Below are 72089 nucleotides of genomic sequence, written 5' to 3'. Positions count from 1 at the left end.
GGTATGAAATATAAGTGATCACAGATTAAAGCGTTTTTCTCAAAAAACTTAATATTAACGAAGTTATAGAGGCTTTTAGTTTTGACTCAATTTTAGTACCAAAAATCGATATTGGTAGGAAATATAAGTGATCACAGATTAACGAGCTTTTCCTAAATAACTCAATATTAACGAAGTTATAGAGGTTTTTAGTTTTGACTCAATTTTAGTACCAAAAATCGATATTTGGTAGGAAATATAAGCGATCACAGTTTAACGAGTTTTTCCCAAAAAGACTCAATATTAACGAAGTTATAGAGGTTTTTAGTTTTGACTCAATTTTAGTACCAAAAATCGATATTTGGTAGGAAATATAAGTGATCACAGATTAACGAGCTTTTCCCAAAACACTCAATATTAACGAAGTTATAGAGGTTTTTAGTTTTGACTCAATTTTAGTACCAAAAATCGATATTTGGTAGGAAATATAAGTGATCACAGATTAAAGTGTTTTTCCCAAAAAACTCAATATTAACGAAGTTATAGAGGTTTTTAGGTTTGACTCAATTTTAGTACCAAAAATCGATATTTGGTAGGAAATATAAGTGATCACAGTTTAACGAGTTTTTCCCAAAAAACTCAATATTAACGAAGTTATAGAGGTTTTTAGTTTTGGCTCAATTTTATTACCAAAAATCGATATTTGGTAGGAAATATAAGTGATCACATATTAAAGCGTTTTTCTCAAAAAAACTCAATATTAACGAAGTTATAGAGGTTTTTCGTTTTGACTCAATTTTAGTAACAAAAATCGATACTTGGTAGGAAATATAAGTAATCACAGATTAAAGCGTTTTTCTCAAAAAACTCGATATTAACGAAGTTATAGAAGTTTTTCGTTTTGACTCAATTTTAGTAACAAAAATCGATACTTGGTAGGAAATATAAGTGACCACAGATTAAAGCGTTTTTCTCAAAAAAGCTCAATATTAACGAAGTTATAGAGGTTTTTAGTTTTGGCTCAATTTTAGTACCAAAAATCGATATTTGGTAGGAAATATAAGCGATCACAGTTTAACGAGTTTTTCCCAAAAAAACTCAATATTAACGAAGTTATAGAGGTTTTTAGTTTTGACTCAATTTTAGTACCAAAAATCGATATTTGGTAGGAAATATAAGTGATCACAAATTAACGCGTTTTTCTCAAAAAACTCAATATTAACGAAGTTATAGAGGTTTTTAGTTTTGACTCAATTTTAGTAACAAAAATCGATATTTGGTAGGAAATATAAGTGATCACAGATTAAAGCGTTTTTCTCAAAAAACTCGATATTAACGAAGTTATAGAGGTTTTTAGTTTTGACTCATTTCTAGTACCAAAAATTGATATTTGGTATGAAATATAAGTGATCACAGATTAAAGCGTTTTTCTCAAAAAACTCGATATTAAGGAAGTTATAGAGGTTTTTAGTTTTGACTCAATTTTAGTGGCTTATTTCCTACCGATATTCGGTAGGAAATATAAGTGATCACAGATTAACGAGCTTTTCCCAAATAACTCAATATTAACGAAGTTATAGAGGTATTTAGTTTTGACTCAATTTTAGTACCAAAAATCGATATTTGGTAGGAAATATAAGTGATCACAGATTAAAGCGTTTTTCTCAAAAAACTCGATATTAACGAAGTTATAGAGGTTTTTAGTTTTGACTCAATTTTAGTACTAAAAATCGATATTTGGTATGAAATATAAGTGATCACAGATTAACGAGTTTTTCCCAAAAAACTCAATATTAACGAAGTTATAGAGGTTTTTAGTTTTGCCTCAATTTTAGTACCAAAAATCGATATTTGGTAGGAAATATAAGTGATCACAGATTAACGAGCTTTTCCCAAAAAACTCAATATTAACGAAGTTATAGAGGTTTTTAGTTTTGACTCAATTTTAGTACCAAGAATCGATATTTGTTATGAAATATAAGTGATCACAGATTAAAGCGTTTTTCTCAAAAAACTCAATATTAACGAAGTTATAGAGGTTTTTAGTTTAGACTCAATTTTAGTAACAAAAATCGATATTTGGTAGGAAATATAAGTGATCACAGATTAGTTTTTAGTTTTGACTCAATTTTAGTACCAGAAATCGATATTTGGTAGGAAATATAAGTGATCACAGATTAACGAGCTTTTCCCAAAAAACTCAATATTAACGAAGTTATAGAGGTTTTTAGTTTTGACTCAATTTTAGTACCAAGAATCGATATTTGGTAGGAAATATAAGTGATCACAGATTAACGAGTTTTTCCCAAAAAACTCAATATTAACGAAGTTATAGAGATTTTTAATTTTGACTCAATTTTAGTAACAAAAATCGATATTTGGTAGGAAATATAAGTGATCACAGATTAAAGCGTTTTTCTCAAAAAACTCGATATTAACGAAGTTATAGAGGTTTTTAGTTTTGACTCAATTTTAGTATCAAGAATCGATATTTGGTAGGAAACATAAGTGATCACAGATTAACGCGTTTTCTCAAAAAACTCAATATTAACGAAGTTATAGAGGTTTTTAGTTTTGGCTCAATTTCAGTACCAAAAATCGATATTTGATAGTAAATATAAGTGATCACAGATTAAAGCGTTTTTCTCAAAAAACTCGATATTAACGAAGTTATAAAGGTTTTTCGTTTTGACTCAATTTTAGTAACAAAAATCGATACTTGGTAGGAAATATAAGTGATCACAGATTAACGAGTTTTTCCCAAAAAACTCAATATTAACGAAGTTATAGAGATTTTTAGTTTTGACTCAATTTTAGTACCAAAATCGATATTTGGTAGGAAATATAAGTGATCACAGATTAAAGTGTTTTTCCCAAAAAACTCAATATTAACGAAGTTATAGAGGTTTTAAGTTTTGACTCAATTTTAGTACGAAAAATCGATATTTGGTATGAAATATAAGTGATCACAGATTAAAGCGTTTTTCTCAAAAAACTTAATATTAACGAAGTTATAGAGGCTTTTAGTTTTGACTCAATTTTAGTACCAAAAATCGATATTTGGTAGGAAATATAAGTGATCACAGATTAACGAGCTTTTCCTAAATAACTCAATATTAACGAAGTTATAGAGGTTTTTAGTTTTGACTCATTTTTAGTACCAAGAATCGATATTTGGTAGGAAATATAAGTGATCACAGATTAATGCGTTTTTCTCAAAAAACTCAATATTAACGAAGTTATAGAGGTTTTTAGTTTTGACTCAATTTTAGTACCAAAAATCGATATTTGGTAGGAAATATAAGTGATCACAGATTAAAGTGTTTTTCTCAAAAAACTCGATATTAACGAAGTTATAGAGGTTTTTCGTTTTGACTCAATTTTAGTAACAAAAATCGATACTTGGTAGGAAATATAAGTGATCACAGATTAAAGCGTTTTTCTCAAAAAAGCTCAATATTAACGAAGTTATAGAGGTTTTTAGTTTTGGCTCAATTTTAGTACCAAAAATCGATATTTGGTAGGAAATATAAGCGATCACAGTTTAACGAGTTTTTCCCAAAAAAACTCAATATTAACGAAGTTATAGAGGTTTTTAGTTTTGACTCAATTTTAGTACCAAAAATCGATATTTGGTAGGAAATATAAGTGATCACAGATTAACGCGTTTTTCTCAAAAAACTCAATATTAACTAAGTTATAGAGGTTTTTAGTTTTGACTCAATTTTAGTAACAAAAATCGATATTTGGTAGGAAATATAAGTGATCACAGATTAAAGCGTTTTTCTCAAAAAACTCGATATTAACGAAGTTATAGAGGTTTTTAGTTTTGACTCATTTCTAGTACCAAAAATTGATATTTGGTATGAAATATAAGTGATCACAGATTAAAGCGTTTTTCTCAAAAAACTCAATATTAACGAAGTTATATAGGTTTTTAGTTTTGACTCAATTTCAGTACCAAAAATCGATATTTGATAGGAAATATAAGTGATCACAGATTAACGAGTTTTTCCCAAAAAAACTCAATATTAACGAAGTTATAGAGGTTTTTAGTTTTGACTCAATTTTAGTACCAAAATTCGATATTTGGTAGGAAATATAAGTGATCACAGATTAGCGAGTTTTTCCCAAAAAACTCAATATTAACGAAGTTATAGAGATTTTTAGTTTTGACTCAATTTTAGTACCAAAAATGGATATTTGGTAGGAAATATAAGTGATCACAGATTAAAGCTTTTTTTCTCAAAAAACTCGATATTAAGGAAGTTATAGAGGTTTTTAGTTTTGACTCAATTTTAGTAGCAAAAATCGATATTCGGTAGGAAATATAAGTGATCACAGATTAACGAGCTTTTCCCAAATAACTCAATATTAACGAAGTTATAGAGGTTTTTAGTTTTGACTCAATTTTAGTACCAAAAATTGATATTTGGTATGAAATATAAGTGATCACAGATTAAAGCGTTTTTCTCAAAAAACTCAATATTAACGAAGTTATATAGGTTTTTAGTTTTGACTCAATTTCAGTACCAAAAATCGATATTTGATAGGAAATATAAGTGATCACAGATTAACGAGTTTTTCCCAAAAAAACTCAATATTAACGAAGTTATAGAGGTTTTTAGTTTTGACTCAATTTTAGTACCAAAATTCGATATTTGGTAGGAAATATAAGTGATCACAGATTAGCGAGTTTTTCCCAAAAAACTCAATATTAACGAAGTTATAGAGATTTTTAGTTTTGACTCAATTTTAGTACCAAAAATGGATATTTGGTAGGAAATATAAGTGATCACAGATTAAAGCTTTTTTTCTCAAAAAACTCGATATTAAGGAAGTTATAGAGGTTTTTAGTTTTGACTCAATTTTAGTAGCAAAAATCGATATTCGGTAGGAAATATAAGTGATCACAGATTAACGAGCTTTTCCCAAATAACTCAATATTAACGAAGTTATAGAGGTATTTAGTTTTGACTCAATTTTAGTACCAAAAATCGATATTTGGTAGGAAATATAAGTGATCACAGATTAAAGCGTTTTTCTCAAAAAACTCGATATTAACGAAGTTATAGAGGTTTTTAGTTTTGACTCAATTTTAGTACTAAAAATCGATATTTGGTATGAAATATAAGTGATCACAGATTAACGAGTTTATCCCAAAAAACTCAATATTAACGAAGTTATAGAGGTTTTTAGTTTTGACTCAATTTTAGTACCAAAAATCGATATTTGGTAGGAAATATAAGTGATCACAGATTAACGAGCTTTTCCCAAAAAACTCAATATTAACGAAATTATAGAGGTTTTTAGTTTTGACTCAATTTTAGTACCAAAAATCGATATTTGTTATGAAATATAAGTGATCACAGATTAAAGCGTTTTTCTCAAAAAACTCAATATTAACGAAGTTATAGCGGTTTTTAGTTTTGACTCAATTTTAGTAACAAAAATCGATATTTGGTAGGAAATATAAGTGATCACAGATTAGTTTTTAGTTTTGACTCAATTTTAGTACCAGAAATCGATATTTGGTAGGAAATATAAGTGATCACAGATTAACGAGCTTTTCCCAAAAAACTCAATATTAACGAAGTTATAGAGGTTTTTAGTTTTGACTCAATTTTAGTACCAAGAATCGATATTTGGTAGGAAATATAAGTGATCACAGATTAACACGTTTTTCTCAAAAAACTCAATATTAACGAAGTTATAGAGGTTTTTAGTTTAGACTCAATTTTAGTAACAAAAATCGATATTTGGTAGGAAATATAAGTGATCACAGATTAGTTTTTAGATTTGACTCAATTTTAGTACCAGAAATCGATATTTGGTAGGAAATATAAGTGATCACAGGTTAACGAGTTTTTCCCAAAAAACTCAATATTAACGAAGTTATAGAGATTTTTAGTTTTGACTCAATTTTAGTACCAAAAATCGATATTTGGTTGGACATATAAGTGATCACAAATTAAAGCGTTTTTCTCAAAAAACTCGATATTAACGAAGTTATAGAGGTTTTTAGTTTTGACTCAATTTTAGTACCGAAAATCGATATTTGGTAGGAAATATAAGTGACCACAGATTAAAGCGTTTTTCTCAAAAAACACAATATTAACGAAGTTATAGATGTTTTTAGTTTTGACTCAAATTTAGTACCAAAAATCGATATTTATTGATAACAGTTTATCGAGTTTTTCCCAAAAAACTCAATATTAACAAAGTTATAGAGATTTTTAGTTTTGACTCAATTTTAGTACCAAAAATCGATATTTGGCAGGAAATATAAGTGATCACAGATTAACGAGCTTTTCCCAAAAAACTCAATATTAACGAAGTTATAGAGGTTTTTAGTTTTGACTCAATTTTAGTACCAAAAGTCGATATTTGGTGGGAAATATAAGTGATCACAGATTAACGAGCTTTTCCCAAAAAACTCAAGATTAACGAAGTTATAGAGATTTCTAGTTTTGACTCAATTTTAGTACCAAAAATCGATATTTGGTAGGAAATATAAGTGATCACAGTTTAACGAGTTTTTCCCAAAAAACTCAATATTAACGAAGTTATAGAGGTTTTTAGTTTAGACTCAATTTTAGTAACAAAAATCGATATTTGGTAGGAAATATAAGTGATCACAGATTAGTTTTTAGTTTTGACTCAATTTTAGTACCAGAAATCGATATTTGGTAGGAAATATAAGTGATCACAGGTTAACGAGTTTTTCCCAAAAAACTCAATATTAACGAAGTTATAGAGATTTTTAGTTTTGACTCAATTTTAGTACCAAAAATCGATATTTGGTTGGACATATAAGTGATCACAGATTAAAGCGTTTTTCTCAAAAAACTCGATATTAACGAAGTTATAGAGGTTTTTAGTTTTGACTCAATTTTAGTACCGAAAATCGATATTTGGTAGGAAATATAAGTGACCACAGATTAAGGCGTTTTTCTCAAAAAACTCAATATTAACGAAGTTATAGAGGTTTTTAGTTTTGACTCAAATTTAGTACCAAAAATCGATATTTGGTGATAACAGTCTAACGAGTTTTTCCCAAAAAACTCAATATTATCAAAGTTATAGAGATTTTTAGTTTTGACTCAATTTTAGTACCAAAAATCGATATTTGGCAGGAAATATAAGTGATCACAGGTTAACGAGTTTTTCCCAAAAAACTCAATATTAACGAAGTTATATGTGCTGTTTCTAGATAGCATGCGAGCACTTTGAGTTAAAATTTTATTTGTATTTTGTTATTGTTACAAAAACAAAATACATTTAAAATTTTTACTCAAAGTACTCACACGTTATCTGGAAACTACACAATAGAGATTTTTAGTTTTGACTCAATTTTAGTACCAAAAATCTATATTTGATGGGAAATATAAGTGATCACAGATTAACGAGTTTTTCCCAAAAAACTCAATATTAACGAAGTTATAGAGATTTTTAGTTTTGACTCAATTTTAGTACCGAAAATCGATATTTGGTAGGAAATATAAGTGACCACAGATTAAAGCGTTTTTCTCAAAAAACTCAATATTAACGAAGTTATAGAGGTTTTTAGTTTTGACTCAAATTTAGTACCAAAAATCGATATTTGGTGATAACAGTTTAACGAGTTTTTCCCAAAAAACTCAATATTAACAAAGTTATAGAGATTTTTAGTTTTGACTCAATTTTAGTACCAAAAATCGATATTTGGCAGGAAATATAAGTGATCACAGATTAACGAGCTTTTCCCAAAAAACTCAATATTAACGAAGTTATAGAGGTTTTTAGTTTTGACTCAATTTTAGTACCAAGAATCGATATTTGGTAGGAAATATAAGTGATCACAGATTAACGGGTTTTTCTCAAAAAACTCAATATTAACGAAGTTATAGAGGTTTTTAGTTTTGACACAATTTTAGTACCAAAAATCGATATTTGGTAGGAAATATAAGTGATCACAGATTAAAGCGTTTTTCTCAAAAAACTCAATATTAACGAAGTTATGGAGGTTTTTAGTTTTGACTCAATTTTAGTACCAAAAATCGATACTTGGTAGGAATTATAAGTGATCACAGATTAAAGCGTTTTTCTCAAAAAACTCAATATTAACGAAGTTATAGAGGTTTTTAGTTTTGACTCAATTTTAGTACCAAAAATCGATATTTGGTATGAAATATAAGTGATCGCAGATTAAAGCGTTTTTCTCAAAAAACTCAATATTAACGAATTTATAGAGGTTTTTAGTTTTGACTTAATTTCAGTACCAAAAATCGATATTTGGTAGGAAATATAAGTGATCACAGATTAACGAGTTTTTCCCAAAAAACTCAATATTAACGAAGTTATAGAGATTTTTAGAAAAATCTCTTCATTAACGAAGTTATAGAGATTTTTACAAAAATCTCTTCATTAACGAAGTTATAGAGGTTTTTAGTTTTGACTCAATTTTAGTACCAAAAATCGAATTTTGGTAGGAAATATAAGTGATCACAGATTAACAAGTTTTTCCCAAAAAACTCAATATTAACGAAGTTATAGAGGTTTTTAGTTTTGACTCAATTTTAGTACCAAAAATCGATATTTGGTAGAAATATAAGTGATCACAGATTAAAGCGTTTTTCTCAAAAAACTCAATATTGACGAAGTTATAGAGGCTTTTAGTTTTGACTAAATTTTAGTACCAAAAATCGATATTTGGTAGGAAATATAAGTGATCACAGATTAACGCGTTTTCTCAAAAAACTCGGCATTAACGAAGTTGTAGAGCTTTTTAGTTTTGACTCAATTTTAGTACCAAAAATCGATATTTGGTAGGAAATATAAGTGATCACAGATTAACGAGTTTTTCCTAAAAAACTCAATATCATCGAAGTTATAGAGGTTTTTAGTTTTGACTCAATTTTAGTACCAAAAATCGATATTTGGTAGGAAATATAAGTGATCACAGATTAAAGCGTCTTTCTCAAAAAACTCATTATTAACGAAGTTATAGAGGTTTTTAGTTTTGACTCAATTTTAGTACCAAAAATCGATATTTGGTAGGAAATATAAGTGATCACAGATTAATGCGTTATTCTCAAAAAACTCAATATTAACGAAGTTAAAGACGTTTTCAGTTTTGACTAAATTTTAGTACCAAAAATCGATATTTGCTAGGAAATATAAGTGATCACAGATTAACGCGTTTTTCTCAAAAAACTCAATATTAACGAAGTTATTGAGGTTTTTAGTTTTGACTCAATTTTAGTACCAAAAATTGATATTTGGTAGGAAATACAAGTGATCACAGATTAACGCGTTTTTCCCAAAAAAACTGAATATTAACGAAGTTATTGAGGTTTTTAGTTTTGACTAAATTTTAGTACCAAAAATCGATATTTGCTAGGAAATATAAGTGATCACAGATTAACGCGTTTTTCTCAAAAAACTCAATATTAACGAAGTTAAAGAGGTTTTCAGTTTTGACTAAATTTTAGTACCAAAAATCGATATTTGCTAGGAAATATAAGTGATCACAGATTAACGCTTTTTTCTCAAAAAACCCAATATTAACGAAGTTATAGAGGTTTTTAGTTTTGACTCAATTTTAGTACCAAAAATCGATATTTGGTGGGAAATATAAGTGATCACAGATTAACGAGTTTTTCCCAAAAAACTCAATATTAACGAAGTTATAGAGGTTTTTAGTTTTGTCTCAATTTTATTACCAAAAATCGATATTTGGTAGGAAATATAAGTGATCACATATTAAAGCGTTTTTCTCAAAAAACTCGATATTAACGAAGTTATAGAGGTTTTTAGTTTTGACTCAATTTTAGTACCAAAAATCGATATTCGGTAGAAATATAAGTGATCACAGATTAAAGCGTTTTTCTCAAAAAACTCAATATTGACGAAGTTATAGAGGCTTTTAGTTTTGACTCAATTTTAGTACCAAAAATCGATATTTGGTAGGAAATATAAGTGATCACAGATTAAAGCGTTTTTCTCAAAAAACTCGACATTAACGAAGTTATAGAGCTTTTTAGTTTTGACTCAATTTTAGTACCAAAAATCGATATTTGGTAGGAAATATAAGTGATCACAGATTAACGAGTTTTTCCCAAAAAACTCAATATCAACGAAGTTATAGAGGTTTTTAGTTTTGACTCAATTTTAGTACCAAAAATCGATATTTGGTAGGAAATATAAGTGATCACAGATTAAAGCGTTTTTCTCAAAAAACTCGATATTAACGAAGTTATTGAGGTTTTTAGTTTTGACTCAATTTTAGTACCAAAATCGATATTTGGTAAGAAATATAAGTGATCACAGATTAACTAGTTTTTCCCAAAAAACACAATATTAACGAAGTTATAAAGGTTTTTAGTTTTGACTCAATTTTAGTACGAAAAATCGAATTTCGGTAGGAAATATAGGTGATCACAGATTAACGCGTTTTTTAAAAAAACTCAATATTAACGAAGTTATTGAGGTTTTTAGTTAAAATTTTAGTACCATTTTAGGACCTTATATGGAGCGATCGACATAAAATTTGGTAGAGAGATTTTGGCTCGCATGGAACTTATGTGTGTCATTTCATTGCTATATTCGTATTTTTAAAACAGTAATTAGCGTTAAAGTAATTCTCTGAGGGTGATCTTATATGGGGGTAGGGTCAATTATTTTCTGATCCACATACAATTTTGTAAAGAGATTTTGATTAGCATGAAACTTATGTGTGTCCAATTTCATCACTATATTCGTATTTTTAAGCCAGTAATGAGCGTTAAAGTAATTTTTTGAAGGGGACCTTATATAAAGGTTAGGGTCAATTATGGACCGATCCACATAAATTTTGGTAGAGCGGTTTTGGCTCACCAGGGATTTAATTATGTCAAATTTGATTGCTCTACTCGTATTTTTAAGACAGTAATAAGCATTAAAGTAATTTTTTGAAGGGGACCTTATATGGGGGGTAGGATCAATTATGCACCGATCTGTAATAAAATTTGGTAGAGAGATTTTGACTCGCATGAAACTTATTTGTGTAGAATTTCATCGCTATATTCTTATTTTTAAGCCAGTAATGAGCGCTATAGTGATTTTCCGAAGGGGACCTTATATGGGGGGTAGGATCAATTATGGACCGATCCTCATAAAATTGTGTAGGGAGATTTTGGATCATATGAAACTTATTTATGATGAATTTCATCGTTATATCGTACTGTTAAAGCAGATATGCCCGTTAAATCTCTTTTTCGGGGGTCCACTTGTATGGGGGCTATCCGAAAACGTGGACCGATATTGCCCATTTTCAATACCAATCAAACCTTATCTACAGAGAACATTTATGGAAAATTTCAACCCTCTAACTCATTCCGTTCGGACTCTATCGTGCTTTCAACAGACAGACAGACGGACGGACGGACGGACATGGCTAGATCGTCTTAAAATTTAATAAGGACCCAGAATATATATACTTTTATGGGTCTATGACCAATATTTCGATGTGTTACAAACGGAATGACAAAATCAATATACCCCCATCTTTTTTGATGGTGGGTATAAAAACAACTTACATATGTACTTTTGCTTTTTACCACAGAAGTATACAGTCACGAAGACTAAAAGATCGAAATCTAGAAAATTATTTCAATATTCGAAATCAGCCCGCCAAATAACACTGGGATTAGTGAAAATTATTTAAAACATTTTTTCTTCATTGGCCTGTGTAATTTGATCAAATAGCATTAGTCAGTATTATATTCGGTAGATTGTTAGCTTTCAAAAAAATGTGTAGTACGTATGTGTAACTCCTTTTTTCACAATATCGGGCATAAATTTTATTTTCAAGATTTGTATAGAAATTACACAATTTTGTTTTTTTTTTTTTTTGCTTTTCACACAAAATGTTAAAATAAAATTTCTACCTGAGATGTTGAATACGAGGGTAAGTCAATATCAGTTTTTGATGGTGGATATAAGAATCGTATTTATTACATATGTTTAATTAAAACATGTTACTCATCAATTTATTCTTCTTTTCAGGTATGCCTTTGGTTTTTATTTTGTCACTGTAACCATATTCAAATAAGTATGTATTTAAACATTTTGTTACCTCAAATAAATAAATTCTCCCACAACTGGGAAAAGAAGCATTAAAAAATCTGAATAACAATAATATTGAAAATAATTTACTTTTCTTTTCATCTCCAGACCTCCCTTAGTTTTATATAAAATCGAAATTTTCTCTTAATATTTGCAAGAAAATATGTTTACAACTTTAATAAATAAATAAAAGGCATTTCATTTCAAAATTTGAATAAATGTCAAGTTAAAGTTGATTCGCAGAAGAAAGGAAATATTACAAAAGAAATAACGTTTTGCTGTAAAGAATTTAAATTTTCTTGTGTATATATGTAAATATATACATAAATATACATTTAACCTAAATTGTTTGAACTGGTTATAGTGATTCACTGTTTGGCTTGTTTTCAGTTTCTCCTAGAAGTGTTTTAATACCTTTGACTACTACTATAATGGGGAGGGCATTGTTCGTTGTGCTAATGGTTTGTAATTGAAGTTTTGCCAATTACAATTATTTGTAATATACAGTTGACTAATAACCACTATGTTATTACCAGATTTATAAGTGAAAAATTTACAATTACATGTAATTGTAATTGAAAATTCTTCAATTTCCATTAGGAGAAAATGTAATTGACAAAACATAAATTACAAATAATTGAAATTAGTAAAACTTCAATTACAATTACTACAAATGTAATTCAATTACAATTACTTCAAATGTTATTCAATTACAAACAATGTAATTGAAACTTAAAATGTAATCTTTACCACCCAAGTTTGATTATCATGAATATTTTGTAAGTAGTAAAAGTTAGCATGATATTACCTCTAATGTCCGCATGTGAAGGAACCCTTATCACCCTATGAGTGATTGCATTTGAGAGTCCTTTACGATCTTTTTCCACTCGATGTAAGATTTAGTTTTAGAGTATGAAGACTACACTGATCAGAAGAAATGCTCGAGCCAGAACCCGTAAAATTTTTCGAAACGTCAGTATCGAGTGAGATCAGAAATGTTTGCAGCCCAGTCTTCTCTTGTTGGTGCCCCTACAGGGTGTTTTCTTCCAAATATTATTTAAAATACAATTTATAAGCCCATAACTAAGTTTCGTATGACAACAATTAACCTTAACCCTTTCCTTTGGATGCTAGTGGTGTAGGTCATAATATGGTTGGATATGTCTGACTATACTTTCTGGTTTTATATCAAACCTTTACTATTTAGAAATACGTGCAAAAATTTAAGTTGAAGGTTTGTATTCATAGGAATAGAATTGATATCACACTAACGCACTCACTCACATGTTAGTTATTCATAGAAAAGCTGTATAATTTTTCGGTTGTTGTTTAAGATACAGATAGTGTTTTTTAGTTGATTTCCCGTGTAGGGAATTCCACAGAATTTTCAATCTTAAAATTCCGGAAAATTATGAAAAAATTATTTTTCTCAGTTTTATGTTAATTCATAGAAGTCATACTAAACATTCAAACAATAAACAAGTAAGAGTGCTATATTCGGCTATGCCGAATCTTATATACCCACCATCAAACCGTATGCTGTAAAAAGAATGCTACCATATAAACATCAGGGTGACATTACTCATCTAATTTACTGAGGAGGACCTTATATGAGAGGTAGGGTGAATTATTGACCCTTTTTCATAAATTTTTTTAGACCGATTTTGGTTCATATAAAACATGTTTACATCAAATATCAATTCCCGACACTTTCCGCATGAAATTCGGTAGGATGATTTACGTTCCTATAAAAGCGTTAAATTAATTATCTGAAGGGGACCTTATATGGGGTAGGGATTATTATGGACCGATCCACATAAAATTTGGTAGAGAGTATTTGCGTCGTTTTTTGAAGGGGACCTTATATGGGGGTAGGGTTAATTATGTACCGATCTTTATAAAATTTGATAGAGAGATTTTGACGCGGATAAAACTTATGGGTGTCGAATTTCGTCACTATATTCGTATTTTTAATTCATTAATGAGCGTTAAAGTCATTTTTTGAAGAGGACCTTATATGGGGGGTAGGGTCAATTATAGACCGATTTACATAAAATTTTATAGAAAGATTTGGGTTCGCATGGAACTTATGTGTGTTAAATTTTATCGCTATATTCGTATTTTTAAGACAGTAATTAGCGTTAAAGCAATTTTCTGAAGGGGACCTTATATGGGTATTAGGATCAATTATGGACCGCTCCGCATAAAATTTGGTAGAGAGGTTTTTGGCTCGTAAAAGGCTTTCATATGTAAAATTTCATAGCTATACTCGTATTTTTAAGCTAGTAAGTAATAAGGGTTAATGTCATTTTCTGAAGAAGACCTTATAAGGGGGGTGATCCATATAAAATTTGGTAGAGAGATTTTCACTCGCATGAAACTTACGAGTTTCGAATTTTATCGCTATATTCTAATTTTTTAGCCAGTAATGAAAGCTATAGCCATTTTCTGAAGGGGACCTTATATGGGTCAAATATGGGCCGATCATCATAAAATATGGGGGAGATATTTTAGTTCCCCAAAAAATTGTTTACGTTGAATTTCGTTGCTTAACTATAATTTTGAAGCAAGTTATAAGAGTTAAAGTCGTTTTCTGAAGGGGAGCATATATGTGGTAGGGTCAATTATGTGCCGATTTCCAAAAAAATTAGCAGAGATATTTATGTTCCCCTAAAAACTGTATATGTCGAATTTCGTTGCACTTCTATCATTTTGAAGCAAGTTATCACCGTTATAGTCGTTTTCTGAGAGGGACCTTATATGGGGGGTAGGGTCAATTATGGACCGATTCTCGTAAAATTTGGTAGGGAGATTTCGGCTCATATAAAACTTGTTTATGTAGAATTTAATTGATATACTTATGTTTTTAAACAATCTATGGCTGTTTACAATATTTTTCGGGGGCCTACTTGTATGGTGGCTATGCGAAAACATGGACCGATATGGCCCATTTTCAATACCAAACAAACTGCATTAATAAAAAATATTAGTGCAAAATTTCTGCTCTTATCATAACGTCCAATATCTCCATGGATATGACGACACACCAAAAGTGTCATAATGTCCAAGACCATTAATCCACATCAAAAATATTCTCAATGTTCATGGGTAGAGTGATAATAATGTTAATGAATTACATATAGCCCATTTAAAATCCTATACCCGGCCGAAGGTATCCAGTCCAACACACTTTTTTAAGGGTTTGCTAATAGTTATATACCCCAAAATTTAGAGCAATTTTATCTGCGAAAAAAAGAATTCCTCCATCTGAATGTCATAGTAAATTATTCTTCTCTGATTTGTATTATCATCGACTATTATTTTTTGTACGATACAAACAACAGCATAAACTTACCTCTTAATAGTGGTGCGGGGTGTAATTAAGATTTATTATCAAAATGTATAAGATTGACATACATTCTTGTATGACTATGACAGGTACACTTTTTCATTCACAATTTCAAACATATTCGGTGTAACAAAAAAGTGCGTGTTTCAAATTAATGTTGCAATTTTCCACATACATATGTGGTGGTAAATTCTTAAAATTTATCACAGCTTTTACTTGCTGCAAATGATTTAATGTTCATAATACAATGTAATGTGATGATTATTTCTCTACAAGAAATTCTTTTCTTGATGTCGTCTTTATGTGTGTGATGCCTGATAAATACCTGTACCTGTTGTTGACCTAATCACTCTTCATCAGTTTGAAGATAAAATATTTAGAAAATTCATTGTAGACCTTGTTGGAAATGTTATTTAATTATGTTTGTTTTATCGTTTTGTTTTCTTCTCACCACCACATACTGTCGAACGAAAGTTATGGTCACGTTGTAATGCGGAAAATGTTTGTATGTAAAATAATTTGTCAAAAGTTGTGCACAATAGATTTAGTTAATTGTGTGTGAGCATATGTGTATGGAAAATTAAAAAGAAAAAGTTTAATTTTGGTATGGTGCATTTAATGAATGAAAATGTGTGTGGTTTTTTCGTAAAAAAAGAAAACTTTCCATTTCATTAGGATTGTACATAGGTACATAGGCAATTACAGATTTTGTGCAAATAAAAAAATATAATTGATTTAATTGTCGTAATTATAATTCGTTATTTGTATAATTAATTTTAATTAAATAATTAACCATCAAAAATTTGGTAATGACTTTTCAATGACTATTTAAATCGGTATGTTCGTAAAATAAAAGTAATCTAATAATGACTTATTAATAAATATTTTAATTAGCAGCAATATATGTTAAAAATATATGTAACGCAATAAAACAATCAACATTTTATATATGTTTATCACTTTAAATAACAAAATCTAAAGGGAGTCCAGCAATCACCCAAAAGTTGATAATGGTAGTCGGAAACTTTGTTGTCTAATTATAATTATCTAATAATTATCAGAAAAAATTAGTAAAATCTGTTAAAAATTACGCCCGAAATTTTAAACATTTTAAATATTAATTTTTGAATCATATAATTCTAAAATTAAAAAAATCGGCATACGCCTATTGCAAATTTTATACCGATCGGACCAGCTATTTAGAATAACACATTTTTTTTTTTAATTTTGATTAAGCCTTACTACATATAAATTAGGAAAGGCGTTATCAAGTTAACTTGTCTTGTGCATTTAAAGTTTACATTATTAACCCAGCAGTTCGGTCGGACAGTCCCGAACTTTCTATTTAACCTACCACATAGGGTTACACCTAGCCACCAACTGTCCAGGTGACTAGCTATTTTAACATGTGCTTGTCCTACGAGGAAGTCAATCGTCACCCCATAGGTTACGAAGAGGCAGACAAGTGCTTTTTAAGTGTCTCCTCTCTCGCTTACAGAGGGGACACCCTTTTGCATTGACTCTTTGTCGAACTGCAGGGAATCTATATATATAAAAATGAATGTGGATGTGTTTGTATGTTTGATCTTTATACTTAGGCTACTAAATGGCTGAACCGATTTTTTTTTAATTTTCAAAGCGTATCTGGAAGAGGTTTCTGCTTTTTATTTTGAAATTTAAGTGGGCGAGAAGCCACACCCATATTAAGAAAATATTAAATCCGTATATTTGAGATAATATAACAGTCATCAATTTTTGTAGTAGCCACTTTAGTGTCAATATGGTTATTGAGAACAAAAAATGGGCGGACTAATATTAGGGGCGTAGCATCTCCCATATAAATTAAATACAAAAATTCGTTTTTCTTGTAAATTTTTACAGTTAGAATCTTAAAATTTTGCACGAACAACTTTGACATCCATTTAAACATTTTGGGTGATAAATTGGCGGACTATCCATGAGGGCAGCGGTACTTCCTATATTCATTAAATACTAAAATTCGTTTATCTGGGAAACTAATAGAACTAAATTCTTAAAATTTTGCACGAAGAACTTTATATTTATCTGAACATTTTCAATGAAAAAGTGAGGACTTTCATCTGGGGAGTGCATGAAGCCCCCATATGAATTAAATTGAAAAATTCGTATATCTGAGAAACTATTAGAGCTAGAAACTTGAAGAACTTTGACATTTATCTAAAGATTTAGAGTATAATGGGGGACTTGGCACCTCCCATATGAATTAAATACAAAATTTCGTTTATATGTGAAACTAATAGAGCTAGATTCTTCAAATTTTGCACAAATTACTTTAATATTCATCTGAAAATTTTTGAGAAAAAAGGGCGGAGTTTCATTTGAAGGGGCTTAAAAAAATTCGTATATCTGGGAAACTATTAGAGCTAGAATCTTCAAACTTTAAATGAAGAACTTTGACATTCATGTGAACATTTAGAGAATAACGGGCTGACTTTCAATGGGGCGCTTGGCACCACATATATGAATTAAAAACAAAACTTCTTATATCTGTTAACTGGAAACTGTTAGATTAATAGAACTTGCAATAATTTGCGTGGCATCTCTCATATGTAACATATTGTAAATCTGGAAAACTATTGTAGTTGGAATCTTCAAAATCGTTAAGTGGGTTTTTTTATACCCACTATCAAAAAAGATGGGGGGTATATTGATTTTGTCATTCCGTTTGTAACACATCGAAATGTTGGCCATAGTCCCATAAAAGTATATATATTCTGGGTCCTTATTAAATTCTAAGACGATCTAGCCATGTCCGTCAGTCTGTCTGTTGAAAGCACGATAGAGTCCGAACGGAATGGGCTAGGGGGTTGAAATTTTCTCTATAGATAAGGTTTGTTTGGTATTGAAAATGGGCAATATCGGTTCACGTTTTCGGATAGCGCCCATACAAGTGGACCCCCGAAAATCAGCTTTAACGGACATATCTGTTTTAAAAGTACAAGTATAGCGATGAAATTCGACATAAATAAGTTTCATATGATCCTAAATCTTCCTACCAAATTTTATGAGGATTGGTCCATAATTGACCCTACCCCCCATATATGGTCCCCTTCGGAAAATCACCATAACGCTCATTACTGGCTTAAAAATAAATTCGACACAATTAAGTTTCATGCAAGTCAAAATCTCTCTACCAAATTTTATACGGATCGGTCCATAATTGACCCTACCCCCCATATAAGGTCCCCTTCAAAAAATGACTTTAACGCTCATAATTGGCTTTAAAATACGAGTATAGCGATGAAATTCGACACACAAAAGTTCCATGCGAGTCAAAATCTGTCCATCAAATTTTATGTGGATCGGTTCATAATTGACCCTACCCACCATATAAGGTCCCCTTCAAAAATGACTTTAACGCTCATTACTGGCTTACAAGTACGAGTGTAGAGATAAAATTTTTTACGAGCCAAAAGCTAAGAAACTTTTATGGGAACGTAAGTCTTCCTACCAGAAATTGTCAGGAACTGATATTCGACGAAAACATGTTTTATATGAACCAAAATCGGTCTAAAAAAATTATGAAACATTTCATAAAAACGGTCAATAACTTACCCTACCTCTCATATAAGGTTCTATCAGTAAATTTGATAAGTAATATCACCCTGATGTTTATAGGAGAGTATTCCTTTTACGGCATACGGTTTGATGGTAGGTATATTAGATTCGGCATAGCCGAATATAGCACTCTTACTTGTTTATGTTACTTTTAGGGTAGCAAAGCACACTGGGTCTAGCTAGTATGAAATAATAAAATGTCATAAAACGTTTTCATTGTTGAGTGTTTTTGTTTGTACTAATTATTTTTGGTGTAAACTTTTTAAGTGTCATCTCAGCTCTTGTTCATTAAACGTTCAAATTGGATTACACTTTTACTTTTATACTGTAAAGTTGGTCAAAGTAACAATTAAGTAAAAACAAATGGTTCATTAAATTTAATTTTCAGGTGTTTGTTTCGTTATTTTTCAAATGTGATATTAGGAAAATTTCATCAGCAACGAACATAAAATACTTTATATTTAAAAAAACGTATAACATTTATATTTTTCTTTGAAAGGAAATTTTTGTAGAAATGTAAGCAATATATTTTAATGAATGCATTATTAGCATATCATACAAAGAATCAATGTAATTCTCAACAAGTTAATATTATTTAAGTCATAACTACTTATATTTTTGCTAAATACAATCCCGCATTGTTCATTATTTGTGCTTGAAAAAGCACTAATGTTGCCGGCTATAGAGTTTAATATCAATTAAAGTATAAGAGCCACATAAAACATGACTGCAAGTTATTGTCTATGCAATTATAATTTACAAATGACATTTTTAAATGCAACACTGCAGTTTAAAGAGATAAATTTATAATAAATGGTTGTGATATACCCACAGAATTAAAAATAAACAAAAATTATAAGATATTAGCTTTTCATGGTATGCTACTTCTCTAGTATTTGGTAGTTTTCACAACCCAGATTTTCACCTTAACAACTACGTATATTTATCTAGATATGTGTCATATACATTGTGAAACATTTTCATTAAAAAATTTCTTATTTTGTGAAAAATCGCAATTTTTGTTTGTTATCAAATGCTTTTACAAAAGCTATTAAACTTGAACAATTATTTATTTTAATATATTTTATAGACAATAAATTAAATAATTCTTAAACTAATATTAAATAAATTAAATTTTTATATTTTACACAACTGTGTATGTGATCATGCATACAGTGTTACAAAAAATTTAGAGCACAAAATTAAATAAACATAATTATTAGAGTGTTTATCCTAATATTTTCTACTCATGTACATAAATCTCTCTAGTATTATCCACTCATATACAAAACATCTTTCAAAAGTATTTTCTAAACATGAGTCGTGAATTAAATATTATGTTTCTACCCGGTCTTCATTGGGAGATTGTTGGGTGACTAATCATCAAGCTATGTTTTTATACACTACACCACTATAGTGGAGAGGGTATTATGCGTTTGTGCTGATGTTTGTAACACCCAAAACTATTGGTCCTACACCCACCTTAAAGTATACCAATCAACTCAGTATCACTTTCTGAGCCGATTTACCTATGTCCGTCCGTCTGTTTGTCCGTCTGTGTGTCCATGCAATTTTCAAGATAATTAGATGAAATTTGGCACATATTCTCCTTTTGACCCAAGGACAAAGCCTATTGAAAATGGTTAACATCGGTCCATTATTTCGTATAGCTCCCATACAACCGTACCCCCCGAACAGGACTTTTGAGCTCAAAAATATGTTAAATTTTCTTGTATAACTCCAAAAATCGGCAAAATTTTGTTTTATATAAAACTTAATAATATTGCTGATTTTCGTAATGATTGGGCCCCATTTGACCATATGCCCCATACTAAGTCCCCTTCAGAAAATGACTTGATGGTCAAAATTCACTTATAAACACTAATATCTCAATGATATTCTGCATAAATAACTGATGTAGGCGTAAAACCCTCTACGAAAATTTATAAAGATAGGACCATATTAACCCATTGCCCCCATATAACCCCTCTTTTAGAAGATCCCTTTTTTGTTAACAAATTGTTAAAATATTTCTGAATTAAGGTAAAAATGAAATTAAATACTTAAACAAATAATAAAAATTTGTAACATAATCACTGATGTAGAGTATAATATTGACGGCCATGCCCGACTATAAATTGTTACTTGTTTTTTACTAGTTTTAAGGATTAGAAAATAATTATCAGTAATGATTAAAAAGTCTTTTATTTGAAAAATCAATACAAAATGTACACCAATCATAAATATATCATTAAGGTATTTCAAATATTATTACAAAAATTGGCAGATGATCATATAAATTATAGATCAGCCGATTTTTGTAAAAATACTAGTATATTTAACGAAATTATGAGTTCAAAAGCGTAATTTAGGGGTCCGGTTGTACGGGACCTAAGAGAAATAATGGACCGATTTTAAATATTTTCAACAACCTTCGTCTTTAGTGTAATGGAAGCCCATGTATCAAATTTTGTTAAATTATTTTCATGCGAAAGTTAGAAGGGTTTTTATGTGTTCAGTCTTGATAGACCTTCTCATGGAAATGACCATATTCCCTTCACTCACAATCAATAATCTAATAAATTAATTAACATCTACTGTCCCAAATTCAGACATTATTTCTCATACATATTAATCGCTCTTTTTCATTGCCACCACAAAACTTTTTCTTACGCGCACATTTCTCTTGATTTTGTGGAAAACAAAAAACAAACAAAAAAAATTTCAATTAAATTTCAACTAAAACTCACGATTTTGAATTGAAGAACGAGCGAAATAAATAAAATTGCGATCTCGAGTGATATTTTTACCTACTTTGATTACCATTTTGCCATTAAATTCGTTTAATTTTATATTGATATGAATGTCCCCAGTAAAATATTATCAAATTTTGGTAATGAGTTATTTCATACATTATTTGGTAATGAGTTGTCGTTATCAATAACATTAATTAATTTTTTGAAATTTTGATTTATAGACAATTGTCTATAGCGTATGTCCAATAAGGAAATAGTTAGTGGTTCTAAACTTAGTCGATATTAGACGTTTTTTAAGAAATATTGATTTTTACATTTGTAAAGAAACCATTTCAGACAGAATGATAAAATATCTTGTTAATAGAGCACTGAGTAAGAGAACAGACTAATAAACATAGAAAATAATTGTAAAGCCGGTTTTAAATCCGGAAAAGTCAGATAAGCAGATTTGTAACCAGTTATTTTTTGGTCATCGCCGAACAAAAAGAAAGTACTTACACTTTGCTCCAATATTACTTGACTACATACCGGGTAAGTAAAGATTTTGCTGGGTCGGGTCATTTTTCTATACATTTGTACAAAATTCAATTAAATATAAATAAACATTTTGTTGATGATTACACTTATTTTGGCTAATATTTATATAATCCTTTATAAAGCACTGACTGATTTTTTGCAGCATCTGTAGAAGTGTTCATTGAACTTTGTTTATTTTAAAGAAACTTTTTAAGATTTGTTGTTTTATTAAGGCAATGGAAATGCAGGAGGAAGGTAAACAAATACGTCGTTTAAAATGTTTACCCATTGCTGTTTACTGATGATATCTATTAAGAGAAAGACAATTAATCAATGACAAATTTATATTTTGGATTAAATGTATTATTTTAGCTTACATAATAAAACAAAAGTGATTGTTTTATCAGATCCATATTGAAGTAGAGCAAATCTCTCAATATCTATAGAATCAGCAGAGTGATTTGTTAGTTGTAATAAATATCTTAATATCTGATAAAATTTCAAATCAATGAAATATTAACTATTTAAAATTTTAATCTAAATTTTGAATTTAGTATATTCTCTCATGAAGAGATTCCACAAATATCATTATACAACTATGTATTTTAAATTCAAAGATTTTTACATGGAAAAAGTGCTTGGTAAACCATTGTTAAGTTTTGTACTCGTTTTTTGCATTAAACACTAAATATTTTGTCAACAGACATCAATGTCTTGTTGTCAATTTTACACAGCTACTTAAGATTTTGGTTTTTCTTCAACCAACAATAATTTTCCCACTTCAATTTAGTTTCTTTGCTTTTGTGAACAATTTCGCTTTCACTTTTTTTTTCTTCCAAATTTACCAAAAATGTTAACCTTTTCTTTGTCGTCTACAGCAACTATGAACAACAAAGAGCAGCCAACCTATAGTTGCTGGTGATGTCGATGTCTTCAACCACAACAAACAATAGGTTTCCTTTGGATTCTACTGGCTGGCTGGTGTTGTTATTGTTTAGCCAACAGTTTTCTGTTTAATATTCATTACTATGGCCACCATTTGATTACAATTTTTCATTTGTTGCCTCAAAGTATTGCCTCGGATTTTTTTTAAATTTTCCCCTGTACACGACTTTAACAACTTGTTATTGTTAGATGAAAATTACGAAAAAAAAAAGTTAAAATTGCATTGCATTTTGTATTGTTGTGATTGTCGTGTAGTTCCAGTTGATATGTACAGTTTCTTGATTTGAACCCTTTTAAAAATGTATTTACATATTAAATTTAAATCTGGAATCAAATCGTTCATAAAGAGGCTAATAATAGAGCTAGCTATCAACTATTATAATGTCCATGGATAAGATAGTGTTGCAAAAATTGTCTATACTTACATATACCCAAAATCATTGTTAGTAGTACAGTGGTAGTTTAATAGTCGACCAAAATTAAATTTTTTCGAACAATTCCCCAAGTTTTGCAATTTTCTTTTAAATCTGCAGCACGTAACAAACTTTTTATATAGGATTTAAACAAGTTGACCTCTGTTTAAGAAGATACAATTCGTAACAACGAACTTCAACTGCTGCAGCAATTGCTGCACCAACAACGCCCGGAGCATAAAAGTTTATTTTGTTGAACATTTTTTTTGTTTAAATGCATATTTCAATACCCTACACCACTATAGTAGGGACAAACAAATTTGTTCTACTTCCTTAAAGTATATCAATTGATTCAAAACCATCAGGAGTCGTCTAAGCCATGTCCGTTCGTATTTTAATTTTAAAGATAATTATCTTAAAAATTGGGCCAATATTTTGGCTGAAATCAATCCATTACTTAATCTAGTCTTACAACCGGGAGAAAGTAAGGCTTTGTTTAAAAATATCTTCAAAATTCGTCTCAACTATGATTTATATAAGCTTAAATTATACCAAGTTAAATTAGACTGGGTACTACCACAAAAACAACTATACTTGCGTCCAGGAGGTCCCTTTGTATTGCCTGTAAGAGAATAATGAAACGAAAAGAAGAAGAACACAGATATAGTTTGATGACAGATATAGTTATAAAACTTTGCAAATAATGAATTCACAAATTTGAACATTTAAGAGATTAGATAGATCACAAAAATAAGTTGACCCCAACGTCTGATAGTCGCAGAAGATGAGTAATTGTTTCTTCTTCATCCTCATTTTGACAAATTCTACAGAAGTCGTTATAGGGAAGACCCATGAGCAATGTATGTTTTCCAAATTTACAATGACCAGTAATAACTGATCAAAGAGTGCTTAGCTGTTATCTGCTGATAGATAGGATTCATTCGAGGCCACAGCGTCGTAAGTCTTGAGCTAGAGACACCCGGCATTTCTGGACTAGTCTTAATATTTACTGCACATCGATCAGGAATTTAAAAGCAGCTTGATTGTCAGTATAGATTCTGATAGCATTGTTAGATATCCGATAAAACCTAAGCCATGACGATGCCACCACCAACTTTTTAATTTTCTTTGACCCATCAGTATAAGAAAAGGAGATATTATACTCTGAACTTAAAAATGACATTAGAAATGTGTATATGCCCATACTGGATCATAGAAGGTCCCCTTCAGAAAACACCTTTAACGCTGGCTTAAAAATTAAAGTCGCATATCTCAGAAACTGTAGCTGCAGTAGTTCTCAAATTATGCATGGACAATTTCAAAATGCATATAAACATTTGAGAACAATATGGGAGGACTGTCAATAGTGTTCGCGACAATTTCCATATAAAAAAATTATATTTAGTGTCATTATGAATATTTGAGTCAAAATGGGCGGATTAATATAGGGGGCGTGGCACCTCCAATATGAATTAGAAATGGGAAACCACAGAATTTTAAAATTTTGCACGGGCAAAATTGAAATTCATATGAATAATTTAGGGAAAACACGACAGGATTAGCAATAGGGAGCGTGACACCACCCAAATGAATTGAATATAAAAATTCGTATATAATATCGATATACGATATTAAAATTCGGCATAACTTTATTACATTTATGCTGATTCGTTTGGATTTATGCTTATAACAGTATGATCGATTCAAAAAAAAACTTTCGAATATCACTTTAAATGCTGATAGGTATATAAGATTCGGCATAATCTAATATTACTTGTTCTCTCTTTTTTGTATATGTATGTATGTACTAAGTTTTAATTCGATGAAACTTGTTTGAAAATTTTGCAACAAATGTTTATATATTGTTTATAACTTTTTTTCAATAGTTGACTGTTTTGTTATTTTGTGACTGACATTCTATTAATGCTGTTAGAATTTAGTTAGTTAATACTTAGGTAATACTTATGTAGTTATTTTTTCCAATGTAGTACAGTACAAAAAGTAAGAGTATTATGTATATTCTTATTTTATATAAATATCTTAAATTTAAAATAAATTTCGGAAGATAGGTCATTATGGATCGATCATATCTGAATTTATTACAGTTTATTTATTTATTTATTTAGTTTATGTTGTATTTTTATGAAATTGGTAGAAAGATTTATGTTCTTATAAAACTTGTTTGTTTTGAACTATGAATAATGACATTTTCTGAAAGGGACCCTATATGGGCACAGGAATCTAATTTGCCCCGTTCCATATGAAATCTGAAATGATACAATATGTGGTATCATTTAAACGGCTTTTTGAAGCCACGGTCTACAAAGTGGAATATATCAATTATTAGGCGATGGCTATTTATGAGTAATACATCATTGGACGCGGCTTTAAAACCTTTCAAATGATATCACACATTGAATATATCGTTTCAAAACAAAACTAAAAATTAAAAAAAAAAAAATATTCAAAAATACCTTTTTTAAATTTGATCCAGGTCACGAACGGCCATCGCAAGACATAAAATATTTTAGGAATCATCATAAAACAAAGAAAGGTAAATTTTGAGAAGGGTAATAAAAACATAATTTTGCTTCCAAAACAGATTGAGTCGGTCTAATGTACTACATATTATTTTTAAGCCAGTCGTAAAGTAAGTTTCGGAAGGGGGTATTATAGCTAGGGTCAAATATGGACGATATTTGCTATACTTAATGTTATATTTTCTAAGTGGATACTACTATTATGTTATATCGACATTACTGCATAATTAAGATAAATACATTTATGAACATTGAAGCAGTATTCCATGGGATCACTTTCCTTTCTGATCTATCGTGCTTTTAACAGATGGACTGACAAATACTCAGACAAACGGGCGGACATCGCCTTAGAATCGAATAAGGACCCAAAGGAGCACTTGTTTGCACTAACTTTATTTCAGAAGTTAGAACTAATTTCAACACTTTGACAAGTCTAGAGCCACAAGATTCATTTGTAGCCCCTTGAGGGAATATTTTCTATATTTTGATGCTAATGTTTTAGTCACCTATTCTCCCATTAATATTGAATCTCTAAGTACATTATGACTATAGCCGATAGTATTTCGATTTTCGGATTTGTTTTTTAGACCATATTAAGAAACCCGAATGAAAACAAATTATTTTTACATAGTATTTTAAAAAATTGTCTTCTGTTCTTGTTCTTAAATAAGGGCCATAAATTAGAGGCATACTTTGGCCACTAATCACTAGAAACATTGATCATTTTCTTTTATTAGTGGGTGGCCGCATGATAGCGTTAAAAATTTGATACCCTCAACCAATTTTTCCCAAATCGCATAAAAAATTATACTTATTTAGCTTTCACTACTTTCCTGCCCATATTTCTTTCACTGTATAATTCGCGTGTCGAATCATAACTGACAGGCGAAACGTCAACGTAAATAAAATACATACTTCTTTTCGCACACAAACAACAAAAGCTAAAATATACTTCAAGTTAAAATATACATGATTAAACTAAATTTAGTTACAAAAATTTATGAGATGTAATTTTGCAAAAAATAATTGAAAAGCATAAAAATAATTAACTTCAAAAAGTAATAAGAAATAACAAAACAAAATTAATGGAAATAAAGAAGAAAGTGGGTGTTGGGTGAAACGGCAACACAAGAAAGTGTTACCAATTTTCTTTTTAGAGACCAAATGAAAACGATTTTTAATGATTTATAAAACAAAACCTAAACATAATAAATAATTAATTACTGCGTAGAACAACAAGATTAATTCGCTGTTAAAAAAAAAGGAAAATAAATATTTACGATGAATTTTATAGGAGCCCATTAAAATGCAAAGATAATGAGCCAAATTAGCAGCCAAGCTTGATATTGCGCTTAAAGATGGCAGCAAAAGAAATTACAAAAAAGAAAAAGAATCTCTCAATTGCATTTGCGAGATTTTCAAGATTGTGGAAAAAGTTTTATTAAGATTTAAGCAAGAAAACATTGTTTTTTTTTACCATCTTTCTAACATGCTCTGAATATTCATTCAATAGTGTGCAGTCTAGTTTAAGATGCATACTATGGTGTTGCAGAAGCATTAACTAGGTCCATTTTGGCCACAAAAAAAAAAAACAAAAATTGTTGCAGCTAAGCAATTAAAACAAACAAAAATGTATAAATTTCTTAGCCACGCTAAGCCTCAAGATCAGTTGCATTTTGTTAGGAAATTGAAGTGGTTTGTTTTTTAATAAATAAATTATTTAAGTTGAAACACGAGTTTTATAAGAAAATATACAAAAACACCAAAACGAAAAAGAATTATTAACAGTCCCTTAGGACACATTAACGAAAGATTGTGCTGAGAATAATAGTCCTTAAAAGATGTGTAATAAATTGAAACTGTTAAATCTATTCATAATAGTGGCTGTGTGTAGTTGTACAACATCGGCTGAATTCGAAACAACTGTAACCCATAGTGGGCGTGGCTTATTAACCGACAATGGTTTAACACGCACCATACATCACATACTAAATCAATGTTTAAGTAAAGATGATGTGGTATGGTGTTTCAAAGTACAAGGAGCTAAACTGCTGGGTCGTGCTTTAAAATTCCAAAACATTAACATCATTGAAGGCGTGGCCTTGGTAAAGAAAAATGACAGTGAATTGAGATCGGGTCGGGCAAGTGTTACGGATCTTAAACTTAACAATAGAGACTTGGAAAATCTCTCAATGAAAAGTTTGGATTCTTTGTTAATGGAACGATTTCTATCATTTATACGCTCACGACAACTACAAGTCAACATGCCACGCCTATTGGCATTTGGCAAAACGAACAGCCAGGATTTGTGGCAAAGCATTATGGATTTTTTCACCTCCAATGATGATTCAAGTGCAGAATCGGAAGGACGTAAGAAAAAAGACGACAAGAAATATTTGGGCCCGTTTATAGCTGCAGTTATGTTAAAGGCTGCAATTTTAAAAATGGCCTATCATTCGATTGCCATAGTGGCTGGCAAGGCCTTGATAGTGGGTAAAATTGCTCTAATCATTAGTTCTATAATTGGTCTAAAGAAATTAGTCTCAAACGAGGGTGGCGAGAAGACTACCTATGAAATTGTTAAACATCCTCAAGTCCAGCAAAGTCATACATACTCATCGAGTCATGCGGGTGATTATGATGGTCATGATGGTGGTTCCTCCTACCATCGCAGCATGGATGATGAAATGATGATGCAAGATAAGTCCTATAATGCTTGGGTGCCGTCCAGTGCGTAAATCTAAAAGAAAACTATTAAAAACACACTCTCCTAGTATAAGTAAAATATATAATTATTCCAGACAGAGTGGGATAGAGAAATATTTAAAAATGTATTGTAATTATTTTGCATAAATTATAAGATAGATATTGAACGAAAATTTGCTTTTTAACGAATATTGTTTTTTGGACTCCAACTATCATAGCAAAAGGCATAGATGGACAGATATAAAGAATCTTTCAATTATATACTTAGTATTTGAATTTTTTCAAATAAATTTTGAAGAGAAAGACGAAACAGAATGAGAAAAAACGACAAATAGTGTAAAAAACTTCATTATCGAGAGTTATAGGAGAATTAATTCTCTGATGATACTCTCACTCATGATGGACAAAACTAATTTGTTGTGACAACGTAAGATTCTATAATTTGGTAAAAATAACTATTTTGAAAAGCTTAAAATTAAAATTTTTGAAATAAAGTCTTTCATATGATAATATATTACTTTCAATGAAACAGTTTTAGGCATTAAGCAAATAATAAAGATAGATTTTGAAAGAGAGATATTGCTGAAATCTAACAATTATAGTGTCAATATATATAATTTGAAAGTCGTATAATTTAATGGTAGTCAACCCATGTAGAATCAAAAACGGAGAAAATATAAATCCTTCCACGTAAAATACATATCAACTAAAAGGTGAAAGTTTTTTTTTCTTCAAAATTATTTCCACTTGCCACCAATAATAGAAACATTAACTATGCTTATCAATGAAAGATTTTTATCATTTAATTCCTTTAGTACTCACACCAAAGATATCTTTTGTTATTAAACCAAAGTAAATAATTTTAATTCAGTTTTTTTTAAATTTACTTACCAAAACGAATCATTAAACCATAAATAGCATGTGTTGCATGCATCATCTTCTTTAGCATGTGAAATTTAATCTAGTTTATTTTATTTATTTATTAAATTATTTTATTTTTTTTTTGCGTGTGTTTTAAGTTTAAGTTATTTGAAGAAGAAAAAAAAAAGAAATTGTTTTTAGTTTTTTAAGAGAAAAATATTTTAATAAATAATATTAATTAATTAAATAAAACCATCAAGTTTAATTTGTTTTAATTTCTTTTAAAAGTTTACTTTATTCAATTTATTTTGTTTTACTGGTGGCTGTTGATATTGATTCCTACGTTTGAATTCATCATTTTCGGCAAATTCATAGTAAGTTACCGGTTCGGTGAATTTGTGTTCGTCTGCGGGTACTATTTCAAATTTGTTGTGTTCGTAAGGCATGCTGCGATGCCAACTTGAACTGTGTTCGTGACTATGACTGCCGCCGCCTCCTCCTCCGCCAGTAACAATTACATGATCGGTACCTCCGCCACTACCACCCGCTCCCTTTTTGAGACTGCCCTGAAATGTAAACACTCTTAGATGGGTTTTGTTTGACAAGAATATGTAAAGAATTTTATATCTACTATTCTAACAAATGTGTAAAACTAGAAACTGGTCTAATAAGAAAATCTACAAAAAATCTGCGATCGTTTAAAATTTTTTTTCTTTCTATAAGTATATTTAAAGGTTCAGTTGTGGGACTAACTCCAAGAAATTGAGTAATTATGTTTGCCAAAGGAGATCGAAGGTCTAAAAATTTTTATATTTTTAATTAATATTGTTTTAATATATTATTTATGTCAAATATGTTCATATCGACATTATTAAAAGTTTATTGAATATTTAGATGATTTTCTAAACAATTACTTCTTTTGATTATTAGGTCAATTTTGGACCGAACTATGAAACAGATTTCTTTAGATTAATTCATGTATATATATATTTTAATATTAGGAAAGTAAATATTTAGTTGACGAATTACTTTACAAAATAATATTTCCTAAAACTCGCCAAATTTTTTTATAATCAAAGTTCTAATGATCATTCAAATGTAAGTCCGGGAGGACATTAGATTGTTGATTGATTTTATCTAATTTAACAGATTAAAATTGATACAAAAACTCAAACGCGGTCAAGTTATCTTACGACACGTAGACAGTAAGTTGGATGTTGTCAAATCGATTCAGATTAAAGTATGGATCGTATAAATCGATTTTGGGTTATTTTAATATGAAGGAACGTATAATCGATGCAGATTGTTGTACATTAATATAACATAATTATGAGACCAAAAGGCGTATTCAGGGGGTTTGTTTAAACTGATTTCAACCAAAATCAATGAAGTAAAACAATATGTGTGCCAATTTTCAGCGAATTGTCTTTAAAATTGCTACCTGACAGACTGACGGACGGACGGACATGGCTTAATCGACTTATTATTTTAAGCCGATTGGTTTACTTGAAGGTAGGTGTAGGACTAATATTTTATGCCTTACAAACATCTTCACAATAGTAAAATACTCTCCCCACAAGAGTATAAAAACAGAAATGCAAAAATTATTCTTAAACTCGCAAACAGAAAGAATAATGCTATTGAATATATTCAGATTGTAATGTAAAATCATTATTTACACAAAAACCCATTTTCCCCTCCATCTGAAAATATAAGTGGGATGTGATTTTTTCATTAATTTTGTAACACCTCGAAATCACATCCAACACCATTAAAACATAAATCTGAGACGAAGTCTGTTTGTTGAATGTGCGATAGAGCCCAGAAAAAAGCACCTATGAAGATGTTTGCAAAATATTGACGAGAAATAAATATTTCTTGCTGCAAATGGACAACATCGGCCCATGGTTTCACGTAGCCTACATACAAGTGGTCCACCAGTTATTTTAAAGCTTTTAGAAAATAAAACATGACCAATATTGGTCATATTATCTTATTAGGTTATCTTTAGAATTCAAAATGGCTTAAAATACCAGTAAAGCGTTGAAATATGAAATTTTAAACAACAAAAATAATATCTACCAAATCTCTTGAGGATCCGTTCATATTTGACCCTTTCTCTCATATGAGGTCCCTTTCAAAAGAAATTATATACATATGTATATGGGGAATTTCATGTCAAGTGAGCCAACTCAAAAAAACGATTTCGACGAAATTTGCACTAAAGTTAGTACTATTGGATAGTAGGTCAGACACAAATTTTCTGCTCTATCGGTCAAGAACTGCCGGACTTAGAGGGGGTCAAAGTTGGATATTTGGTCATACAGAATTTTATTCAAATGAGTGTAACTTTTCACCTATTGGTCCTAGCAAAATTGTCCAAAGGAGTTCAGATAGCTATTTCTTCATTCTTTCCAAATTTTATTTTTTTATTTCTTTAAATATGTATGACCAAAATGTCCAACTTGACCCCCCGGCAGTTCTTGACCGATAGAGCAGGAAATTTGTGCCCGGCCTACTATTCCATAGTACTAAACTAGGTGCAAATTTCATCCAAATCGGAAGACATCGATTTTTAAAGTTGGGTCACTTGACACGAAATTCCCCTTATAATACTGTTATGAAGAAGTTCTATAGGAACTGTAATATATTTACTAAATTTCACAAGGATCAGACCATAATTGTCCACAAGGTGACCTTCAGAAAAATCGTCTATAGTTTTATAGAAACCAAAATCTCTCTACTATATTTCTTAGGGCATAATTTTGATGGTGGGTATATAAGATTCGGCAAAGCCGGATATAATACATTCTCCAATTTTCCACAATTCTGTGTACATGTGTATATATTCTCCCAAACCCTGAGTACATAGATGGAGGATATGTTATGTATCTGTCAAGTTGTAAACTATTGACAGAAAAAACACATGTTACAAAACTATTGAATGTTCTTCTAAACTCAATTACAACTTTATGTATTTATCAGATAATAACATATCCCAGTAGCTAATAACATTACAAAAATTCCCCTCTAATCCCTAATGAAATATTTGAAACACCCTAAAAGCATACAATTGATTCATATCTACATACATACACATGTATTTAACACCAACTCAATTGAAAACTACTCACCAGTACGGATATAAGTAAAGCAACTTTAGCCATTACAAATGCAGCTCCTGCTATCAGTATTACTTTGCCCAAAAACATTTGTGCAACCATTGCCAGCATCGCCATTCCTCCCATCATTGCCATGTTCTTGTCTTTGTCCTTTTTCTTGCGACCTTTGGGTGGTTTGATATTAAACAACGAATAGTATATTTTATTTTTATTTTTTTTATGTTTGTTTTTATATTTATGTTTAAATTTATTTTTGTATTTATGTTTTTGTTTGTTTTTATTATGTTTGTTTTTGTTTTTGATCAGATAAGTGGGCGAGGGCAGTGCGGTTAGTGCAAAATCGAGAGGAGAAGAATAAGAGGGTTTGAGTTTTTTAAAAGGTTTTTTTCGACCAGATTTTTTTATTTTTGAAATTTTATCATCTACAAGACCATTCAATTTACGTAGCGTACCTTCTTCCTGTTCCAATTGTTCTATCGCACCAGTATCTTCATTCTCCACATCAACATCATCAGTGGTAGCCGCATTCAAATCATCTAGAGCCGAGGATATGCTGCGTTTATTGAATAAATTATTGACAGATGAGGGTAATTGTAATTTTAATGAACGTGTTTGAGCCAACTGTAACATTTTCAAAGCCAATGTATCACTTAGAGAACGTCTATTTGATGTATTTAGTAATTTGTTCTCATGTTCCTCGTTAAAGAATGGCGAGGAGGTGGTTTGAGCATTTTTTTCAATAACTAAAAAATCACTAAATTGCCATGTATCATTATTGGCAATGGCTCTGTCTAATGTCTCAAATATTTTATTTTCCAAACAATTAATTATCTCACTCTGTCCAAAACATTGAGCCATCGATTGGCCCATTTGTCGTGCGGAAAAAGCATCTTCTCGCGTACTTATTATGGCAACACTTAAACTACAATTTAGTGTGAAAATCACAAAAAGTGCTAAGACTATTTTTAACATTTTACACAATTAATTGTAGCACTTAAATCCTTATTTATGGCTTAAGGTTTTTATTTATTTTCTTTTATTTTTAAAGAATTTTTTCTTCTATTCCGTTTAATAGTTTCTTTTAGATTTCTTTCTTTTACATCTAAGCTTCTTCAACTATAAAATAATACTAAACTAATTTTTATATTATTAACCATAATTTATATGCAAATGTTTTTCTTTAATTTCTAAAAATTGGTATTTTTATGAACATTTAATTGGTGGAGGAAATGAATTTTTCTTTCGTTTTTTTTTTCATTTTCACTCTTACAAAAAATTTGTAAAAAGAAAGAACTTTTCAATAAAGTGTAATTAAGTTGCTTTTCAAACCATTACAAATCTAAATATTTATCTAAAAACATTTAATCTAAGTAGATATAAACCAGCAACCAATTTGTTTGACGCTTATGAAAAAACAAACAACAAGAAAGTTATGAGTAGTACAGTTTAATAGCTCATATGCCACAGTGCACAGTACTACATTTAGTACATTCTGGTAAAAAAGGGGCGGTTATATCATGTCCACGCCCACTTCTTATGTTAGTGCTAATTTTGGTATTCTTGACTACAATAAAAAGCAATAACTTAAAAACAGACAAACTGAATCAACCCTTATAAGATCAGAATGCATTAGTTATAAAACGAACACGCCTACTTTTTATATAGAAAATTTATGCATGTAAGTGAAAAAATGTGAGTCAATTTTACAAATTATTTATAAATAAAAATTTATACCATAATTTCATATAATTTTCATGATAACCATGTCCATGTTCTACGTATACTGAACCTTGCTTCCTGGGCAAGAAGATATCAGTATCAGACAAAGTTAAGTACTTAGGTGTAATACTCGACCGGAAATTAAAATGGAGACACCACATAGAGGATAGGATCAACAAGGAACATCGGTGCTGGGCGATATGTAGGAGAACTATAGGCATGAAATGGGATCTTAGTCCTACTATGACAAATTGGCTTTATAAAAGTGTAATTAGACCAATTCTAGCTTATACTTCAATAATCTGGTGGACTGCTTTAGACAAAAAATGCAATATCAAACTACTACAGGGAGTTCAGCGTACATGCTGCTTGGGTATAAGTGGTGCCATGTGTACTACTTCAACCAAGGCTCTGGAAACGTTGCTAGATATTCCACCCATTGAATCATAATATGTCGGAAACTTTAAAACGCTAATCCCAGATAGAATGTCTTGGTCAAGCGGAACATTAGAGAAAATACCAGTAGGAATCCGTTGGGGCTGGAGTTCTATATTGAAGACCCAGAAACAGAAATATACCACCGTTTACCAAATCATAACACAAGCTTCCAGGCAGAAGTACGAGCAATAACGGAATGCGTATATTGGATTAGAATAAATATGGCGCCCACATCTTAATATATTTACCGACAGCCAGAAGGCAATTAGGGCGATATCAGGTGATAAAACTAAATCTAAGACCGTATTGTATTGTAAGAAAGCTTTAACTGAATACTCTCCCAGAGGTAAGGTTTACATTGTATGGGTGCCGGCCCACTCGGGAGTAGTCGGCAACGAAAGGGCGAATGTAATAGCTTTAAAGGGAAGGGAGCTCGAGGCAGTTAACCTGACAAACGCAAACGCCGCAACAAAAGCTGGACTAAAAATATGGGTGAGAGAATCCCATAAGGCCTCTTGGAATAATGAAACTGTGGGTAGAACCACGAAGATCCTATGGGGTGGCCCTGATGAGAGCAAGACGAAAAATCTCCTCAAAATGAGCAAGTCTGAAGTTAGTATGATGGTACATATTCTGAGTGGACACACAGGATTACGAGCACATCTATGCAAAATTGGACGTGCGGATTCAGACGAATGTAGAGCATGTGGAGAGGACAGTGAAACTCTGGAGCACTTTCCTTGCCACTGCCAGGCATTTGTCGAAGTTAGATCCAAGAATCTTGGAAGTGATGTTATTTCGGAAATAAAATTCCTGACTAACACTGATTGGAAGATTCTTAGAAATTATGTTCAAGAAACTGAGTTTCTGAACTGAAAAATAATTCATTTTTTCAGGATAAGGAGCGCACAAATTGCCCAATAGCGGCCTAGGTGTATTTTTTCAGATTTGATATAGTATACATCCTCCTATCAACCTAACCTAACCATGCCCACAAGCAAACATTTCGCTCACTTTTCTCTATTATTTAATTAATTATTAGTAAAGCCATTTAATGTATGCAAATATTTAAAACTTTAATGATAATAGTTGATTATTTTTAACATTATAGTATATTTTTCAAATTTGTAAAAGTGGGCGTGGTCAACAAAAGTATTTTAGTTATATTTGTTAAGTTAAATGCTGATTTTAGTAAACATTTGGTTCAAACAGTGATCAAAAAAGAATTTTCAAATCACGTAAATCAAAACCGCCCACATTTTTTGTGGGGTTATAATTAAGTTTATGTCAAGTATGTGCTTTAGATTAAGATAATATCTTTAAAATTGAAAAGTTATTTAACCTATAAAGGCTGAAAATGTCCTTTTAGACGATTGTACTAATAAGTCTAAAATTATCGGGGTCGCAAGCGGTCACAAAAGTAAGCTTTTGAAATACATACTACAGATTTTAGCGAATACAGACGACCACATCGGACCAATTTCAAAAGATGCGTTCCATTAAAAATTAAGTTTTTGTTTACTTTAACGATATACTAGTAGTGTAATAAAAATATAAGAAATATTAGACGATTGTACTAATAACTCTAAAATTATCGGGGTCGCAAACGGTCGAAAAAGTTAGTTTTTGAAATACATACTACAGATATTAGCGTATGCACCGACGACCACATCGGACCAATTACAAAAGATGCGTTCCATTAAAAATTAAGTTTTTGTTTACTTTAAGGATATATTAGTAGAGTAATAAAAATATAAGAAAAATATAACTTGAAAAAATATTTTCCATGAAAATTTTATGATTTTTAATCCTTGTTTAATACACTTTTATATGTAATTTAAATTGTGTAAATATCTAATTCCATATAGAAGTTATTCACTTTTGTACACATCATATTATTTGACCTATGTATATTAGTAACTAGAAAAATTTAGTTTTGAAGGTGGAACTATGGAGCCAAATTTCCGCGTGAGCAAACACTATCTGATTTTTTCCCGATGTTTCCATGCTACTGGAAGTCTTAGGTCACTTATATGTATATAAAAATTGAACAACTTTTTTAATTTGACTTTTGTCGTTCTAGATTGGAAAAATGTGGCACTGTGCAGTGTTCTAAAATAAGAACTAAAACCACTTTTCGATAACAAACCTTCTTCATACATGTCGAAGAGAATAGGGTAGAAGGGGGACCATACGCCACTTTTTTTTTGAGGCGGCCTCAAATTAAAACCACAATACATATTCTTTATTCTTTTCTTGGTTCGCATACTTAGATATGTTGGCTTTAGTTTTATCCCTTTCAATCTTTTCTAAGTCATCCTAATGCACATATTTTTTAACTTTTCTGAACTGACCAAAAACGGCGATACCGCCCCATCCATGGGGTAAATACGCCAAGAGGATGGGGCAGATTTGTCATTAGTAAAATCAACCAAAAAATTTAAAAAATAAAAACTTATTTCGCTGTTTTATATTTTAATTCATTTAACAAAGTATAATAAACCAGATATTTATTGTTTATTTCACATAACTTAACAAAAAAAATTAAAACAAATTATTATTGATTTTTTCTATATTTTAACCAAATTTTGTTCTACATCACAAGCATTTCATATATTTGGCGAATGTGCCCCACGGGCAGTTCTGGGGTTTAGTTTCAATTTTTTTCGGGCTTCAGATTATATTATCGAAAAAATTATTATGTCTTATTGTTCACTATTATTGACGTTCTATCACTGATCAATATATTTTTTCTATCACAAAAACTAAAAAAGTTAGCACAAAAAATTCACACAGTGAAATATTTTCACAGCCCTTTGAAAAACAATTAATCTCGTCTGCCTCCCATCATATATAAAGTTAATCTTTCAAACTTTCAGGGATGATAGATAATCGATAAACGAAAACAAAATTCGATAATGCGATAAAATCGATTACTCGGTTTTCAAGTTATTCGCTATAGGCAGATGTGCCCCTATGGCGTATGATCCCCCTTCTACCCTACGTCCGTTGGCCCTCGGTGGTCCATCGGTGATTTTTTTACCTAATATTTAGTGTCTTAAGATTTATATCTGTCTAGTAGAGCAACAGTCTGGCAATAATCTGTAGTAATTGAACAACTTTGGGAAACTATGGCACTATGCAGTGTTCTAAACTAAGAACTAAAATCACTTTTCGATAACAAACCTTCTTCATACATGTCGATGAGAATACGTCCGTTGGCCCTCGGTGGGCCATCGGTCATTTTTTACCTAATATTTAGTGTCTTAAGATTTACATCTGACTAGTAGAGCAACAGTCTGGCAATATTCCATAATAACTATCAAAGAGCTTCTTAATTTCCTGAGATCTTATAAAAGGCGCACGACAATCAAACATATACTTAGCTGCATAATCAGCATAATTAGTTAGCTCATCACCGATTTGTTTACTTATTTATTTAAATATCTGCTCTTAGACATTAGAGAAATTAAATTTAAAATCTACTGTTTGCTGGGTTTAAATCTCACAAGCAAAACAATTTATTTTCAAATACTTATAAAAAACATAAAAAATAAATATGCATGGCTTAACATCATACCAGTGATATTTTTTCCATAAATATTTAGCTTTCATTGTGTTTTTCAATTTTCTTTAACCATTTTAAACCTTTTCAAAGCCACCTGTAATGAAAACCCAAATATTACTACGATACCACCTACAAACCTGTATATTTTTTGTCATAGTTATTTTTTTATTAATAAAAAAATTAAATGAGTAATTTGGGGTGGGTTATTGAACCTTAAAAATGTTTTTGGCTTGTAATTACAGGTTCTTGCGGTGATAGGTACTTGGGTCGTTTGTATCGTCTTTTCTGTCTTTTGTTGTATTTAGTCTTTTTTTAAAACTTTAACAGACAAACATTTCACTTTCATCTCGTAATTTGAACTTTTTCTTCCAACGCACAGTGGATTAGTTAAAGCAATAGAGGGAAATAAATCGGTAATGGTTATTTGACATACTTTGTAAAGATAAAGTTTTTAATTCGGGAGGCATTGGTGAATTGGAGGCGTGGCCAAAGGTACAGCATTTTTAAAATTAGCGTATTTTAAAAAATATAATTTATTTTAAAAATTTAAGAAATAAATATTTCTATGGCAATTTTTTTTTTAAATTTTTATGAAATTTTTGCTTTTAAATTCAATTTGTTTGGTAATTTTTAGCATTTTTTTCTATTTTCTATATGATACTCATAGACAGACGGATATAGGTTAATTTACTCCGCTATCTATAATATATACTTCATAGGGTCGGAAAATTATATTATAGAAACTTTGTCACGACTGTGATTAGTATAAAAATTGTATTAAAATTTGTAAAACTTTTATTCACTTAAAATGTTTCTTGTAAAGTTAGCTTTTTCATCAAATCCAAAAATTTTTGGGAGCAAATAACTCATAGGTTATTAAGATAAAATTTAAAGCTATGAAGAGGTTTTTAGTTGTCTTTTACTACTTAGTAGATACATAGTAAAATGCATTATGATTTTTGAAATCGGAACACAAAGGAAGATTTTGGATCGTTTGTATTATTTTACATATCGATAAATCGAAATTCAAAAGATAAACTCGACGAAATTTTTGTAAAAACTGACTTATTCCTTTAACTATCCCACTGTGCAACGTTTATCGTTAATTTTCTTGAGTTCATAAACGGTTGTTGTAAAAAAAGTAGCAAATCTATCTTACTGCTTCAAAGTGATGTGGAAGTAATTTAAGTTGTCAAAAGAATTTCCTTTTATTGTTGTTGTTGTTGTTGTTATATAAAAAAATGTTTAAAGCCTAAAGCTTATTGGTTTTAGGCTTAAAACAATGCCAAGCATAATATGTATAATGAGACAAAATAAAAAAATTATATAACTTTTTTAAATCGTCTTAAAACAATGATGCCCTTACGCAATATTAAAAAAGTGAGAGTGTTATAATATACACTTCGAATTTCTTTAAAACAATTTCTTTAATTTTCAATTTTGATTAACAATAAACATTTTGTTAAATATGTTTTCGAATGAACCGATAAACTAAAATTTGTAATTAATACCTTATTCAGAGGGAATATTTGTTTCGTCTGTGTTTCAGTATTGTTTTAAAATGTGTCCAATACAATTGATTTAGAGATCGGGTTTGAATTACGTATATTGTCTCAACCCTATTTTTAATGAGGTTTCTATCCTGCCAGCAACAAGAAAAGGGTTGCTATATTCGTCTGAGCTGAATCTTATATACCTTCCACCTAGTAATCTTTTAATTGATAAAATATTTGTTGAAATAGATTTTCTCATGTCTTCTTATATCAAACATATCAATATATGGTAATGAGCAGGGAAACCAGAATATGCAAATGCATGTTTTTTGTGCTGTGTCGTATGGACTCAGGGATAAGATATTTACACGTTTCAGACCAATTTTAGAATTTTGGCATCGATTTGTTAGAGCATATTTTTGCATATTTTACCCATAAGAGCATAATTTTGCATGATTTGACTTTTGTAGCATATTTATGGCATATTTTCGAGTTTTTAGAGCATATTTTACTCTTTTAGTGCATATTTTGAAGTTTTTAGCTTTTTTTCATTTTTGTACATTTTTAATTTTCTTTTCAAAACTTTATTAAAAAAAATCAAATTTAACTTTTTTATTTTTTAAATCTTTTTTTTAATTTTTTAGCCTATTTTACAATTTTGAAAAAAATTATTTTCGTTTGTAGAACTTGAAAACTGTAAAAAATACATTAGTCTCATGAAAACCAATGTTATAGTTTTATATTCAATAAAGCATTAAATTTTAAATCGAACATAAAACCGATTACTTTGGATTTCATGAGACCAATCCATTTTTATCGATTAAAAAACTAGTATTGATAACACTGTAAGTATGTCAAAAAGACACAGAAAAACGCCGAGACACCTAAACTTAATTTTGGGTCGTAGAATCTAGTGACTTACTCCGTTTTGAAAAGTTAGGTCAAAATCGGGAGATATTACGTTTTAAAGTATGAACTGTTTATGAGGTGATTTTTTATTTTTTAAATTTTGAAAAAAATTTTCACGCATAGACATACGAACTAATTATAAAAAAAAAAAAATATATATGCATAATTAATTCATATGGACTCTAGTTTCATGTATTTATATACTTTTCTATACGTGAAAGTTTTTTTTTAATTTAAATAATTAAAAAACACCTCAGAAACAGTGTAAACTTTAAAATCCAATATCTCCCGATTTTGACCCAACTTTTCAAAACGGAGCATGCCACTAGATTCTACGACCGAAAATTAAATTCACGTATTTCGGCGTTTTTCTGTGTCTTTTTGAAAGTTGAAATTTTAATTACAGTGTAATTATTGGATTTTATGACAACAAGGATTAAAATTTCAGTTTTGCTATGAATACAATTGGAAGAAATGTGTCAAACTTTGTCGTTTAAAATATGTTTTTTTTTTTTTTTGAGGACCAAATGGCTTCATGTTATTTATTGGTTATCTGAATGTAAAACTGAGTTCTATTAAACTAGTTCTTCAAAATATGAGATGAATCAATTATAAAAAATCTTGTAGGATGAAATAAGAGCATATTTTAAGTTTTTTACTGCATATTTAAAACGCTTAAAACACTTTTTTTAAATGTTTAAGTGATTTGCTGAAGGGGACCTCGTATGAAAGCTATGACCATATATGGACCAATTCATGTATTCTTATATCAAACATATCAATATATGGTAATGAGTAATATGTTTAAGTGATTTGCTGAAGGCGACCTCGCATGAGAGTTATGACCATATATGGACCAATTCAGAAATTTTTGTAAAGATGACGACATTCTGAAAGAAGTTATTAACAATAGATTAATTATCCGAGAATATGTATGTACATTTGTATGGGAGGTATAGGAATTTGTGGACCGATTTCAACACTTTTCAATAGAAACCAAGTTTTCGTAGAGAAACTAGTGGACATTTATTACATAGTTTTTGTGAAAATTGCATGAAAATGTGTAGACAGTCAGACGGACACAGCTAAGTCGACTCAGAATTTTATACTGACCAATAATATATATACTTTGTAGGGTCTCAGAGGAATATTTCTCAGTGTTGCACACTTAATAACAATCTTATATACATATACCCTCTACCCCACTGATGGTGGTGGAGCTTATAAAAAAGAAACAAATCACAAATTAATCACCAAAATTTTGAGAAATGGAATATTAGAATGAACCCAAGATTTCATTTTCGTTTGGGACAACAGACCCTATTTCTTTTTCTACATACAAATAGGACACCCTAATGTACATGGATACGTAACACAGTCATGTTTTACTGATAGAGAAAAGGAATTAAAAAAGAGATTACTTTTTTTTGTCAATTAAATAAAGAGATTTCTAAGAAGTTTCAAGATACATTTTTGTCTATTCAGAAAATAATACATTCCGATTGTTTAAAATTTAAATTCGTTTACAATACATATAATTTAAAAATCTTTTATATGTCTTAACAAGTGGGAGTAAAAAAATTATAAACCCTATCATCAGTATGTTCGAATTGTAGTCTTAATAAATAAATAAATGAGAGCTTGAGCCATTGATTTTGTTTCTTTACTTTAACTATCATTTGATATCATTGGTAGAACAAATTAAAACACTAATTTAAATAAAATAATACATTTAATTTATTCTTAAATTAAACTACAACTATAACAAACTATATTACACTCTTAAATTTAGTACTTTCCAACCAGAGTTATCACTAGTCTTAAAATGATGGCTATGTGAAACATTTATAACACCAGCCACCTCTTCTTCATCTTCAGCATAGGCCGAAGGACCTAATTTACCATTTGAGTGACGTAATTTACCACTACGATCTTGCATTAGAACCTGTTTCTCATATTCATAAAAACGATCTGGGGCAGGTGTGGCTATAACTGGTGCGACAGTTGAACGTACATTACTGCTGGTATTAATTCTTCCAGTATTTTCTCTTGTCTTCTCAAAAACTACTTTACGATCTTGTCTTTTGTATGGTGAAATGTGCTGGAGTTCATCTTGTTCATATTGTGAGTAGACAGTATTTTTACCGGGATACAAGCCACCACCAGCTGCAGCACCAAAATTTCCTCCAGCAAAAGCATGTCCTCTAAAAGGTGGTGGTGGTGGTGGTGGTGGAATACCACCGCCAAAGCCATGACCGCCTCCAAACAAACCTCCTAAACCGCCACCTAATGTACCCAAAGCACCAGCAACTCCTCCTATGCCTAAAATGCTGCTAATATAAACCACTAACTTGGCAATAAAAAGTGATTTTTTCAAGAGTAAACAAATTATGGTAAATAAAATTGGTACCAGTGCTACCAAGTTGAATTTGAAACCAAGTAGAAATGGTAACAGATATTGTTTTGTTAAGATGCGTGCTGCAAGAATTATAAAAAAATAGTTGATGTCTTAGCTTAAGCTTGGCTTAAGTGTGTGTATGTCTTGGATAAAGCTAAACTTACCTGTTGAAGCTTCTTCATAATTAAAATTTCTTTCATCTACTGTTGGATCTAACATAAATTGTGCCACACTATTAGAATCGGCGGAGGGGCCTACCTTAAACATAAGACCTGGGTATATGGCATCCATATGGAATTCAAGAGCTCGTTGACTAAATACAGCTCCAGCATTTTCTAAAATGCCTCTAGAATGTAAAAAAAAAATAAAAAGAAATATTTAATAGTAATTATTCATAATAGCGCTAAGATGGAACATTTTTGCCTTTGATGTGCAATTTTACAATTATTATCGTGCTAAGACAGCAAAATGCTTTGAAACTTGTCAGCAATTAGATAATTATTTGAAATGCTTTACGAGCTGCCTTTCTAATGGAAGTCTTTGATGCTCTTCAGTTGTTCGACTTATTTTGCTTTTTTAATATCTGCTAGACTCTTTTCTTGATTCTGGTTCTCTTTCAATAATCACACAGAAGGAAAAGGAAATGTGCACGCCTGGTACCAAATTGGCGCCAAAGAGTTTATCATTTTTCAATAACATCCGTTGCCAAAGTATATACATACGTACGACAACGCATACTAGTTCTAAAACAACTTCTTGGAATCAGATGAAAAAAATTTCAAAAAATTCATAAAAATAATTTTATCGAAATAGAAAACGCTTTCATATGTATATTTCTGCATAGAACTGGACTATAGGGAATTAAAGAGATTCCTAATTGAATTGTAATAGGAGAATGGAAAGTGAGCTGCAGATTATATATGTGGCAGAATGATCATAAGTTTTAAGTAAGTTTAATGTAGTATTTATGGTCATAATCTTAATAGTTTCGAACAAAAAAACGCTGTGAAAAGAACTATTTTAATGTAAAGCGTATACCATATCTAAGGCTTCCCTAGAACTAGTTCGAACAATGAAATTGAAATGAAATTGATGAAAGAACTGATTCCAGAAGCGTTCCGTAGAACGAGTTTTGACTCCAGAACCAGTTCCCAAAAGTGACAATTTCGAACAAAAATCATTGGATCCTTAATTTTTCTTGGCCTTCTTAGTTTTCTAGCTTTCATTTAAGTTTTAGATCTCCATAATGTTTTTCTTTAACAATTGTCATAAAATTAAAAAAAAAGACTAAATAAATGATAATAAGCTTTCCACTTAAGGGCCCTTCAGACGATCACACTTTACGTACGACAAGTCTAATGAAAAAGTAAAATGAAATTCCATCCGTATGACAAAAAAGAGAATAAAAGTAGTTTGATTTATATTTTTCGTATTTACACGATTGGTATAAAACAATAACAAAGTAAGATGGAAACAGCTGCTTCACTTTTATTGTACACTATCGGACAAAATAAAGTGCAAAAGTACTCATGCTATATTCTTTCATCGAAAAATCGGTTAAATGATTATTGAATATGGAAATTTTTTTCAAAATCATTTAGTTAATATACAACGCTACAATAATAACAATAAAACTAAATTATTGTAATTACAATTTTTCTGTAAAACTTCTAAAATAAAAGTAAATTCAATTTTTTTGTCGGACAAAATAAAGTGTAAATTTTATATATCATTATTTAAATTTCTTGTATATCAAAATTTTTTATCTATTTTGGTTCTGATTTGAATATCTGGATCTACTTAAGCCATTTTGGTAATTTTGTTCACCATTGTTATTCGCAATCGCCTTTCCTTCCCCTTGCTTTTCGCATATGATTATTTTCAAAAGAAATCCGTTTTTGATCACTATTTCATCGGAATTTTTTGATCAATTGTGGTCCAAAATTAATCTATTGGATTTAGGGCGGTGCTCTGAGCAACTTATTTAAATTTTCAGTGTTCTTTCCTACAGTAATGCTATTTTTTAACTTTATCAAGCGCTTAAGCTTATTATCTTTCCGAGATATAAAGTTGCCCAAGTCCATTTCGAAGGCACTGATCTTAAGATTTGACTGTAATATGCTCACATAGTGTTCACTAGAGCTTTTTGAATAAATTTCCCCTAGGTTCCCCACAGCTAACATTAAAAATTAAACACATACGAAGAGTCAACTGACCCATACGTTCAATCTTTCACCAACACATTTAAAAGCATGGAAATTTTTTTTCGGTTTTAGTATTTAATTTTGTATTTTTTACCTCAAATTTGCGTAGATAGTCAGATGAGTCCTAATTTGTACCGAAAATTTTAAAATGTCGACAATGAGTGTGAGTTAAACCCTTCAATATACAATATTTTAAAAACAATACCCCAGGTTTTAAACATTATGGTGGGGGGCTATCGGTATTGGTACATTATTCAACCTTAGGATCGGGAATCTTAGTGAAGATGGAGTAAACAATAACAATTGAGCAATTCACGAGCGTATTTAATAATTTTGATATACAAAAAATTTAAATAATGATATATAAAATTTACACTTTATTTTGTCCGACAAAAAGGTGAATTTACTTTAATTTTGGATGTTATACAGAAAAATTTTAGGTGGAATGATTTTGTTTTATTGTAATTTTTGTAGCATTGCATATAAACTAAATGAATTTTAAAAAATTCCATATTCAGTAATCATTTAACAGATTTTTCGCTGAAAGAATATAACATGAGTACTTTTGCACTTTATTTTGTCCGATAGTGTATGTGTTTACATAAAAATACATCCCTGATCTAATGCGACTTGCTTGTTTTTTGAATCATTTCAAAAAATGAAGAGAGCCATACGAATGTCAAATTTTCCATCCGTATTTTCTCTCGATGTGTGATGGTTTTATTACATATTGCGTTTAGACGATCCCAGCCGTTCTCTTCTACACAAAATTTTGACAGATCATATTACTTGTGTGCTCGTGTGAAGGGGGCTTTTTTTCCATTCTCGCAATTGTCACGAATTGTACGGAAATTCATGAGCATAACACTAATAAGTTTGAGTGACTATTTGTATTTTCTAGCAAACTTGAAATGTTTTATAGTTAATTTGAGACCTTTTACTTTTTAAGTAATTTCATTTCATTTAATGCTACATTGTAATTGCACAGGTGTTTTCATGAAATACGAAAACTAAATACAGTTCTTTCGCACCTCATTCACTTTAATTTTAATCACTGTAATACACAATAGCTCTTACCTAAAATCCACCGGATCAGTATCCAAAAAATTCACTAATGACCTGGATGCCACCTTATCGTCACGGGCAGCAATTAAACTACCAGCAAATGTAAAATTATCTCTTTCATCGAAACGTTGCAAAAAACTAATGGCCGTACGACCAACACACTCCCTTAAATTGGGATGTGATGATTTGCGTAAACAATATTGGAATTCTTGAACACTATTACCATCGTTGTCTGTACTTGTTATGGCGAAATTACCGTTAAATATTTGTAGTAAAACGAAAAGTGATGACACGCAATGAAATTTGAACATTTTACCGTTAAAATTTGTTATTTGAACTAAACGAAATATATGAAACAACTAAAACAGTTTCTAACGAAAATACACAAATTTATACTAATTTCAGTCAATTGAGATTGTGGTGGAGTTTTTAAGCAGAAAACTAAACATTAAAATGAACTAAAATTAAATAATAGCTGTTACGAGTATAAAAGTTTACATCATTATCATTAAATGCAAAACATTTACATTTATGGGAATTGTTAGTGTGGGCGTTTGTGTGCAACATATTGTGTGTGTGTGTTGGCATTTTGACCAAAAATCATTAGAGTGCGTAATTTGCAACATACAAAAGCCGGTAAAATGGCAAGTGTTTGGTTATAGAGTCAACAAAAGCCACATTAACGGAAGCAGAAGAAATCATCAAAACAAATGTGTAACATTTGAGAAATTGCCACTACAACAATTCTCTTGAAATAATGTTAAAGTTGAAGTATATACAATATGATATTATAACAGAAAATTTTTAAGGACTGATATGAATTAAATTGCTGAATGTGATTTCTTCAATTGTGAAACAATACACAAGACACCTTTTTTAATGTCCTATCTATACTGATCTATCTCTAGATGACACAGTCGAACATTGATAATATATATACATATCGAGCCCTTTTCGCACAAAAGACGTAACCGACAAAAACTAAATTTTACAGGAGAGCATTTTTTTTAAATATCTTCGAAGTAGGACATAGCATTACTCCAAAACTCCGTTAATAAATATTATTACATCTAAAATATGGGATGCAGTTTGTTTCGATTTTATATTGACGCTATATCCGATTTTTTTGTCGCTTACGTCTAAATTCTCTGTCTAAAAAAATAATTTTTTGTGTATATCTTTATATAATTTGTATAAATCTGAAATTTAAGAGTGTAAAAAATATGTTTTTATAAGATTTTAAGATCATCTAGCGATGTCCGTATGTCAGTCTGTTTGTTGAAAACCGGATAGGTTCCGAACGTTATGAGGTAGAGTGATGAAATTCTCCAAAAATGCTTATTGATGAGAAATATTGTTTTGTGTTAATAATGGGCAAAATCGGTTCATGATTTCACTTAGCCCCCATACAAGTACCTCCCGGATTATAGTTAAAACATTAATAAATATGTTGTTTATGTAGCAATCGCTATAAAATTTTGCAGAAGTCGGTTATATATACCTGTAAATTATGTAAATACAGATGTCAGGCAATATTTGACCCTAGCCTCCTTATATGGACCCTTTAAGACAATGATTTTATGACCATAGCTGTCTCAAAAATATCATTATAGTAACGAAATTTGATATATGATGATGTTTTAGGATGGGTTCATATGCCCCTCATACAGAAAATAAGTTTACAGTTAATAAATCTTTCAAAAATTAAGAAAGCATGATAAAATTCTACAAAAAAATTTGTTTTCAAAACTAATCACGCGTTTAAATTCTATAGACCTCGGTCCACAATTGACCAAATCCGTCATTAAAGGCCGTATTCTGAAAATCACCCTGATGTCCACATTAATATCCGTACATGGTAGTACAATTCGCCTTATATCGAATAAATAAGTAAATTCTGGTACTATTGATTCATTAAGATTCCATATACAGGTCCGCCTTCCGAAATCCACAAATTTACAACCAAATATAAGAGTTGGTTAAATGGTAATAATATAAATGCAATGTAATTAGTAATTAGAATGAACTAAATTCATAAAAAGTTATAGAAAATTATAAATTTCAGCACATAAATTGCAATGGCATAGTGATAATTACGTGAATTTATAACAATTATACTCAGATATGTGGCATTTCATTCACAAATAAATTTAATACATTAATTTGTTCAAAATTTTTCTATAAATTTAATATATTTTAAAAAAAAATTTAGACGTAACCGACACCTTGCTGTTAAAAAATTCATAAACAGAAAATAAATTTGTACTTACGTCTTTTTTCTTTTTCTTGTAAAGTTGAAACCATTGGATCTATAGCAACGATTATCGATTTCTATAAAAAAACGAAAATCGAAAATCAAGTCGCTTACGTCCATTTTGCAAAAAGGGCTCGATATATACCTATGTGAGATTTTCTAATTATTGAATAACTAACGAACAAATTTTCAAATAACATTATTACAAATTATTTAAACTTTTAAAAATACACCAATTTGACTGATCTCAGTTATCAGCCTTTTACTCATACTAACCATTATGGTTTTATACTCCATTGCCATGGTCAGTGCACACATTTAAGTGCTTCTTATTTTTCTTGTTATTTTCTTTGTTTTTCATTTTTGTTCATCTTACAATTTTACACATTGTTATTTAATATTTAGCTAACAAATAAATTTTACAACTAAATTGCTTTTTTCTGCACATTATATAATACATACAGTATTATTTGCAAAATTTGCGGTTCATTATTATTGCATGTTACTTCCCCTTTCTACATTTGACCTACTAACAAACTGCACTTTGTGCTCTATTTTTAAATCCACGATTGAAGAGGGATGGAGGAACAAAATGGAACATGTTGTTCAAGCAACAAAAGTAACAAATTGGAGAAGAATATATATTCACCTACCATCCGATGCACTGGGGACCATGGAGATGTCGGCCAGAAATCATTTGTTTGGTTACCGATTTTAAAGTTATATCACTTATTTGAAAGTAAGCACTAGTAAACCTCAGAAGCCAAAAAATTATTTCAACTATATCACAGCAAACAGAGTGATCAAACATGAACTATCACAGAATTTTGCATTATTTTAAATTTTCTTATAAATTTTTAAATGATTATAACTTTTTTGATATTAAAACAAGTTAGAGTGCTATATTCGGCTGAGCCGAATCTTAAATACCCTCCACCAGCAACTTTTGTATTAATACATTTCTAATTAATAAAATATTTGTAGAAATAAGTTTTCTCATGTCTTAAATAGAAAAATCCCAAGATTTAAACAGCCTAAATCTACTACAATTCCAAGATTTATTGAACATTAGAAACGCCACTTTCATTTAAATTTTAAATAGCGCCCTAAGATGTGCTTTAGCGATATCTCGTATTTGCATGTATGCATGTGTGTGAAAGATTTAAGGATTTTAAAAATACATACATATATATAATTTTGTTCTACACAAATTGATAATGCAAATAGTTAAATACGGTTAAAGCGCTTTTAGGGGCAGGACCTAGTATGAGAGATATGACCAAACATAGACCGATCGTGAAAATTTTTTGAAATAGCATTAAGTGCTTTTTGCATTACAAAATAGTATTTATGAACAAAAATAGTATTTATTTATATCATTATTTGGTAATGAGTTATGTGCCTTTAATGTGCTGTTTCTAGATAACGAGCGAGTAGTTTGAGTAAAAATTTTACTTGTATTTTGTTATTGTAACAAAAACAAAGTACAAGTAAAATTTTAACTCAAACTACTCACACGTTATCTAGAAACAACACATAAGTGTTTTTCTGAAAGGGACCTTGTATGGGAGCTATGATCAATTATGGATCGATAGGAAAACAATTTCACAGTAATATTTCTCTGTATATGAGCAATATTTTTGCCAAACTTTATATGGATATCTTAATTTAGTAATGAGTTATGTGCGTTTAAGTGATTTTCGGGAGGGGACCTTGTATGGGAGCTATGACGAGTTATGGACCGATCGGAAAAAAATTATCTGTAATATTTCTGTGCATATGAGTAATATTTGTACCATATGGGTATCTTAATTACGTAATGAGTTATGCGCGTTTAAGTGATTTTCGGGAGGGGACCTTGTATGGGAGCTATGACCAATTATGGACCGATCGAAAAAAATTTTCACAGTAATATTTCTGTGCATATGAGTAATACTTGTGCCAAATTTTATATTGATATGGATATCTGAATTTAGTAATGAGTTATGCGCGTTTAAGTGATTTTCGGGAGGGGACCGATCGGAAAAAAATTTCACAACAAAATTTCTGTGCATATGAGTAATATTTGTACCAAATTTTATATGGATATCTTAATTTAGTTATGAGTTAAGCGCGTTTAAGTGATTTTCGGGAGGGGACATTGTATGGGAGCTATGACCAATTATGGACCGATCGGAAAAAAATTTCACAATAATATTTCTATGCATATGGGCAATACTTATACCAAATTTTATATGGATATCTTAATTTAGTACTGAGTTATGCGCGTTTAAGTGATTTTCGGGAGGGGACCTTGTATGGGAGCTATGACCAATTATGGACCGATCGGAAAAAAACTCTCACAGTAATGTTTCTATGCATATGGGCAATACTTACACCAAATTTTATTTAGATATCTTAATTTAGTAATGAGTTATGCGCGTTTAAGTGATTTTCGGGAGGGGACCTTGTATGGGAGCTTTGATCAATTATGGACCGATCGGAAAAAAATTTCACAACAATATTTCCGTGCATATGAGTAATATTTGTACCAAATTTTATATGGACATCTTAATTTAGTTATGAGTTAAGCGCGTTTAAGTGATTTTCGGGAGGGGACCTTGTATGGGAGCTATGACCAATTATAGACCGATCGGAAAAAAATTTCACAGTAATATTTCTATGCATATGGGCAATACTTGTACCAAATTTTATTTGGATATCTTAATTTAGTAATGAGTTATGCGCGTTTAAGTGATTTTCGGGAGGGGACCTTGTATGGGAGCTATGATCAATTATGGACCGATCGGAAAAAACTTTCACAACAAAATTTCTGTGCATATGAGTAATATTTGTACCAAATTTTATATGGATATCTTAATTTAGTTATGAGTTAAGCGCGTTTAAGTGATTTTCGGGAGGGGACCTTGTATGGGAGCTATGACCAATTATGGACCGATCGAAAAAAAATTTCACAGTAATATTTCTATGCATATGGGCAATACTTATACCAAATTTTATATGGATATCTTAATTTAGTTATGAGTTAAGCGCGTTTAAGTGATTTTCGGGAGGGGACCTTGTATGGGAGCTATGACCAATTATGGACCGATCGGAAAAAAATTCACAGTAATATTTCTATGCATATGGGCAATACCTATACCAAATTTTATTTGGATATCTTAATTTAGTAATGAGTTATGCGCGTTTAAGTGATTTTCGGGAGGGGACCTTGTATGGGAGCTATGTCCAATTATGGGCCGATCCAAAAAATTTTTCCTCTGAAAGAATTCTATTGACATAAGATTTTAATTTGTAAAATTTTGTGAAGATATCGACATTGTGGCGGAAGTTATTAACAAAAAACCCATTTTCCGGGAATATGTACTTTTGTATGGGAGGTATATGAAATTGTGGACCGATTCTGGCAATTTTCAGCAGGGATCAAGATCTTGTGCAGAAACGAATGTATGGTGATTTTCATGGAATTATCTTGCATAGTTTTCGAGAAAACTACATCAGAATGTGTAAAAAATGCTTATTTTTTTCCGAGGTTGTTTTAAATTTTGATTCATAACTTTTCCCGGTGTGAACCGATTTTGCCCGTTTGCAATACCAAACAACTTAGGAAAATGAAGATCATTTTGGGTGAATTTGGTTAAGCTCTATTGCTTCGTTTTATCGTGAGCGTGTTTTACACAGACAGACGGACAGACGGACATAGCTAAATCGACTCAGAATTTGATAAGGACCCAGAATATATATACTTTGTTGGGTCTCAGATGAATATTTCTTGGTGTTACACACGGAATGACAAAGTTATATATACCCTCTATCACCACTTATGGTGGTGGAGGGTATAAAAATTAAAAGGTTCGGCCTATAAATTTTTTTCTTTTTAAGTTATCTAAAAAATTTCTTAGAAGATGTATAAAGAATTTATAATTTTTGCAAAGCCAACTTATTATATTATAAATGGAAAAAAATCGAAAATTTTGATACCGAGGGGACCAGGTGCATGCAAAAAACGCCTATTTTTATAACTTTGTCATTCCGTGTGTAACACCAAGAAATATTCATCTGAGACCCAACAAATATATATTATATATATATTCTTGATCCTTATGAAATTCTGAGTCGATTTAGCTATGTCCGTCTGTCTGTGTAAAACACGCTCACTTTAAAACGAAACAATAGAAATTCACGAAATTCATCCAAAACATTCTTTATTATCCGGTACAGTTTGGTATTAAAAATCAGTAAAATCGGTTCACCACGTAAAAAGTTATGAGTAAAAATTTCAGACTACCTCGAAAAAAATAAAGTTTTTTTATCAATTCTTAAGTAGTTTTCTTAGAAACTTCCAAAGTGATTTTGATGAATTTTGTGACACATTATTTGTTTGTGCCAGGGATCAAGTAGGTATGTCCAAACTCATAACAATTGATCTAATATTTCCCATAGCCTCCATACAAAGGTGTATATTCCCGGAAATTAGTTTATCGTTAATAACTCCCTCAAATATATCGGTATCAACACAAAATTTTGTACGTACAAATATAATATGAATAGAAATCATACTACCAACGTAGATCTCAGTCGGTTCACATTTGGTCATAGCTCCCATATAAGGTTCACTTCCAAAAATCACCAAAACGCACATATTTCATTGATAAATAAAGCTTTTGTGATAAAATTCGAACTGAATATGTTTTGTGTACATACAAATCATTCTACCAAATTTCTTTTCGGATCGGTCCATTATTAGTCGTAGCTCCCATATAAGGCCCACTTCCGAAAATCACTAAAACGCACATATTTAATTGTCAAACAAAGGTATCTTGATAAAATTCGACACAAATATGTTTCGTCTATATATGAATCAGTCTACGAAATTTTTTTCGGATAGGACCATAATTGGTCATAGTTTCCATATAAGGTCCACTTCCGAAAATCACTTAAACGTATATGTTTCATTGATAAATAAAGATATCGGTATAAAATTCAACTTGAATATGTTTTGTGTACATATAAATCATTCTGTCAATTTTTTCCCGGATCAGTCCATTATTGGTCATAGCTCCCATATAAGGCCCTCTTCCGAAAATAATTTAAATTCAAATATTTCATTGTCAAATAAAGCTATCTTGATAAAATTCCACACAAATATGTTTTGTGTACATACATATGAATCACTCTACGAAATTTTTCTGGAGAGGCCCGTAATTGGTCATAGCTCCTATATAAGGTCCACTTCCGAAAATCACTTAAACGCACCTATTTTATTAATTAATAAATCTATTAGAGTAATATTCGACTTGCATTTTTTTTGCATATAAATCATTATACAAAATTTTTTCTTGATCGGACCATAATTGATCACAACTCCCATATAAGGATCATTTCCGAAAATTACTTAAACGCACATTGACAATCAAAGTCATCGGGATTAAATTCGACATAAATATATATAAATCGTTATGCGGAGTTTTACTTCTGAAAATCACTTAATACTTTTATGAACCTAATCAAAATTAGTTCCACATATGCATAAATGTTAGTACCCTCACTACGGAAAAAAAATTTTTGTCAAGCAAAAAATTAGATAGTTAAACGCGTTTTAATAAAAAGTAGCTTGCTGGTGGAGGGTATTTTCTACATAGATTCTACATAGCCGAATATAACACTCTAACTTGTTTTATATAAAATTCAACTTTTGGGTAAAAATTCTCAAAAAATAGTCAATATAAAATTATAGTGACCCATTTTGGTAGCCCAATATGTTCTTAATTATTCTGTAAAGGTTTTCGATAACCCCGAGTGTTAACAAATTTCACAATTTCTTTTTAGTTTTACATTCTCAATGAAAAGGTCTATATAACTGTGAATTTTCGATAAAAAAATATTCATAAATAGAAAATTTATATTCGCAAAAATTCAACAAAAAACTATTTTTTCCACATTTTTAAAAAAAAGTATTCCATGAATTTCTGAATTTCTGAAAAGTAGACTTAATTTCCAATCCATTGATAGGTAAAATGTCTACCTTGTCCTTTTCACATGTAAAATTAAGGAGGAAATATTTAACATCTCATAGCAAAATTCTTAATAAATGCGAAATTAACCCCAAGCTTTCTTTTGGTGTGTCTTATTTCGGACTTTCTGGTTGAATTTTCCATATTGGTGTATTCAGGGACTAATAGTAGAATTTCACAGAGAATATTTTTGCGAAACATTTTAACCCCTTAAATCGCGGTTTTAATAGTGTTTTTGCTTTTTTTAAGAAGGACAAAAAAGACCCATACCTTGAGGAGTTAGAGGGTTAACATATTCTACAAAAATGTTCTCCATAATATTTGACATTATTTTGCTGAACATATTTTATACCAAAAATGGCAGGGTCTCATGGTTTATTATGACGATTAATAATAACAATGTGCCAGAGTTGGGAAACTTTAACCCTTGTTCAAATTAAATTCAGATGTAAACTTTCTAAACGCCTATACACGTGTCTCTTGTTTTTGTCTATTGTATTAACATTTATTGGCGGGACCTTGTAATTTAAAAAAAAAATTGATTTAAATGTATAGTGTTATTTGACTTCCAAATTGTAACTTTAAAAAAATAAAAAAGCGGACATATCATCTTCCATATTAATCATATACTAAAATTCCTATATCCTTAAATTTTGGGCGGTCAATTATAACATCATTAGGGGGCGTGGCATCTCCCATAATAACCAAATATTAAAATTCGTATTACTGGAAAACTATAAAAGAGTGATACGATTTTATACTAGTAACTTAAGTATCAATATAATTTTTTAAGGAAAAATTTGCTGTCTAAAATCAGTGGGCGTGGCATGTCTTATATTAATCAAAAAAATAATATAAAAATTCTATATATGGGAAATCAAATTTTACATCTATGTATATTAACAGTTAGGGGAAAATGGGCGTGACATCTCATATAAAAAAATACCAAAATTCATATAACTAGAATACTAGTGGCTGTGACATATCCCATAAGATTTAGATACTAAAATTCGTTGCCAAAGTTGTCAGTCTTGTAAATTACATTTAAACTCGGTTTATTTAAAAATTGCAAACTTTGTCCCCTGTAAATATTAGAAATAAAATGTTTTAGGAGGGTTATATAAAGGCTGAGGTTAAATAAGGTCCTCCTATCATTACAAAAATCGACAGTATTATTTAGGCTTATATTAAATTGTGACGATTTTTGTAGGAATAATAAAACATTTAAAATAATTATTAGCTCTAAAGCTATAGGTATGGTCGTATGGGGTTTTCGATAGACTTCATCCTTGGCCAAAAGAATCGTATATGTCAAATTTCAAAGTGGGTGTAGTACCAATATTTCTACATATATATAACAAACATCAGCAAATCTCCCCTTTATAGGTATGGAATATAATTCAGATTCTATTCCATTTAATACATTTCATGTTTTAATGATGAGTAAGTAGTTCATAGACAAATATTACTTCTACTTGTTTTTTTCTTAATTTTTAACTTATTACGCCTACTTTACTACACCCAGCCAAGTGTAAAATTTTAAAACAAAATACTCACTGAATCATTAGTAATTCTTTAATTTTAATCGCAGATACTTAAAGTAAATTGTAAGTTCATAAAAAGCAGGAAATTAACACAAATTACCCTCTTGTAGAAACAATTATAAATAATATTTACTCGCAAATAAAGACTACTAAATGTAAATAATGTTAATTCTCTTTAATTTAAATTGTGGGAAAAGTTATTTAAAACAAAAAAATAAGCACAAATTGTATGTGCCACAACAAGGTGTCAATTTAATATTTTTACAACGTTAAAATTACTCTACTAACGTAATTTTAATATAATTTGTAAAAACTTTTTGCTGTTGTGAACTAAAAATAAATATAGAATATATTCCAGGGAAAGTTTTTGATAAACTAACGTTTGTCATTCAAGTGTTAATCTATAAATAAATTTCACAAATTAAATGAACTTTGTGTAATTTTATTATATACCTACAACACCTCCACAAAGCGTGAGTATATTTTTTAATATTATTAGTTTAAATTCAAAGCGAAAAACAACAGAGATAATAAGAAAAGTTATTTAAATTGTATAGGGACAATTTATTGCTATTAGATCTTTGAAATTTAAATATAATGAATGTAATAAGCAACACCTTTTAAATTGTATGGAAAAGAAAATCCTTGGAATTCGTTCAAAAATATTTCTAAACAAGTGCCAAACAGTGCCCGGCTATCCTGTTGGACGGTTTCATTGTTAATTGTGTAAAAGCCACTTTTCTATTTATTTTGTATTTTATTAAAAAAAGATTTCATGAGCTTTTCATTAATATATGTGGGCAATTTTGCATAATTTGCATCAAGGTTAGTACTATTGGATAATAGGCCAGACACAATTTTCGGTCAAGAACTGCTGGGAGTCAAAGTTGGACATTTTTGTCATACAGGGTTATTTCAAATGAGTGTTACTTTTCACCTATTGGTCCTAGCAAAAATTGTCCAAACGACTTTAGATAGCTATTACTTCAATGTTTCAAAAAAAAATAAATAATTTGTTTTAATTTATTTTCTTTTTTTGCTATTATTTCCAGATTGCTCAGTTTTTTGCCTAATTTTACATACATATGTATGCTTTTGTGAAATATAATTCGATATGTTACAATCGGTATAATAAAATCAATTCCCCTATATTTCTATAGAGTTCCCCACAGAACTCTTATGAACATATAATTAGTATTTAAAATTTGACATATGTATGTTTATTATAAATTATAAAATCTTAATAATAAATTCTACGATAATTGATTCATAATTAACCTGAGCCTCAATATAGAACCACAATTCCAAGTCCAAATGTAAAACATTTTCAATTTATAACAAGTAAGAAAGTATAGTCGGGCGTGGCCGACATATGATACCCTGCACCAGTTATGAATATTAAATCTGATTTATTTTTCATAATAAAGCATTTATCTTCAATATTCCCTTGTTCCGATACATTTAAGCAATTTATGGATAAAAAACTAATTTTCTGAAAGAGGCTTTATATGGGGACTAGGGGCAAATATGGACCAAGCCCGATAACATTTTGTGAATATATTAATATTTACATAATATTTTATTGTGCTGAATTTCATCGCGATATTTGTGTTTATAAGCTAATTTGGGACATTCAAGTAATTTTCTGAAGGGGACTTTGTATGGGAGCTAAGGTCAAATGTGGCCCGATCTTTATGAAATTTGGCAGGGTCATCAAGACTTCTATAAAACTTAGTTGTGCCGTATTTTATCGATATATCTGTATATTTAACATAATTATGAGCTCAGAAGCCCTTTTCGGGGGGTTCTGTTCTATGGGGGCTAGGTGAAATAATGGACCGACCAATAGGCTTCGTCCTTGGGTCAAATAAAACGTGCGTGCCAAATTTCATCCAATTATCTTGAAAAATGCGACCTGTACCTTGCGCACAAGGTTTACATGGACAGCCAGCCAGCCAGACGGACTGACATAGCTTAATCGACTCAGAAAATGATTCTGAGCCGATTGGTATACTTTAATGTGGGTCTAGGACGAATATTTTTGTATGTTACAAACATCACCACAAATCCAATATACCCTCCCCACTAAAGTGGTGTAGGGTATAAAAATAAATGTATTTACCTAATTAATTGCTCAAACAAATTTTGTGGTGTAAGGTACACTATTGAGTAGGTAAACGTACCTATGAGTAGGAATACCTACACACACCATTTATATCATACACATAAACAATATACATAAATAGAATACACAGATTCCAAGTTTTCATTTGATACCAATATTGTATCATACGATACATATAAACGTTAAAAATATTCGTTTGAAATTGTGAGACATTTAAACTTTGAAATCCTTATATAAGGACATAAGAGCTGATTATAAAAAACGGTGTATGCAGAAGTGCTATAAATAGGCTCTAGTTTCACATTCTTATCAACTTTTATATGTGTGAAAGCTTTCTTTCAAAATTGTTACATTTATTTATGTTTCTGTAATTTGTTAATTTCATGTTTATACCCAGGAAAGCTAATAAAACCTCTTTTCACTACTTCTTCATTAGCATTTTAAGTCAATATTTTAACACTGTGATGTCATTGGAGGCAAGTACATCCACGCTCGCTTACAAATAGGGAGTTAAAGAAGTACTTGCCATTTCGCTTACAAAGAAGTTGTTGAGTAAGTTGTGAATACGAGCCATGTACTTCGGTTTGTTAGTCGAATGTTCTACTCACTGCACCACCGCTTAGCTATTTTATTGCGCGTCAAATAAAGGTTTTCACATACAAATTTTGTTTTTTTTTTTATTCTTAACACGCAATTAAATACAATGCGCAAACAAAATGACAAAGCCGAAAATAAAGTACTTCTATATCAGATTAAAAGAAAGTCATTTCTAGAGAACTTCCAAGTAATGCTGACGATAAGTAGTAGTCATTGAAAAGTAAGTGGTTACCGAGTTTTTGCTGAGATAGTGAGCGAAAATATATTTTCCTAAAATTTTGTATTAAAGACAAATATGACGACAGATTATTAAAAAATGTTTATATTTAGTCAAGTTACTGTTAATACTAATCTAATCTATTATAACCCTGGCAACTCTTTACAAAGTCATGTTAAACAACGATACTACAGAATTCTTTTAATTGATAAAAAGATCATTTGTCTGCCAAAAGATGTATAGCCTACCTTTAGGCATTATATGTATAAGCAGATTATCCAAATTAGTTTTAATACCATAGTAGATTTCTTGATGGAAATTTTTTAAAAAAAGGTTAGGAAAAAACTTTCAAAGAAACTACTATTGTTACTTTTTTGCATAAATTGGTAGGGGTTGAAGGTTAAAAAAATGTGAGAGTAAATATTTATATAACGAAATGGTATTAGAAATATTTAAAATTGCATACACTTAAATAGAAATTTTTTATACATACATACTTTATTTACTAAAGTTTTAAGTAAATTTAAATTATCAGTTAGAAATACATAAATAATAGAGAATTGTAACGGATTTCTTAATTATCTTACGGGAAAGTATGATAAATTACTTATTGTGTTCTAAGTCCCTTTTATTATTAATATATCAGAAAAAACAAGCAAATATTGAACTATTTCCCCGCAATACCTCATATTACTTCGTTCTGAAAAGTTCTTTTTTTAAGTCATACTTTAGTAAATTTTGTTCATAAAATTTTAAATATTCTTTAAAGGATTGTTTGTTTTTATAAAGTGTAATGTAGGATTTTTTGACTGAAATGATTTAGTTAAAAATAATTTATGTAATATGTTCTTTAACTTATGTATATATATACATACATATATACCTTATTTATATGTACATATGTAAAAAACACATAAAACAAATGTGTGTTAAAAGAATTCAAATTTATTGGTAAAGTTTATATTCGATTTTTTGTTAAGTTCAACAAATAAATAACACTGATGAGAATGTAAAAACTAAAATAATATAAAATAACCTTTTCAAAGACAGGGAAGTAAATGAATGTTATTGATAATAAAAATAAATGCAAAACATTATCCTTATAAGCAAAGCAGAAATGTGTTGAAAATCGTAAAAAAGTTATTGTGGATGTTGTTTTATATTTCTTTGTACCAATTTAGCTGATTTTTAATGATATTTTAGTAAAAACTTACATTGAAAAGTAATGTGTTAAGAAGCTAATATAAACACTTTTTACTAATTACTAGGCTATACAAACGCTCAACCGTTGATCGGCAATTTTAAATTATCCGATTATTAAGCGAATAAAACCAAATAAAACAAATACCCGAATAATTGAATATACTACTAATTATAGAACATTGGCTTGAGGTAAGTACTTACCACGCTCGCTTACAAATAAGGACTTAAATAAGTCATTACAAAAAGGTAGACAGTACTTACATACATACATATTAGGCATTACTAGAGTACTTAAATGTTATGTAGATAATATGAAGTTAACATTAAATAAATTATTTATTAAAATAATCTTAATGAATACATTCTTTAAAGTTTCATTGCAACCCACGAAAATTGGTCAAAGGCTTTCAATAATACTTGAACCTTTATAGGTTATAAATGAGGAAGTTCTTTTAGTAGTATTTTTAGCCGTAATAAAAAGCTTTTTTTTTTTGCACATAAAACTTTTAGTTTCATGTAGTATATAAATCCTTTCATTGTTGGATCCATCTTAGCTGGTAACGTTGCTAAAGTAACACTTTTGTTAGCATTTCTTTTCTCTCTTGTTAATGACTTTTTATGGTTCTTTGCAACTTTGTTCTTTGTTTAGAGTATTTAAACGTTACTTATTTGTTGCCTTGAAAAGTTGAATAACTATTTTTTTGTTTTTATAGTTCTTATGGCAACTTATTTACATGAACATTTTATTTAATAAAGCGTGATGGTGAAAATTTGTTTATAGTTTTTTGTTTTTTTTTTTTTTTTGAAGTAAAGTAAAACTGTTATATTTAGTGTGCACTAAAGACTTCCGCAAAATTGGAATTAAATAAACAAATCATGGTAACATAGCACACAGGGCCAGGAAATTAGATTTTTGGCCAAAAGACATTTTTTTTTTTAAATCACACATACCATCGTATTGGTGTAGTTTGCTAGACATTTTTTAATATAAGCCTTGCCAGTTGTTAAAGTCAAAGTTATATTTAATCTTTTATCTTAATTATTTAATTTTACAAAAAATTATCTAAATTTTTTACAAAATTATATCTTTCTGTCTCACTAAGCAACAAAAATATAATAATATTACTTTCAAATAATGATAAAAATCTCATGTATTTTTATCCTATCCTACACAAATTCACTTTTGCATAAAGATCCAAATTTCATTCAACCGTATGAACCCTAAAGGACTTTATGCACGATCCAATGAAAGGCAATACATATTTAATAAAACTTAAAAGATTTTATATTTAACAATTCTTTTTTTTTTCTTTGCATGTAAATCAGTGACTTTTTTCTTAAACTTTCATAACTTTCATTTTCATTTGTGTGAAAAGGCAAATCCTTAGCATATTTTTTTCTTGTTTTTAGTTGTACTTATCTTGTTCATGCATATACTGCCAGTAACCTTTTTTGCTAAGTTTATAAAATAGAGGCAATGGAAAAAAGTAAAAAAAAATTTCTTGGTGTTAGCTGATATGTTTGTTGTTTATGCAGCTGTGGCATATCAAAAAGATGTGATAATGAAATTCCGGGGATTTATTTGGATCCTATAGTAGGTAATGGTGATTGCAAGAGGTTGGTTTGGATAGTTTTTAATTTTGAGTTAGTTCGATATTGTAACAGTCCGCTGTAAAACGGCTGCTTTACTAACTTTGTCACATCTGTCAAATATTGGCGAAAAAAACGATTTTACATGATTTTTGTAATCACAAATAACATCGAAATAAATAATAAAGGTTCTCAGAATAGTGATATGTTTGTGTAAATAAATACATGTATGTATATTTTTAAAACAAATAAATATTTAGATTTTTTAGGAATCCCATAATTTTCCTCAAATATTTAATAGGTGTGAACGGCATTCCGATTATTGAACCAAGAAAGCATGACTTGAAGAATCTACTGGAATTGACAATGTAATCAAAGATGGATCCTCTACGAGAATCCAAAACATCACCAAAGCCGGATATCCATGACGTGAAAACAATGCTCAATATATGTATGTATGTAAGATGTAAGCAGAAGGATCTTATCTATTATGAGCTGCTAAAATCGTTCTAGACGATCATAAGGGACATATATGTCAAATGCAATTGATTCATTCAAAGTGAACATTGTCTGAAAAACGCATGGAATATGTGATCAGACATGAATATTCACTTCATCATAACTACAATGGAAATAACTTGTAAAATCATTAAAAACATGTTTAAAAATCGTAGTTGGGAAATTTTGTCCCACCCACCTCAGTGTTTAGACCGTGCCCCATTAGACTAATATTAGCTTCGCTCGACGTAGAACACTTTATAATACCAAAAATATATTTTTATACATATAGGTCCTTAGGTAGGGCACCAAATTATAAAAAACCTAAATCTGAAATCGGTTGTAGTTCCTTCTATAAAAAGAGAGCAAAAACTATTTTAAATTATTTTTTATTATTTACCAGTGTGCTTTGCTACCCTCTATAACCCAAACTGCTCTAACAGTTCCCCAGATATATGGGAGGTGCCAAACCCCTATTGAAAGTCCGCCAAATTATTACCCAAATGTTCATATGAGTGAATTTAAGATTCTAGCTTTAATAGTTTCCCAGATATAAAAATTTTTGTACTTAAGTCATATGTGCAACTTTTTCTCCCAAATGTGCAAATGGATGTTAAAATTATTCGTAAAAAATCTAAAGATTCTAGCTCCAATAGTTTCCTAGATAAACGAATTTTGATTTTAATTTATATGGGAAGTACTATGCCCCTATAATCTAGTCCACCAATTTCTTACCTAAATGTTCACATGAATGTCACAGTAGTTTGTGAAAAAATTAAAAATTTTAGTTCTAATAGATTCTCAGATATACAAGATTTTGTATTCAATCCGTACGGGAGGTGCCAAGACCCCCATATAAAAGTCCGCCCATTTTTCTCCTAAATATTCCCATGGATGTTAAAGGTCTTTGAGCAAAATTTTAAGATTTTATCTATAATAGTTTCCATTTTTGTCCTAAACATTCATGTTGATATTAAAGTGTGTCCAAAAAAAATGAGGACTCTAGCTGTTATATTTTCTCAGATATACTAATTTAATATTTTTTATATAGGAGGTGCCACGCCCTCATCTGTTCATATGGTTGTCAAAGTTCTCCATACAAAATTTGATTTGATTGTAGCTCTTGAAATTTCTGAGATATGCTACTTTTAATACTTATTTTGTATGTGGGCGTGGCACGTCGGCCATTTAAAATTTTGAAGTAAAAATTAGCTAAACGGTTCAGTCCAGCCTCTGCAGAACGAACAAGTCAGAGGTTAGTATAATTGATGAGTATTTTAAGTGGACACACAGGATTACGTGCATTATACAAATTTGGACGAGAGGATTAAAACGTATATAGAATATGGGTACGATGACAATTATAAATAATTGTACCTGGTAATAGTTCATATAAAATTACAAGTAATTGTAATTGAGTATTTAAACATGATTGTGCATGCAGGGTAATTAAGTGTTTACATACACTAACTACATTTACATTTTTAGTTAAATTTTGCAGCATATAAACAATGTACATATTTAGTTAAACCCCCTTAGTTTTTTTGGTAAAATTTTCTATAGAAATATTTGCAAAAAGTTTTTTTCATATCATGGGGATTTTTTTATATGTATATTTTGCCTCTCCAATTTTTTAAATGCCAATAAAGAAGAAGACTTTGAAAAAAAAGAAACATAAGGCCAGAAAAAAATATAATAAAAAACACTTTCACCACCAATGATGGTCACATGGTGACTTTAAAACATAACAACAACAAAACTGCTGCAATACACACACTCCTCTGCATGCAAAAGTGGTCTTAACCATTGTTGGATTTTTCTTTGTTTTATGTTTTTATTTTTCTATTTCCAATAAATTTCTGCAAATTTGATTTTTCATTAAAAACTGTTCAAGAGGAAGATTCACTTTGATTTAGAAATTGTATCAATTTAATTTTTATGGAAAAACTTTTATTTTTTTTTCGATTGGCCGGTCTATCAGTCTGTTATCTGTATTATTTTTCATTTGTCATTTTCTAACAATAATTGTCAGAATATCTATCAATAATTCGTCTCAATTGTTAAATAAAATGTAAAGAAATATGGAGTGGAATACTGAAAAAAAAACTTTCTTTATATATATTGCTATAAACCAGTTCAATATCATTAGTCTTGTTATTATTGCCTTAATTAAAAATGCATTTCAATTGAACAGAAAACAGTCAGACAACAAAATAAACAGTTTTATTTGTTTTTCGAAATAGACAAAACAAACTATTTTTGGTTGTTGTCAAATGCTATTTTGGAAAACATAAAGTTTTTTCATCATTTCTAAAGTTTGAAAGTCAATGACATTTTATGCACAGCGGAATAAATATGGTTATGTTTAGAGTGACTGGTTTTTTCTGTGTTTTTCCTCAAGCACGTTTTTATACCCTACACCACTTTAGTGGGGAGGGTATATTGGATTTGTGCTGATGTTTGTAACATACAAAAATATTCGTCCTAGACCCACCTTAAAGTATACCAATCGGCTTAGAATCGTTTTCTGAGTCGATTAAGCTATGTCCGTCCGTCCGTCCGTCTGGCTGGCTGGCTGTCCATGTAAACCTTGTGCGCAAGCTACAGGTCGCAATTTTCAAGATAATTGGATGAAATTTGGCACGCACGTTTTATTTGACCCAAGGACGAAGCCTATTGAAAATGGTTAAAATCGGTCCATTATTTAACCTAGCCCCCATAGAACAGAACCCCCCGAAAAGGGCTTCTGAGCTCATAATTATGTTAAATATACAGATATATCGATAAAATACGGCACAACTAAGTTTTATAGAAGTCTTGATGACCCTGCCAAATTTCATAAAGATCGGGCCCCATTTGACCCTAGCTCCCATACAAAGTCCCCTTCAGAAAATTACTTGAATGTCCCAAATTAACTTATAAACACAAATATCGCGATGAAATTCAGCACAATAAAATATTATGTAAATATAAATATATTCACAAAATGTTATCGGGCTTGGTCCATATTTGCCCCTAGTCCCCATATAAAGCCTCTTTCAGAAAATTAGTTTTTCATCCATAAATTGCTTAAATGTATCGGAACAAGGGAATATTGAAGATAAATGCTTTATTATGAAAAATAAATCACATTTAATATTCATAACTGGTGTAGGGTATCATATGGTCGGCCACGCCCGACTATACTTTCTTACTTGTTATGAATGCAGTTAGCACATCAATGCACATGTCAGCCAAATTTCAGTGACATCAATACCACGCTGCTAAAAGAATGTATGTACCCCAACAGAAGTGGGGGAAATGTAGCAGTTTAAAAGATCTAATATGCAATAGCCATTGTATATGTATAATTACTGCGAAGTTTTTCATTTCCAAAAATTGGCCATTTTTGACAGTTTCTTTTCACTTTATTTTTTATTGTAACTAGCAAAGCTCTAAATAACATCTTTTAGTCCTGGAATTTTGACATTTACTTAAAAGCACTTTTGATAATTCCTACATTTTCACCCACAATTGTTGTTTTCGGCTAATTCAACACACCATTTTTAACAACATTGTTAACCATCCAGAAAGAAGGTCACTGTCGTTACTTTCAAACGTTTTTTTGGTTTTTAGAGCGACACCGGATATTTTTTTTCATTTTCTTTATTATTTGTAAACGAAGATGTTACCAGTACTATGAAAGAATGCTGCACATTTATGTAAGAAATTTAATTTCACTTTCTAAAATTATCATACTTATCATACTAGAAAGTTTAAGAAAATGGAGTAAATTTACAGTCCATTTTTTCGAGACCTTTAGCCAACCTTAAGGTAGAATAATTTTTCTCCCATTATTATGCAAAAAGGAATCTCAGCACTTCCTCAATGTATACCGGACACATTGGAAGGCTATACACAATCATCGGACGTGTTCGATTGGATGCCAGACACAGAATAAGTTTTAAGCTTTGAAACACTGATAGAATGTCTTGGTCAAGCGAAACACTAGAGCAAATACAGGTAAGACTCCGTTGCTGCACGGATGACTTTAAATTAGGGGGCGAAGTAGACCTAAGGTTCTATATTGAAGACCCAGAAACAGAAATATACCACTGTTTACGTAATCACAAAACTAGATTCCAGGCGGAAGTCCGAGCACCCACACGACTTAACTTACCCACAGCCGGTAGGCAAATGTAAGAAAGCTCTAAAAGCCAAATTTAATAAAGCTTCATCCGAATGCTCTCCCAGAGATAAGGTTTACATCAAATGGATACAAGAACACTCGGGATTAGTCGACAACGAAAGAGCAAATGTAACAGCTTTAAATGGAAAGGAGCTGAGGTAGTTAACCCGACGAGCCCAAAACCATTTGACGCAACGAGGGCAGAATTAAAAATATGGGTGAGAGAAACCCATAAGGCCTTTTGTAATAATGACACGTTTTGTTGAACCACAAAGATCCTATGGGGTGACTCTAACGAGAGCAGGGCGAGAAACCTCCGGAAAATGAGTAAGTCTCAGTAGTACAATGGTACACAGGATTACGGCACACCTATACAAAATTGGACATGCGATAGTGAAACTCTGTAACACTTTCTCTAGCTAAGATATAACATCCCTCACGAACACTGATTGGAAAATTCTTAGAAATTACGTCCAGAAAACTAAGTTTCTGAATCTCGGACGAAACCTTAAGAGCTGCTTCTTCGGCAGAGTGACCTTTTAGACCTTCTGTTGGTGTTAAGGTAAGGCCTTTTCGCTGAAGGAGTTGTAACCTTCATCGGACTAACCGCTTTCGCCGATCCTTTACTATCCCTGCCGTCTTGCTTCGACGAATTAGTCGAATCAGGGTTTCCTTCCCTATCGGGCTTGTTAGGCATCTTCGAACATAATGGCTTATCGACCGACAAAGATGGAATTTTTTGATCGATCTTGCCTGTTTTGGTACATCCATCTTTGATGGCAACGTTTACATTTTTGGATATGTCTGGGCCAAATATCCATAGAATATATGAAAGCCTTTTTCTTTTAGTTTGCAGGCAGATGTTTCGAAGGATTAGGCTTTTCTGGAGTTGATCCATCTGATCCTTTGGATTTTTAAGTCACGCAGTACAGATTCCAGTAACGCATCTTCTTCATCCGTTGGGATATGTACCTCGATAGAATTAGGACATGAGTCCCCCAACATCGAGGTATCATCCACTACAATGTGAGCGTTTAGATCCATAGATCCTTGCTCAGGTTCAGAATCGACCTGATTCGATTTCTTTGTTTTTTTGAACGTTTGAGATCCATCTAAAAAAACAATTAGTAATATACAAAATAAGTTCTGGACTATAAGGCGAATAAGATAATGCCGCTCCGAGTCTTAGCTTTGTATACATAAAATATTACGGCTTCATATCTGGTCTCATATTTGTGGTGTTTTTAAGCTCACAAACTGTACACATCCTCTAAGATCGTGATTCATTGACAGTAATGAATCGATGAAAAAACTAGTTCTTTTTATTTCGTTCTATACTTATTTCATAAGTTTTCATGAATAATGCTTAGGAGAGAATTAGATCTTTTTAAAGCAAAAACAAAAGACATTAATATTAACTTGGGTTAATGGTGGACTCTCAGTTTTCTAGAGAGTGATAAATTTCGAATAACAAACTTGTTTATGTAAAATTTCTTTACTCTACTTGTATCTATAAGTCAGTTATTAACGTTAAAATAATTTTCTGAAGGATATCTTATATGGGGACTAGGGTGAATGTGAACCGAAAGTTCATCCCGCTGAGGCTTGTGTTTTAAATAGCCAGATATGGCTAGATCATTTTAGGATGCTACCCTGTACCACGCTTGGCAGGATATATGTATGTAGGTCAGTGAAGATCTTTTATTAATCGAATAGCTGTATACATTAGGGTGGTTTAAAAATACGTTTTTTCCTCGGATCAAATTCTAATAATGATATGATGCTGTATATTAATCACAAATAGAAATAAATACTTTCAAAACCGCGTTCTAAATAATTTTATTTTTTATTTATTCATTAAAAAATATTATTCTTTTTATACTCTGCATTTGATTACAATTGCGTTGAACGTATGAGTATCGTTGAATAGATCGAGACAGGCAACAGAAACATGTGCATTATTCTTCATTTTGTTTAACTACGAGTACACTCACATACATACAAAATATACAAGTACATGCAGTAAGAGTTTTCTAATTTGTTACAAAAAAAAAAAAAAAAATACCAACAATATACACAAATATTTATTAGGGTAAGTTGACTGATATAAAAAATGTTCTGAAGATTTTGAAACAATTTCGAAATATTATTAAATATTTCAGATTAAACTAAGATTGATTGAGATCTCAAAAGACTTACTAATACGCCTGTAAAAAAATAAATTATTTTAAATACAACCTAAAAAAATTTCCTTTATCCCACCCTAATGTTTAAACTGCATTCTGACGATAAGCTTTATACATAGTAGCAGTGATGGTGTTGGTGTTGGCCATAACGATGATAATGATGGTGGTATAGAAAATAAAACCACATTTTAGCACTGTTGCGTGACCAGGTGTAGAATTTCTAATGCACATATGATGTAGTAGTATAGAAAAGAGTGCGTTTGGCAGAAAAAGTAACAAAAATAGCACTAAATAAAAGAAAAAAAAACAGAAATGAATACAATAAAATTATGTTGTATTAATCACCTTTTTGTTTTGTGAAATTGAAATGCAACATTCATGTCGAGTGCAAACAATTCATTTATCAATACTGTAAATAGAAACTAGTTATAAAATGCCTAAACAAATAGTAAGAAATTAAAGAAAAAACACTAAAACTAGCGTGTTTAATTTCTTAGATTGTTAGATATTTATTAATTGGCGAAAATTCCAAAAATATTCAATTGTCTATATGAGCATTCATGTTCTATGAAGAATTGACATTTGGCACAAATAAAAGTTTTAAATTACAATAAGTCGGTAATTATCACAATTATAGCATAGCTAATTTACTATAAGATTGACATAACTTTAAATTTATTTAATTTTTTAAGTTGGACATTTTGGTCATACAGGGTTTTTTTCAAAAACGTGCAACTTTTCATTTATTGATCCTAGCTAAAAATTGTCCAAAGCTATAGCTTTTCACTGTTTCCAGAATTTTTTTGTTTTAATTTTTTTCAATAATTTTTTTAATATATTTTTTTCCAATATTTGGCACTTAATTTTTCAAAATGAATGTTTTCTTGTTTTTTTTTTTGCTCAAATGAAAGCTTAGACCATTTCCTTTATAAATTATTTTAAAGTTTTTAAACAAATTTAAAAAAAAATTGGAAAGAATGAAGAAATAGCTATCTGACCTCCTTTGGACATTTTTTGCTAGGACCAAGAGGTGGAAAGTTACACTCATTTGAATAAAACCCTGTATGACCAAAATGTCTAACATTAACCCCTTTTGACTCCGGCAGTTCTTGACAGATAGAGCTGAAAATTTGTGGGATAACTATCTATCTGGCCTACTATCCCATAGTACTTACCTTGGTGCAAATTTCATTCAAATCGGAAGACATCGATTATAAAAGTTGGATCACTTGACACGATATTCCCCATATGTATAATGGAAGGTCATAGGTATATGAAAGTTTATCATACATTTTACTTATTCGACAAAAACTGTATTTGTTTGGATTTTTATTTACAAAAGTATTTTTAAGTAATGTATTATAACCACTAGAACATTAAAACAATGGATTTTAGCTAGTGAATAAATGATATAATTTTAACGAATTTCAAAAGTTACTTACGAACTTGATATAAAAACCTGTAAGAGGTTAAACCACTTACATACATACTACTTACATACATATGTTAAAATTATATTAATTTATTTGTTAAGTATTCGGTTTTAATTATAATAAATTTTTAATATGTATAATAATATATTAAAATCCCAGCAAAAACTTACATGGAAAAGTAATGAGCTAAAAAGCCACTTTTCACTACTTATTCATTAGCATTTTAACTCATTATTTTAAAACGGTGACGACATTGAAGGCAAGTACTTACCAAGCTCGCTTACAAATCACTACTTAAATAAGTACTTACAAATAAGGAGTTAAAAAGTTGGCTTATTAAAAAAAATCGCTGACACAGAATACGAACCTGGTCTTCTTGTTCCTTAGTTCACTGTCTTATTCATAACAAAACTGCTTAGTTATTTTATTGTGAGTTCAGTGAAACAGTTGCTAGCGCATAATTCAATAAAATGTGCAAATAAAAGGGCAAAACTCAAGATAAAGTACTTACGTAGATTACTTAGAAGTAATGCATACGGTATATGATAGTCATTGAAAAGAAGGTGGTTATGTAAGTACAGTACTTTTCGCTTATAGTCACAACCCTTAATTGCACACAAATTGAGGACTATATCGCTTAAGTTATTATAAACAAAATATTTTGTATATGCCACAATGTGCTTATAAAGAAAATCTTATATACATATTAATTTTTTGTTAATATAAAAAAATTAACAAGTAAGAGTGTTATATCATTGCCGAAAAGGAAACCGATAATGGGGGGTAGGACCGATCCTAATGAAATTCAAATGAAAAATGTCAGTCATTATAAAACTACTGTAATTTGTACGAACTTTTGAGGCATTATTGAGCGTTAAAGTAATTTTCTGAAGTGGATCTTATTAGACCGATCTCCAATAACTTTTGTGCATACATTATGTTTCGTAAATAAGTTGTTTATTTCAAATTTCATTGCCTAAGATGTATTTTTAAGTAACTAATGAGAGTTAAAGTGGTCCTTAAGTGGGGGGTAGGATTAGTTATCCATCCATCTTCATCAAAATCGGTAGAAAGATTTCAGTTCCCGTAAAACTTGTTTATGTCAAATTTAATCGCTGTACTCGCTATTGTGGCAGTAATGAGCTTTAAAATAATTTTCTGAAGGGAACCTTATATGGGTAGGGTCAATTATGGACCGATCATCATAAAATTTGATAGAGAGTTTTGATAATGTCGAATGTCACCGCTGTTCTCGCATTTTTGAGCCAGTAATGAGCGTTAAAGTAATTTTCTGAAGGGCATCATATATGGGGTTAGGGTCAGTTATGGACCATCGAATTTGGGAGAGAAATTTTGGTTCGCACAAGACTTATTAATGTCGGATTTCATATTTTTAAAACAGTAATGCCAGTTAAAGCTGTTTTTCGGAGGTGCACTTGTACGGGGGCTATCCGAAAATTTGGACCGGAATACCAAACAAACGATATCTATAGAGAATATTTGTGGAAAATTTCAACCCTCTAGCTGATTCCGCTCGGACTCTATCGTGATTTCAACAGACAGACGGACATGGCTAGATCGTCTTAGAATTTAAT

General features: G+C 30.3%; 2 protein-coding genes across 2 annotated transcripts; one reads left to right on the top strand and one right to left on the bottom strand.

Moving 5' to 3' along the window:
• The first annotated feature begins 28023 nt into the window (after window positions 1-28023).
• Window positions 28024-28947, top strand: LOC119605819. The gene has a single exon (XM_037959139.1). It carries the CDS (start codon window positions 28024-28026, stop codon window positions 28918-28920), a length of 897 nt encoding a protein of 298 aa, XP_037815067.1. The 3' UTR covers window positions 28921-28947.
• A 759-nt stretch (window positions 28948-29706) lies between these two features.
• On the bottom strand, window positions 29707-46976 carry LOC119605809. The gene is made up of 7 exons (XM_037959127.1): window positions 46678-46976; window positions 43561-43742; window positions 42777-43476; window positions 33315-33793; window positions 32884-33035; window positions 30067-30315; window positions 29707-29721 (listed from the first exon to the last, which is right to left on the bottom strand). The coding sequence occupies exons 1-7, from the start codon at window positions 46974-46976 to the stop codon at window positions 29707-29709; spliced, it is 2076 nt and encodes a 691-aa protein (XP_037815055.1).
• Between the last annotated feature and the right edge of the window lie 25113 nt (window positions 46977-72089).

The sequence above is a fragment of the Lucilia sericata genome, unplaced genomic scaffold (assembly GCF_015586225.1).
Source record: "Lucilia sericata isolate MDLA Ls3-8-SP2 unplaced genomic scaffold, ASM1558622v1 Contig000015F_arrow, whole genome shotgun sequence".
NCBI classification, from domain to species: Eukaryota; Metazoa; Arthropoda; class Insecta; order Diptera; family Calliphoridae; genus Lucilia; species Lucilia sericata.
The sequence above is the reverse complement of the archived record's forward strand: the minus strand, read 5'-3'. Positions and strand labels throughout refer to the sequence as shown.

What these genes read in the sequence shown, in the direction of transcription:
- LOC119605809 (XM_037959127.1), bottom strand. Translation starts at nt 46,976, where the DNA reads ATGTTCAAATTTCATTGCGTGTCATCACTTTTCGTTTTACTACAAATA. An exon ending in TTATGAAGAAGCTTCAACAG is followed by an intron (nt 43,477 to 43,560) that starts GTAAGTTTAGCT and finishes TAATTCTTGCAG; the next exon opens with CACGCATCTTAACAAAACAA. An exon ending in ACAGGAAGAAGGTACGCTAC is followed by an intron (nt 33,036 to 33,314) that starts GTAAATTGAATG and finishes AACCACCCAAAG; the next exon opens with GTCGCAAGAAAAAGGACAAA.
- LOC119605819 (XM_037959139.1), top strand. Translation starts at nt 28,024, where the DNA reads ATGTGTAATAAATTGAAACTGTTAAATCTATTCATAATAGTGGCTGTG.